The sequence below is a fragment of the Mus pahari genome, chromosome X (assembly GCF_900095145.1).
Source record: "Mus pahari chromosome X, PAHARI_EIJ_v1.1, whole genome shotgun sequence".
In the NCBI taxonomy this organism is placed as follows: Eukaryota; Metazoa; Chordata; class Mammalia; order Rodentia; family Muridae; genus Mus; species Mus pahari.
Genome location: NC_034613.1, coordinates 40,325,104 through 40,387,663, shown reverse-complemented (window position 1 = coordinate 40,387,663; position 62,560 = coordinate 40,325,104). Strand labels below are relative to the sequence as shown.

General features: G+C 37.7%; 2 protein-coding genes across 2 annotated transcripts; one reads left to right on the top strand and one right to left on the bottom strand.

The window, feature by feature from the left end:
• The first annotated feature begins 13,862 nt into the window (after positions 1-13,862).
• Positions 13,863-14,902, top strand: LOC110314274 (olfactory receptor 5B21-like). The gene has a single exon (XM_021188707.1). The coding sequence runs from the start codon at positions 13,920-13,922 to the stop codon at positions 14,877-14,879; it is 960 nt and encodes a 319-aa protein (XP_021044366.1). The 5' UTR covers positions 13,863-13,919; the 3' UTR covers positions 14,880-14,902.
• Positions 14,903-30,228: 15,326 nt separating this feature from the next.
• On the bottom strand, positions 30,229-31,183 carry LOC110313318 (olfactory receptor 10A7-like). Its single transcript, XM_021187364.1, has one exon. The coding sequence runs from the start codon at positions 31,181-31,183 to the stop codon at positions 30,239-30,241; it is 945 nt and encodes a 314-aa protein (XP_021043023.1). The 3' UTR covers positions 30,229-30,238.
• Positions 31,184-62,560: the final 31,377 nt, after the last annotated feature.

Genomic DNA, 62,560 nt, shown 5'->3' with positions numbered 1-62,560 from the left:
TGTTATTGAAGATCAGCTTTACCCCATGGTTATCTGATAGGATGCATGGGATAATTTCAATGTTTTTGTATTGAATATTAAAATATTAAATTCAATATTTTGTATCTTTGGAGGCCTGTTTTGTGACCAATTATATGGTCAATTTTGGAGGAGGTACCATGTGGGGCTGAGAAGAAGTTATATACTTTTGTTTCAGGATAAAATGTTCTGTAGATATCTATTAAATCCATTTGTTCCATAACTTCTGTTTGTGTCCATGTGTCTCTGTTTAGTTTCTGTTTCCAGGATCTGTCCATTGGTGAAAGTAGAGTGTTGAAATCTCCAACTACTATTTTGTAATGTACAATGTGTGCTTTGAGCTTTACTAAAGTTTCTTTAATGAATGTGGCTGCTCTTCTATTTGGAGTATAAATATTCAGAATTGAGAGTTCCTCTTGGTAGATTTTACCTTTGATGAGTATGAAGTACCCCTACTTGTCTTTTTTGATAACTTTGGGTTGGAAGCCAATTTTATTTGATTTTAGAATGGCTACTCCAGCTTGTTTCTTTGGACCATTTGCTTGGAAAATTGTTTCCAGTCTTCTACTCTGAGGTAGTGTCTATCTTTTTCCCTGAGGTGGATTTCCTATAAGCAGCAAAATGTTGGGTCCTGTTTGTGTAGCCAGTATATTAGTCTATGTCTTTTTATTGGGAAATTGAGTCCATTGATGTTAAGAGAAATTAAAGAAAAGTAATTGCTTCCTGTTATTTTTGTTGTTAAAGTTGTGATTTTGTTCTTGCGGCTGAGTTCTTCTAGGTTTGTTGAAGGATTACTTTCTTGCTTTTCTAAGATGTAGTTTCTATCCTTGTGTTGATGTTTTCCCTTTATTATCCTTTGACGGGCTGGATTTGTGGATAGATATTTGTGTGAATTTGGTTTTATCATGGAATACTTTGGTTTCTCCATCTATGGTAATTGAGAGTTTTGCTGGGTATAGTAGCCTGGGCTGGCATTTGTGTTCTCTTAGGGTCTGCATAACATCCGTCCAGGATCTTCTGGCTTTCATAGTCTCTGGTGAGAAGTCTGATGTAATTCTAATAGGCTTGTCTTTATATGTTACTTGACCTTTTTCCTTGCTTCTTTTAATATTCTATCTTTATGTAGTGCTTTTGTTGTTCTGATTATTATGTTTCAAAAGGAATTTCTTTTCTGGTCCAGTCTATTTGGTCTTCTGTAGGCTTCTTTTATATTCATGGGCATCTCTTTCTTTAGGTTCGGGAAGTTTTCTTCTATAATTTTGTTGAAGATATTTGCTGGCCCTTTAAGTTGAAAATCTTCATTCTCATCTACTCCTATTATCCGAAGGTTTGTCTTCTCATTCTGTCCTCGATTTCCTGGATGTTTTGAGTTAGGATCTTTCTGCATTTTTCATTTTCTTTGATTGTTGTGCCCATGTTCTCTATGGAATCTTCTGCAGCTGAGATTCTCTCTTCTATCTCTTGTATTCTATTGCTGATGCTCACATCTATGGTTCCTGATTTCTTTCCTAGGTTTTCTATCTCCAGAGTTGTCACATTTTAGGTTTCCTTTATTGCTTCTATTTCCCTTTTTAGGTCTTGGATGGTTTTGTTCAATTCCATCAACTGTTTGTTTCTCTTCTCCTCCCTTTCTTTAAGGACTTCTACCTCTTTAGAAGTATTCTCCTGTTTGCCTTTAAGTACTTGTACCTCTTTAGCATCATTCTCCTGCACTTCTTTAAGTGAGTTATTAATGCCCTTATTAAAGTCCTCTACCATGAGGTATGCCTTTAAATCTGATTATTGCTTTTCGGGTGTGTTGGGGTATCTAGCACTGACAGAGATAGTAGTGCTTGGTTCTGATGATGGTGAGTGGTCTTGGTTTCTGTTAGTAAGGTTCCTATATTTGCCTTTCACCATCTGGTGATCTCTGGAGTTTTCATAGTTTTCTCTGGTTGTAGCTTCTTCCTCCCGTGACTCTGTTAGCCTCTGTCAGCAGTCCTTGGAGTCCTGCTCTCTCCTGAGTCTCAGTAGTCAGACTACTCTCTGCAGGCAAGCTGTCCTCTAGCAGGGAATGTGCACAGAGGCCTGGCATTCAGATCTGCCTCCTGGCTGAAGATGTAGGCTCAAAACAGGGCCTGTCCCAGAAGATGTATTGCCTCTGCTGTTTACACACTCATCTGCACAGACTAGACACCGAGGGACCCTGGACACAATATGACTCTCTCACCTGCTCTGGCCAACAGAGCTCTCACAGATGGCCACCTTTCCTCTGGCGATGAAGGTATCCAAATGTCTGGACCCCGAAAGAGGGTCTTTCCCAGAAGCTAGTTTGCTTCTGTCTGTCCCAAAGCTGTGTAGCTTCTGCGGTCCTCTGTGGTCCACACTCTCACCAGTTCAGAATGGAGCCTCGGCGAACTGAAACAAAGATGGCTCCCTTACCAGCTCAGGCAGTGAGAGCCCTTCTGGGCAGCCACCTCTCCTCTGGCAGGGAAGTTGCCCGTATGTCTGGAGCCAGAAATGGGATATTTCCCAGATGTTGTGTTGCTTCTTCTGGCCCCCATCTCCCAGGCAACTCACTGGAGCAAAGATGGCTCTCTTACCAGCTCAGGTAGTGAGAACCCTCCTGGGTGGACACCTTCCCTCTGGCGGGAAAGGTGCCAGATGTCTGAAGCCAGAAATGGAATCTGTTCCAGAAGCTGTGTTGCTTCTGAGGGCTGCCAGGAGCAAAGATGGCTCTCTTACCAGCTTAGGCACTGAGAACCCTCCCGGGCGGACACCTCTCCTCTGGCGGGAAAGGTGCTGGATGTCTGGAACAGGAAATGGAGTCTGTCCCAGCAGCTGTGTCGCTTCTGCGGGCTCTGAAGTATGTTTTTCAATCCCAGTAAGTCTTCGTTTGTCTTTCCACCTCTCTTGGCATGCACATACAGAGAATTCATTCAAAGTCTTGCTCCACACTTGGTTTCATATTTTGTAAAATTCAAGTTTATAGAACTTTTCTGACTTCATTCCATGCTTATGACTTCTCAATTTTTTCTTACAGTCATAATTTACTACTCTAGCAGCAACAGACAATGTGTTCTAGCTCTAAGTATACAATTATACTCTTGGATACTGTGATAAGCTAAATAAAGACCCCACAGATCCACAGAAGATTTTAGGTGTTACCTTATATGACAAATGAGACTTTGCTGAGGTTATTATGTTGATGACTTTGAGGGCGAGTTTAGTTTGCATTATCTGAGTGGGACATCAACATAACCACAAGGGTCTTGTATGACAGGAACAGAGGAAGATTTAGCTACAGAGAAGACACTATACAGAAACCAAAAAGAACTTGAAATTACTATTCTTGAAATGCAAGAAGTTTTCTTGCATGAAGAAATTTGCAGGAATGAAGGTCTAGAAGTCTGCTCTGGCAGTTCTAGTCTCTGTAGGGAGGATGTCCCTCTTGACACTTGAACTTGAATCTACAGAGTGTTTTAGACATTTGGTCTCTAAAAATGTAACATTTTTGATGGCAATTTGTTATTCAAAACAGTTAACAGATACCAGAATCTGCATTCTGGTTCTGTCAGGAAAGTGTTCCATTATACTCTGTGCCCAAGGACTAAAGATTTCCCTAAAGAACAATGAGCAAAGGAATTGCCTGAGAGATGAGAAATGAATAGTGTAAGCAAGTGCTTGGGCAGAGGGAAACAGCTGATTCCTTTGGATGATAAAAAGAAAAGTTCTCTGGATGGGGAAGGAAGATGTGTCTAGAAGGGAGAAGATGTCTGAGGTCAGCCTCAATTGAACATGTTAGCTTAGTCCTAGGAAAAAGTTTGAGAGATTGACCAGAGGAAATATTTCTCTATTGTTCTTAATTACCAAAAATCAATCAATCAATCAATCAATCAATCAACCAACCAACCAAACAAAGGTATACAGGTTTCTTTAAAACCTCAAAATATTTCCATTTTAAAGCCCTCTATTTCACTGCAAGTATTTCTGTATATTCTCACTTTGCTTTCCAAGGAAGATGTCTCTGTATTTGCTAAGACAGTCCACTGAATGCTTGGCCTTACCCCTTCTTATCCTCATCAAGATCTTGTTCCAACAATGAGGATATCACACCCCATGCACACATTTTTAATCTTTATATCAGCACTATTAAATGTCAGGCAAGGAATTTTTTTTAGCTAACAAATTTACAAAGGTAATCCTTACTGAAAAGAGACCTCTCATCGTCCCAGCAGCAGCATTTGAGTATTTTTGGTTCTTAAAATTCCTCGCAAAAATTCTTCTAAGCATGCTCTATGCTCACTTTCTTCAATATGCCAGCCTTATTCTCATTTTTACCATTTTACATTTGACTCTATCTTGGAACTAGTCTCCACCAATCACTCTAAATCTTCTCATCACCAAAACCATTTCCTTATTGTATTTTCTTTCTGACCCTCCTGTTATGTTTATAATGTTCACTATTTAATCTTCTAAAACTCCTTTTTGCATAATGTCTACTTCTACCCTCCCTCCATGATCTCTTTCCCCTGTCCCAGTACTAAGTGTGCCCCTTGCCACAGTAATTCAGTATGGACTCTCAAGCTTGTGCTCCAGATATTTCCCTTAGCCAAAGCTGATCTCATGTTTCCCATAGTTGTGAGACAAACTCTTCAGAGATGTCTTCTAGTTTTAATCATCTGAGGTCCAAATGTCTCTTCAGGTTAGCAGTCAATACGGTGAAGGGTGTCACTATTCTTCTAGTAGCAACAGCCCCACACTAGTGATTATTATTTATGTCCTACCTCATTGAGATGATTGCTTTCCCCATCCACTAATTAAGTTAGTCAAGTTTTCTTTTCAGTCACATTATCTGTCTGTCCATGCTCTTCCCTTCATTCTGTAATTTGAGTGCTTCATTCAGTACCCTATAGACTACTGTATTGCAATAGTCTCTTAATTGCTTCTACTCAATCCTCTCTCCCATCTATCCTTGGCATTGCTGACAGATTAATCTTCCTAAAGCACCTCCTTGACTGTCAGTTCACTGCTTTAAGACTTCATATGGTTTCCTGTTGCTTATTAAATGCAGCATTTAATCTTTTTGGAACCTGGGAAAGATGTTCTACCATACTACTGCAAATCAGTAGCCTTCCTATACTCAAAGCCATTCTCTTGTATGACACACTCAATGCTCCTTCATACCCACATGTGTTCTGGCAATGCCTGTGTTGCCCATAGTGCATTCCATGATGCAGAACGGGTACTTGGTAAGCGTCAATCACCTGAGTAGCTGGAGACTACATGCTACAGTGAGAGAAAGGAACAAGGGAGAGGGTTCTGATTTTGGTTAACTCCAACTGTGGAAAGATTAAAATTGCTAGTGGTGGTACTAACACCCACATCCTTTTTTCTTTCTTCTCTTGTCTCATACTCCCACACATTTCTTTTCCATCTGGTGCTTTACCCTATATCAGAACCATTAGCTATGTTAGTATGCACCATGGCCATTATTTAATTCTTTTGATAGCTCTTGAGGGGAAAGAGGTTCCTATGACAACCTCAGATCTTGTTCCTTTGTCCTTTCCACTTAAGCTTTGATGAAAATCACCCTTTTACCTACTACAAATTCTTACAAGAGGAGTTCATTAAACTTGTGATCCAATTCACCATCTAGAATCTATCATAGAAATACAGAGCAGGAAATTAGACTCCTTTATGTAATGGCACCTACTCCCTGCCCAGACCCCAGTCACCACTCAATATCAATAGCATTCAAGGATGGTCTAGTACAAACTTTGCTTTTAGTCTACCAGTAAGCTTTGAGGACCAGTTATCTAGTTTTCAAAAGTTTTTTCCTTGGCAACTTCAAAGTAATTCTTGTAAAGGACAAAGCTATATGCAAGTAAGATCACCACTAAGCTTAATTGGTGTCCTCTGAATTTTCTCCTGTTCAGCAAAGTATGTAAGTTATGGTCAGTTCTTTGACCCCAGGAAATGTACTGCCTGGTAAATGAGTCTTATATAAGTTTTAATATTACATGACACTTTATGCAAAGCCATGCTTCTCTTGAACTCCTAAGTCCTTCTCAACTCTGCATTATTCTAGCATTTTATATGCCTTTGTAGTAGATGAAGGCCATAATCTTTCCCACAAGTTTTTATCAAATAAATATAAGAACTAATTTCCATTGAATACCTACTTAATAAAGACTCTGTGTATTAGGTACTTTCATTTAAACTGTACAGCAACCTAATGATATCTGATATTGTCTAAATTTTGAGCATGAAGTAGATGATAATCCTCTGAACATAAGCAGTTGATATAAGGCTATTCATCTATTAAGTGAACAGACTGGAGTTTGATAGGCCATTTCTGATGTAACTGTATGTGCCCTCTCCCCTACTGCTCCTGTGATAATATCTGCTCTCCAGAAAAAAAAATCCTTTCTCTTGACACTTGATTAATGGATGTGTAACCTTCCTAATAGACTTTGGAATCAAATAGATGTTTACAGTGCCACCTGAAATCTGAAGTACACCCTCACCAACAGATGTCAGAAAATTTTATCCAACTGCCCAGTCTCCTTGGGTTCAAAACCCATATACAGATGGCACATTTGAGAACTTGAACTGGTTGTCTCAATTTCCTGTTGTATATCCACCAAATTAATTTTTCCCTTTTATCCTAAGAAATAAATATAAGGGGAAGTCCTAAAGTGTACCTTTTGTTGTCCCAGGGAATATTTTAAGGAGAATGAAAATATCTTTGACTCCTAATACTTTCCTTAGATGAAGATAACTGTACTGGTGGAAAAAAAGAAGTATGCTCTTTGAAGGTGTCTTAACATTGACGACATAATAACACCCCTGATTCTATCTGAAACCCAGATAAATCAGATTTCCACAAAGACAGACTATGATAATTGTAAATAATGATCAATTTAAATGACAGAGATGACTCACTTTATGAAAAACTTGAAAATTTACATTTAAATACAGACATAGGAGCCAAAATAGTAACAATCTTAGAAAATCTCCCTCATTTCTCCAAAATTCCCTACATGACTTTTTTTTTAATGTAAGAAAGCTTTCAGAATGCAATTGATATTAAGAAAGTTTTACCAAAGTTTAAAACAATACACTTTTAGTGAAACACTAATTCAAATTGTGCCTATGGTGAAATGTTATACATGTAGCAAATAAACATTTCTGTTTCAATAATGTAGTTATTTTATTCTTGAGTATATTTGATAGCTTGAATTAACAGCTTGGAAAAGGTTGTCAAAAGAGGAAAACTATTTTAACAAATAGTCATAAATCATTTAAAATCATCAATGTTGATTTATATTAGGTCCACATGGTGTTCTTGAAGATGTTACAAATGATGCTTAAAATGTTGCTTACAACTGTCTCCTCTGAACTCGCCAAGTTCAGAATTCAAGGTTCGGTGAGGCATTTGCTGATGCAAGATGATCTACCATTTTATTTAACTTTCCCAGTTAAGTGGAGAAATATTACCCCTGGGAAAGAGGCTTAAGGGAAATTGATTTTCATGAGTACAAGGTATTAAGAAAATAGGCAGGACCTGAATCCCTAATGGGAGGAAGTTCCAGCAGGATATTAATTTGAGCAGCTGGAATAGCAGCTAGACTCAGAACGCCCTTGAAGGTAGAGCCTGGGTCTATGACAGGATGAATCATCCAGAGGAGGAGGTCATGGTGGCCAGGCTTTTGGAGCAGAGAAAAAAGAAGACAGTGAAAGGTAAGAAAAATAAATCTAGGTTTCTGATAACAGTGACAAGAATTAAAATCTCAGATTTGAACTGAGATGTGTAAAAGTTACATCAGCAGTTACTCACTTTCCATAGGGTATATAGTTCCTGTAGTAGACATATGAAAAAAATCAGGAGAAAGCAAAGAAAAATTATATCAATGTTTCCCATTGAGATGACACATGAAATAACTTTGGAGTCATGATCTACACATAGGCTCACATTTGTCAGAGTGTAGTGATGTTCCTTATGGATTTTGTCTGTACTTTGTTTCATTAAGTTAGAAAAAATGCATGTAAGCCTATGAAGTCATTTTATTATCTCCTATCCTTTATTTTACACATTAAAACACTTACATATCAAGACATTAAGTTATTTACCCCAAGTCAAAGGGATAACATGCAATGGAGACAGAGCTTAGGTCTGCCTGACATGAAAACTTATACACTTAGGAACTGTCCCCTGTCACATAACAAATCCTCTAGTACACTGGTCCTTAACCTATCAGTTGTGACCCCTTTGTGGGGTTGAACAACCCTTTCACAGGTGTCACCTAAGACCCTTAAGAAATACAAATTTTACATTATGATTCATAACAATAGCAAACTTATAATTATCAAGTAGCAATGACAGTTTTATGGTTGGGGATCACTACAACATGAGGAACTGTACTAAACAGTTACAGAATTAAGAGGACTGAGAACCACTACTTTAGCACAAACTAGAGATGCCATATTATTGTGGCTCTGGCAGCTTCTTAACATTTGTCACAGAAAAATAGGAATCTAGGAACAAAAAGGATTCATAGAAAAAAACGTTAAGTAGTGATGGCTAGAATACACAAATGTTACAGGATAGGGGAAATAGAAGAAACTAAGTTTTTCTGCATCACTCACATTAAATATCAGGATGAAAACTAAAAGATGCAAGAAAAGGAATATCTCTATTGTTCAGATATCTAGAATAATGAACATATAATCAGATAAGTATTAGAGTGATGAATTGGGACATTTCAGGGCCCTGCCACATGGGTCAGTGGAATAACACAGGAAGTCTATCAGATGCTAGTGCTTGTGCTTCAGAGCAAGAGAAACAAAACAAAACAAAAACAAATTTTAAAAGATGCTGTTGGTTAAAAAGCAAAGTTTTTCAAGCTTTATTTTGATACTTTTTCCCTTAGGTTCACTATTGAGTGTTTTCTGAATGCCATTATTTCAGATCTTTGATAGAAGCTCATAGACATGGTTCAAATCAATATTTAAATATAATCTAGGCAATTAATTCAGATATATATTTATGTAGGCTCCCTGTATTTTATATGCAACCAAAAGTAAAAACATGTTTTTTAATATTATTTTTGGTTTTTTTTTTTAGTCAAATGTAGACTTTTTCATACAATGTATTCTGATTATAGTTCTCCTCCCCTACTCCTATTTGTTTTTATTTTTACATAACTTATCCAGATAATTTTTACAGTTTTTACATATAAGTTGCAGGTATCTCACATAATGACACATCACATATGATCTGGACTGAGACATTTTCTAGCTTCTTTCATTGTCTGTTATCTTGACAAATGGAATAGAAAAACAAAAATATTAGCACCAAAGACTATAGTTGAATTAGAAATATCTGTCACCAGGTCTCAATAAAGCTGATCTCCCAATCCATTTCTGGCTCTCAATAATGTTAGTTTAAAGCATCTCAGCAATGTATGTCTCTAGGTTTCAAGGTGCAAAAAACACAAATAACAGAATCATTCTCTTGGACATCAGGGTTTTTCTAGCATCATTAATGTACAATTCCCTTAACAACTGAGCTGTCTATAATATTCTACAAGTTGTTTTCAAAGGGAAAAAAGAAATCTTTCTCCAAAATGTTCTACTGTGTGGCATAAGCTTAAGTTATTTAAGAAAAACGTTTGTTTTTGAGAGTTGACTAAAGTCATCAACTTCCCTCTGTAATAGGGGAGTTACTAGGGTACAAGTCAAGGATCCTTTCTTTGAGCCCGCACAGATTCTTTCTGTGGATGATGTTCCTGCTCTTGTTTCTCTAAGGTGTCATTTTAGGGAGGAAGTTAATATGTATTTGGAACAAAGGTTGACCTAAATAGTGAGGATTAAGCTTCAAAGATAAACTTCTTTATTTGTCTAAGCTACCCTTGATCTCTAGCATCAAACAATTGCCCTGATACAAGCCATTGCCCTTTCAAGTAGAATATAGATCTAATCGAACTTCAAGCTGATGTTCTATCTTAATCTGTAGTATTGGGGTTTGGGGGAAGGAAGAATATAGAGTACCTGATTGATATAGACAAGCAACTCTATACTTCCTTCAGTTGTTCTTCAAATTCCACCTTACCTCCCCTCCTTTCCAAAAGGGTCTTCTGAATTGATCCTAGAAGTAACTTTGCACTGTTGTAGCTAATCTCTGATTCCATACTTAGGTTCTGCATTTTGATTATATGATTATACTTATACAACCATTAACATCTTATGAGGTGGTGGATGTGAATTTCGAGTATTTTATATTGTTTTCCAAACAGCTTTACCTTTTGATGACTATAATTGCATAGGAATATTGGTACTTAGACAAATCTTGTTTGAGAAAATACCAAGAGAATGGGTCTAGATGACATGATTAATTACCTTTCTGTGTTGCTAGATGTTAAGTACAAAGCTGTTTTCCATTGCATTCACTCAACAGTTCCATAAAGAAAGCTGAACCTCCTGTCCTTACTTAGTGAATCAAGGATAATGATCATTATAATTGTACATCTTTCAGAACCTCTGACCACCATTTTTCCATCCACTCTTAATGGTCCTAAGTATAAACAACCATGATGAAGAGAAAAAGAATAAGACTGAAAGCATTCTGACTCCAACTGACCCCTGAAAATTGTTTTCTTGGCTGAACTCTATTATCATCTACCTCTCTCATGCAAGAGCAAAATGAAATAAAATAGAACCTTTTGGGGAAAAACAGATAATTGGAAGTTCTGAGCAATTGTGTCATCCTTAATGATGGTTGGGGGGCTCATTTTGAAAAGAATTTGACAATCCCATCAAACTGAGCTCTCTTGTACATCATGTGCAAGATTGCTCCTGAAATTCAGTTGTTAACCGTGGGCTTTGAGCAATTTTTGTAGGGTGAATAAAGGTTATGCTGACCTATTCGTTCTCTTCCCTGGTTGCTTTTGGAAACAAGGACAACAATTTGTGGTGTATTTGCTTAAGAGCTTGTTTTTAGTCCCACTAAGAGCTCTACCTCTCAGAGCTAGAGCCCTGTCTATCACTAAGCTTTTGACATTAAGTGTCATCTCAGAAAGGAGAGAGAGAGAGAGAGAGAGAGAGAGAGAGAGAGAGAGAGAGCTAGGAACAAGGGGTACCAAGAAAGAGAAAATTGATCTTCCTATCTCTGGGAGAAAACAAAACAAAACATGTCTATCCATACAGTTGCTGGATAAAGTTGTATTTCATGCCTGCTCTGAGTATATTTACAGTACATTTTAGTTCTTAAATAAACTTTTATATGTATACTCAAAGAAATGGCAGGACATCTTGATGTTATACCTTATGGGATAAAAGCCCTATAAGTAGCTTATCTTACCCTACTCTAGTTTATGCTTAGTTATCACCTCTTATCTAGATCAGACAGCAGCTTTCTCACCAGTTACATTCTGATAGTCTCATATCTGACTATTTCTTGCACATCTGATATCAGCATAAACATGTAACTTACACCTCACTTGTATCTTCTCTAGTGATGTCACAAAAACCATGCCACCCATTCCTGATCATTATTCTTTCTATCAAGGTTCTATATTTCTCTCTCAAAGCATTTATCACAGTGATCATTTTATACTTGTCAGAAATTCATCTGTTTAACACAGGGTTCTCAACCTGTGGTTATGACCCCTTTGGTAAACCTATATCTCCTAAAATATTTACATTACTATTCCTAACAGTAGAAAATTTACAGTTATAAAGTAGCAACAAAATAATTTTATGGTTGGAGATCCCCACAACATGAGGAACTACAGTAAAGGGTCACAGCATTAGGAAGATTGAGAACATTGATTTGGGTACTTTTACCACTAAACTATATCCTTAATGAACAGTGAGTGGTACTAGGTCTTCTGTGCTTATAATTTCACCCCTAATAACTACCAGTTCAATAACATGTGTGTGTCCAAAGGTATGTGGTGAGAGAATGAAACAGAGAAGACTTTGAACTTATCTTTTGCATCTATATTAATCTCTCTTCACTGCAATAAAAGTGTGGACTTAAGGAGGCTATAAGCCTTTGAATTTGGACACACCAAAGAACATGCTTGTAAGCCAAAGGGGGGGGGAATCAAGTTTATTCCATTACTAATTAATGAGACTTGGGATTGAATGATAAAAATCTAATGATGTTAATGTTGGTTCTGAATGCAGGCTGGCAGTTTCTGAAGACAAACTAAAATGGTAAGAGGACACTGCAGTTTAATTCCCCAATTAGGAAGCAGCTGTCACCTCCAGGGACAACCTTAGCTGCTGATTGATTTTTTTTATACACTGTAATCATTGCCAACACTACTTCATGTAGTTCAAGTGTCCTATATTCCTGTAGTATCAGTGGATCTTCCTTGACAAAACCCTAATACACTAACATCTGGATTAGTGTGAAGGATAAATGATGAAAGATTCCTTCATATCTCAGAAACATTCTAATACGATTCTTTTAAATAACCAGATTGTTAAGTACAGTTAAACAATGATTTCACATGCAAAAAAAATGTGATTTATTTATAACCTCTTCAGGAAACATTGTCATTACCCAAAACAAAGCAGAAAAGATTGCTCTTCCTTCTTTTCTAGTCACAAACTGAGCCTTCAGTTTTTAACACTGATGGAATCAAGCCCCTCCTTCTGGGTCCCTACCGTCTCCTCATTTATGCCACAGCACAAACTAATTTGTAATCCTATCATAGCCCAAGCACTATGATCATACAGCCACTTCACAAATACAGGTCTTTGAGCATGGGGGGGCAAGTGCGCAAGTGGAAGCTATAGCCATGACTCACTGCTAACCCATCCTGGCTGCTAGAAGGAAAAACCCTCTTAAATGCACATCCTACTGCTTGTGAGTCAGGAATGTCATTTCCATTTATGAATGATGGAACATTATTTTTCTCTAACATTTCCAGCGAATAACTTTACATACATTTTCCCCCAATTTCCATAGGAATTTGATGCCATGGAAGTAATCAGCTACATATCCACAGAGCCCAGCAGAAACTCTTTTTTTTCTTATTGGTAATTTAAGATCAACAATTCTGGATTCGCCTCTTCCTTCCAGTGATATTAGTGAAATCCACCATGATGGGGGGATTCAGGAAGAAAGACTTGTCTGATTTACTGTTATTTTAAGATTTGGGATTCAGTTTTCTATTGAGTCTTTAATATTGTTTCAGAAGTTCAGGTAATATTGTTAAGAGAAGCTTCTGCTCAGTGTCACCATTATTTGCTTCCTACTGGGAGACCCTCAAAGGTAGATTTAGCAGTAGTTATGTCAATGAAAAAAGTGGAAAAGAAACATTGGAGTCACTCTTTCTTAAGGGATCCTTAACTTGAAATCCCTTTACAAGCATTTTGGGTTGAATGAGAAATGTCCCACATAAACTCATGTGTTTCAACACTGAATTCCTATCTTGTAGAACTATGGAGGAAGGTTGTAGAATCTTTAGGACATGGAGTCTCATTGGAGAAAGTGGGCAACTTGAAGCAGCCCTTACATTTTATAGGATTTCCTATCCCATTTGTGCTTTTCAGCCCACTGAAATAATGAAGAGGTAAGAGGTACATCCCAGCCACATATTCAGGCCACCATAGAGTAGCCTGATGCTATGCTTTCCCTATCACAAAGGACTGTATCCCTCAAGCCATAAGCCAGATAATCCTCTCCTCCTTTTGTCACTTCTTCTCTATTATTTCATCATCAAAAGAAAAAAATGAAGAAATTTAGCAGCTGCTGGGCAAGTCTGCTTAGTAGACCATATACAGAATGGCCCCTAGCAGGAAGGAGACAAGGCTTTCTGTACTTCACAGGATACATGTTAGTCCTGCTCCTTTCCAGTAAGTTTGCTCTTTTGCAAGTTGTTTATATTTCTTCTCCTCAGATCATGAGCCTGAATCTCATAGATATGGGTAATCTGACTGCAATCAAAGAATTTCTCCTTCTGGGATTTGGAAGCCTCCATGGGTTACAGTTTTTCCTTTTTGGAATGTTTCTTGGAATCTACCTAATGACCTTACTGGGGAATATTATCATCCTTATAGTTACTTCCAGTGACCACAGCCTCCAAACTCCCATGTATTTCTTTTTGTCCAACTTCTCCTTCCTTGAGATCTGGTATACAACTTCCATTGCTCCTAAGATGCTGAAGACCCTTCTCTCTGGTCCAGAGGCAATTTCTTTTACAGGATGTGTGGCTCAGTTTTATTTCTTTGGCTCCATGGCAGTAGTTGAGTGTTTTCTCCTGGCAAGTATGTCTTATGACCGATACCTTGCTATCTGCAGCCCACTTCGGTACCCATCTCTCATGAACTTCCACACATGTATCTTGCTTGCAGGTGGATCTTGGGTGGGTGGATTTCTAACTCCTGTTGTTACGGTCACAATGACTTTCCAGCTCCAGTTCTGTGCATCCAATGAGATTGATCATTTCTTTTGTGACCTTGCCCCTGTGCTGAAGCTGGCTTGTTCTGATCCCAAGGAAGTAAAAAGAACTACTTTCCTCATGGCCTCCTTTGTCACCATGGGACCCTTCTTGCTCACTGTAGCCTCCTATATAAACATTGTTGTTGCTGTCTTCAGGATGCCATCAGCTGCAGGAAAGCAAAGAGCCTTTTCCACATGCTCCTCCCACCTCATCGTGGTCTCTCTGTACTATGGAACTCTGGGAACAGTGTATGCTATACCCACAGCAACTCAGGCCACAGCTCTAAACAAGGTCTTCTCATTGCTCTACACTGTGGTCACCCCCATGGTCAACCCCATTGTGTACAGCTTGAGAAACAAGGATGTTAAGAAGGCAGTGCAGAAACTCCTGAGTAAGTGGAAGCATCCAATGAAAACCTAATAGCCTTCTCCATCCCCAGAGAGTCCTTTCTGTATGTGCTTATGCTTCTTTAGAGGGAGCCAGGCACTTGATTGACATCTTGGGGTTTCAAGCAAATGCTGTTCCCTTCTTCCAGGGAAATCAGTAGCAGAGGAGGGATTCTTCCCTTCAGTTTTTACAGACTAATGCTTCAGTTGATTTCCTGAACAGAAAGAGTAGATATGTCAAGATAACTCTACCAGGCTACTTTCTCATGCATTGTTTCCTTTTAAGAGGAAAGCAGAAACATCAAACTTGATCATTCACAAGAATCAAGATATAAAGTCAACCTTCCTACCTATCAACTATAAAAGAGATAAAATATAATAGTGACTCATACAGATACACATTTGTGTACATGCATACACATATAACACACATGGAGAGAGAGAGAGAGAGAGAGAGAGAGAGAGAGAGAGAGAGAGAGAGAGAGAGAAATTTTCAGTCTAAAGAAAGCCAAACTTACATTGTTCACAAAAACGAGACGGAGATGGATTTCCCTGGAAACTATCATGTAAGTAAATAAACAAAACTGAGAAATACGTCACATCTTTTCTCATATATGGGGCCTAGATATTAAAACGATGTAACATAGAAGAATGTACTAGGGAGACAGCAGAGGTCAAAGGGAGCAGGGGTGAGAGAATAAAGGGTAATGATCAAATTACATTATGCATACATGTGTAGATGCCACATGAAACCTGCTATTGGGTACAATTTATGTGTCAATCATTAAAAAGACCAGGCTTGCAACAACAGCTTCATGCCATAAATGCTTCTTCCTTTCTTGCTTTCTTTTTCTGTGTTTATGAGAGAAGTTGATAGAATTATTTGTTGGCATTAAGGTTTCCTGGGTAAATTACATACCCATGTCTGTATGTATCCACATGCCAATACCTTCAAGAATCTCTCCACACTTCACACATAGACACAGTCATTGTGCTATATCCATCGTTCTTCATCCTCCAGGACATCCTATTATCTTCCCTTAGCTTCTCCCTAGCAAGGCCCTCACTGTATCTTGCCTTGAATTTCATCCACATTCCAACTATTGTGGCTTACATTGTCTTCTTTCTTTAGATCATCTGATTTTCTACTGATAAAATGCTAGTGCAGCTATTGACTACTTGACTCATTTGAACAGTTAAATCTCTCAAAGACTGGAGCACCATTGTCCTTATTAGTCTTCCTTGAAAAGTATGTTTCTAATTGAAATAGAAACGCATCATGTTTACCCGCTCCCTTTCCTCCCTTCAACATAACATCACCTACCTTCCCTTGAACTCCTGACATGTCCCACCCCCTTTCTTAAGTTGACAGCTTAATTTTCTTTATTATTGTTATATATATATATATATATATGCATATGTATGTATTTTGCATATGTACAAATACATGAAAATAATATAAATACAACTTGCCAAGTCCATTCATGTTGGTGATGTGTATGTATACATATACACATATACATGTATATACATACATATACATGTATACATATATACATACATACTACCAAGAATATACATATATAATTTCAAGGCTGACCACACTTCATCATTTAACAAGAGAAACTATTGCATCTATGGCTCAGGGATACATCCTTATTCCTCTTAAATTCTCCTAGCATAGCAATCCACACAGAACAGTTGCAAATAATCACTTGTAGATTAATCAATGACTAGTCAAAACAATGGATGTGTGGTAGATAAAGTGAAATAAGACATATTTTCTGCATACACTGACTATACTTTTAAAAGTCCCTTTTCTTCTTGTACCATTTTTTGGTATCATGGCTATCCCTACTTTCTCCAGAGGCACCTCCAACTGAGTAATATCAACTCTGCCCCTTGCTGTCCTTTCTGGTGCTACCTCTATAAACACCAGAAGCAGGACAGCCATCCCCAAACTTCCACTTACACAATGAGCCCAAAAATTCCAAGCAGTTTGGGAAAGACTTTCTTAGATCTTAGTTCTTCCTACTCCCTTCCCGGCCCCCCACAGAGCTCCCTGTTGTACTGGGCCTAATTGTCTCTAATCTAGTTTTAACTTCTTGTAATTACCCTCAATTATGAAATAGAGCCTGCAGAACACACTCCTTGTGGTTAAAACCTGGATCTAGAGTAGAATTATACTTAGTGTTCAGTCTCTCAGGGGTGCTGCCTTCTGCTCAGATGCACAGTGGAAATGCCTCATCTGCTCCAGCCACACGCAAGTGCTTTTGAATCCAGCTAAAGAATTTGTTTAGTGTGTTTGCTACTAGGAAAGATTAAAAATTACTACAGCCCCCAGATTAACTAAAACTAGAAAATTTTAATAGCTTTCCTTTGTCCCTTGGATAAAGCCCAAGTGTTTCATGGAAGTGAGCAGCAAAGACACCTGTTACAAGATCTCCAAACATTTACTCCATCTCCACTTCACCCCTGGCTTAAGAATTTATAATTCTTCTTGAGCTTCATGTGGTCTGTGAATTGTACCTTGGGTATTCCTAGCTTTGGAGCTAATATCCACTTATCAGTGACTACGTACCATGTGTGTTCTTTTGTGATATCACCCCACTCAGGATATTTTCTAGTCCTATCCTTTTACATAAGAATTTCATGAATTCATTCTTTTAAATAGCTGAGTAGTACTCCATTGTATAAATATACCACATTTTCTGTATCCAATTCTCTGTTCATGGACATCAGGTTTCTTTCCAGCGACTGTCAATTCACAGACCACATGGAGCTCAAGAAGGGAGACCAAGCTGCTGATGCTTCAGTCTTTTTTAGAAGGGGGAACAAAATACTCACAGGAGCAAATACAGAGACAAAGTGTGGAGCAGAGACTGAAGGAAAGACCATCCAGAGAGTGCCCTACCTGAGGAGCCATGCCATATATAGTCATCAAACCCAGACACTATTGTGGATGCTAAGAAGTGCTTGCTGACAGGAACCTGATATAGTTATCTCCTGAGAGATTCTGCCAGAGGTTAACAAATACAGAGGCGAAAGCTTGCATCCAAACATTGGACTGAGCACTGAAGGAGATGAAAGGGTTTGCAATCCCACAGAATGAACAACAATATTGACCAACCACACACTGCTAGAGCTCCCAGGGACTAAACCACCAACCAGAGTAAACATGGAGGGACCCATGGGTCCAGCCGCATATGTAGCAGAGGATGGCTCTGTCAGGCATCAATTGGAGAAGAGGCCATTGGTCCTGTGAAGGCTTGATGCCCCAGTAGAGGGGAATGCAAGGATTGGGAGGCAGGAGTAGGTGGGTAGGGGAACACCTTCATAGAAGCAGGGGGAGGGGGAGGGGATAGGGGTTCTGGGGGGTATACTGGGAAAGGGGATAACGTTTGAAATGTAAATGAAGAAAATATCCAATAAAATTAATAGTAATAAAAAAAGAATTTATAATTCTAGCCAAACTCTCAGTTTTGGCTCACCACACTCCTATCTCCCTATGTTATGTTCCTTAAAGCCATTGGCCTCCTCAGAACATCCACACATTATGTTTTCTGTCTCCTTCCTTCTTTCTTTCTTTCTGCTTTATTTTTTGTTCATTCTTTCCTTTATTAAATGAAATATGATATCATGTAGTCAAAATTGCTCTAAAACTCATATCAATACTCATCCCTCTACATCCAAAATACTGGGATTACACGTATGCTCCATCACAGCCAGTTCCATGACTCTTAATGTGAAAAATCCACTGGATGCCACCCAAATCTTCACATACATGCTTTTAGAGAACTCTGATTTTTTACTATATGTTATCACAACTACAATTAAATAAGTATATGAATCCAACATGCATGCACGTATATGTACAAATAGGTATATATCATCTACCTGCATCAAAATTTCACCAATGCATGATTCATGTCAGCTGTATATGACTTATATAACTCTATCACCAAGCACAACACTTATTACAGAATTATTTGTTCAATAAATAGTTGTTAATAAAAGAATAAAAAAGAACCATCTAAAGTCATTTCATTTGTTTGATAAAGCATTATATTACTTTCTCCCTTGAGGTGTGGTTATTTAATCTCATGGAGGGCCAAATCATTCCACTCTGTTTTCCAAACCACAGTATACTCTACAATCCATTGACAAATAATCATTTTTCAAATATGAGTATTTCTTCCCAGAACTAGAAGACTGCATATGGTGCAAGATAACCTAACCTTAATACTAAGAAGCACATCAAAGTGTGGGTCCTGGTCCCACTGGCAGTACAGCTTTGCTGCTGTACCCCAAAGGCAATACTTTTCTATTACTGAACTCTGGTTGATGTACTTGCCTGTGCAGTACGAATTATTTTTTTCTTTCTGTATTTAGTGAAACATTATGTTAATTATTGGACAGACTAATTAATAGCAAATCAGATTAAATTTTCACATCTCTGTACAAGCCAAAGAGAAATTATCCCCATTAACCTGATCAGTACAAACTGTCATGCTAGATTAGAAGTGCTACAGCTCCAATTTGGACCTTAACCCTCACTGTTTGGGCCAGATGGCTTGTTGGTGCTTCAGCATCTGCTCAGGGAAGAGAGAGAAGAGATATAGAATGGACAAACCAGTAATAAGAAGAGGTAAAAGGGTTTCAGGCCCAGTCTAGAGGAAGAAAGCCAATAATAGTACCTGTATCAACCCTAGAGCCTTGGTCATATTACACCTCTATACAAAGTTGTCCATGTAGGACAGGTAGAAGTAAAGTTGCCTTCAGGAGAGTAGTAGTGAGCATATTTAAGTAAAAGCTATTACTGTGTTTAAGAATAGTGCAAATGGAGGTAGAAATACAAAGATATGGCCAAGAGGTTGTCTGGCCTCCTAGGAGGCTAAGAGTTAGGTAGGAAACATGAATTCTATAAAATGTGTTGTGGTACATGGCTAATTATAGTTTAAACTTTAAATACAAGCAAATCATAAATAGGACATCTCTATAGGTTATTCAAGATTATAAAATTATAACTTATTCTCTATTGTTTTATCTTCAGCTTTGTAGGATTTTGAGTTCATTTCCCACCTCTAGTACAAGATCATTGCCAGTATAATTTGAATAAACACACACATGGAATGTAGGGATGTGGTATCAGTTCTTAGTATTCTTTTGTCTCGTCAAAGTTTCCTTTAACACACTCCATGATCTTTGTGTGTATTTGAATTCTGCCTATTTTGAGCTCTCTGGTATGCCAATGTTTATCTCTTTTTAAAATTTTTTTTGATGATTTAAAAAAATATTCATGCTCATTGATGTTTTGCTTGCATGTCTGCTTTAATGTTTCAGATCCCCTGAAACTGGAGTAACAGAAAAATGTGAGCTGCTATTTGGGTGCTGGGAATTGACCCTGGGGTCCCCTGGAAGAGCGGCCAGTACTCATAATTTCTGAGCCATTTCTCCAGCCTCCATTTATCTCTTAAGAGAATAGCATGTTCACTCTTTGATCATACTAGAAAAGCCATTTCTCACCCTGGTTACAATTCTGTTCCCAAACACCTTATTTTGTCAAGCATCCCTTGAAAGTTAAAAAAACAAATGTCATATCTTCCCTGTTTTCATTCATCATGCAAAGTATACTGATATCCTCAATAAAAGTTCACTTGGATTTTGGGTCTCTTCCAAAAATGTCAGCTTTTCAACCAACCTGAGTGCATCAGCCATCATGGTAACAATTGCAAGACATAAAGATAATTAATGATACAAATCTTAGACATTTTCACTATTCACATCATTCTTGTGGAGGATTAGATGACTCCCATGGGCAGTCACTAAATCTTTGGAGCAGCCTCATTTCTTGTTCTCCATAGTGCTCATTCACTAGTAAGGATCTCTTACCATGTAAAATATATTGCTTAAAAGTGCACTTCATATTTTCTGGAAATTCTCAGTGTCTGCCTCAGCCCTGGTATTTCTGAAAGTCCTCTTTTTCCCACCATCCCTAATGCTTTGCATAACCATTCATTATTTCTCCTTAGTCCCTGCCAGCTGGACCTGTGGGAAGGGCACAAAGTAGTGGGGTGGCTGGTCTGTTATCCCGGGGGGGGGGGGAACTCTTCCCACTCTGTTCCATGTAACGTGGATTTGAAAGGATAACCACTAAGATCTGTTTTTTTTCTTTTTTTTTTCTTGTTTTTTTTTTTTTTTTTTTTTTTTTTATCGGTTTTTAATTCTTTTACCAAGAATTGTGAGCCCTGAAGATAGGAAGAACAATTGGCAAATGACTCTGAGGTTTCTTGATTATAATGGAATGAGGAGGTGGATAATAATGTTATTACTTTTTTGTTCCATAAATAATCGCTATAAAAAGAAAGGTAAGTAATTTCCAGCCTTCTTTCCAGACTGGCTGGTGGGCATATTTACCATGAATGTCACAGTCCTTTGGGTGCACAAAATTATGGTCTTTTGTGACTAGTTATCCCTCACTTCAGTTTGCTAAGGAACCACACTTTGTGCCAGCACTAAGCAATAAGGAGTCAGACAGCTGGCGATGATCCTCCATTCATAAGGCAGAGAGAAAACGTTCTAAAACACCAACTGAACCACATACATGGAGAAATTTAATTTTGTTAAAAATTATCTTCATATTGGAACAACTTCCACGATGCACCAGACTGCTAGAGTTCAGCAAACAGTAAAGAGAGGAATGAAGATTTCACAGGTACCCACTTGGTCTGAGGAGAGAAGAAAAAATGTCTTGCTTGGAATATGAGGCTTTTTATTATTAGGATTCAGCTTCTCAGGTTTCTGTTTTCACCACTGTGGACTATGCAATGCACATACACTCATGTTAGGGCAAGCACAGTAGTTTGGATATGTATACTCTATTTTGAAACCATTACAGATGGTGTTCACTTTCTATGGAATGTCCTCCCTAGGCTCTACCCACAAAAATCAATCTATTCATCTTGATTAGGCTCAGATAACATCTTCTTGGGGAAGTCTTTCTTTATTCTGACCACTATTCCCCAGAGTGGTTTGAGTGTCTGAATTCATTTTATGATCTTATTCTAACCAAGTGTGATAGAAGTCTGTCATCAAATCAGTTTTGGTTCCCTTATGAATAAAAGGAAGTCTGTGATTTGCTCCTAGCTTCTGGTAAATTTCTTATAATCTTTGACACTGTTTAGCATGTGCACACACATGAGCGCGCACACACACACACACACACACACACACATATGCATTGCCTGATTTATACCTTCATGGTCATATGGTATTCTCTTTGTACATGTCTATCCCTGGGTCCAGTGTTCTTCTTTTATCAGAGTCCTGGTCATATGAATTATGTAGCATCCACATGAACTCATTTTAACCTGACACCCTCAGTAAAGATAACCTTGGTTCTATTTGAAATATTGGACATTAAGACTTGAGCATAGCTTCGTTTAGGGAGAGGCACAATTCAAGCACTAATGAGGTCTCCTTCTCATCGCTTCCATAGATCCCTGTCATTATCGTATTAATCAACCTAATTATAACTGTTTTTAATTGCCTGTCTGTTCCATCAAGCTAGGAGTGCTATAAGAGTAGAAATGATTATTTTATGCATTATTGTATCCTTAATACTTGAAATAAAACCAAGAACATAGAAGGCAATAAGTACATATTTGTCACACAATATTAACGTCACTCCTGTGATGAGAGGCCAATGTTTCTCACATTCTAGACTTTGGATCTTTATGGTTTTGCAGGGACATTACATCACTTGCTTATTTAACTTCTTCCCCTTTAATAACAATCAAGGCCAGAAATAGTTTCTCTATCCACAAGCCTTCATTGCTCTTTTTAAATACTCCCCTTCTGTCCTTAAACCAAACCCAGAGACTTATACAGTCACTTTATAAAACTACTTAGCACAAAAGCTTTAAAAGAAAAAATAGTAACCAAATATTTTCCTCTTACACCATAAAAGTAGTACCTTCCTACAAGCTTCCTGACAACACTTATCTTTTTTCAGGGTCACATTCCCCTCCCCAAAAAAGGCTATGTAAGATGTCTTCTCATCTTTGTCAATTTACCATTCATTTATACCACTCCAGGACAGCTCAACACCCACCATTACTAAGAACTGCTTTCCTGAAGCACTCAGCGATGTCCAGGTTATGATATATAAGGAACTCTTGTTTGTAGGTAGCTTATTTCTCTGCTAAATAGATTTCAGTATAATTTACTGGGTTCTCATTTACATATGTTCTCCTAAGTGCAGGCTTTGCCTCCTTTTGCTTCTTACCCTCATCTACTAGATATCCTTTAGCTACATGATGTCTAAGTGATGGCGTTTCCATGATTCTATTTTGGGTTATCTTTTCCCTCCAAATTCTTTCTCTGCATGATCTCAGCCACTTTCAAGCTTTTCAATGCCACCTACCTGCTGATGACTTCTAAATTTATATTTTTGAATTATCTCTCACTCCAGATTTCCAAATCAATATATTTAATTACCTACTTGACATCCACTGACAAATCAGACCACTCCTGTACAAAACTGGATACATCATTCTCCCTTTCCTGCAAACCTGGTCCTACTCTGGAATTCTATATCTCAAGTACACATACATAGTCAACTAACAACCACTAAAAAGTAAGAAGCTTCCTCCACATAAATCATAAAAAACATCACCACATTCACTTTGGAATATATCAAATACAGTCTAGTTTTTATCCCTGCCAGTATTCATCTAGCCTGCACTATCATAATCCCTGACCAACAATAGTGTAATTGTGTTTTAATTAGTTTATCAACACCTATTAGCTCTCTATTGACATCAAACATTATTCTTTGCCCAGCAGCCAGCGAGGTCTGAAAACAAAACAAAACAAGACAAAACAAAACAAAATAAAAAAAACACAAAACCATAAAGTAGGTCATGTTATTCTGCTAGAAACCATTCAAGAATTACTATCTCACAGTGAAGCTCTGAATTAACCTGCTGCTTTCCAGTCTTAATTCTGATACTCCCTCTTTTTAAAAATTATTTTATTAGATATTTTCTTCATTTACATTTCAAATGCTATCCTAAATGTCCCCTATACCCTCCCCCTGCCCTGCTCCCCTGCCTACTCACTCCCACTTCTTGGCCCTGGCGTTCCCCTCTATGGGGCATATAAAGTTTGCAAGACCAAGGGGCCTTTCTTCCCAATGATGGCTGTGATACTCCCTCTTTTGACCAGTAGTTTCTAACCATACCTGCATTTTTCTGTTCCCAGAAATAAAAGTCTTTATTACTATAGACTCTGCTGTTAGTTCTTCTCCCTGCTACCCAACACAATCTTTTAAAAAGCTATATTTTTTATACAAAATGTTTTGACCATGATTTAGTTCCCTTCCTGAAACCCCTCCTAAATCTTCCTCACCTTTCCAGCCACCCGACTTTATGCCCCCTCTCTCTGCTTACATTTACTCTTTGCCTGGATAATTCTTGTTTGTCTGTTGGATCCCTTTTCAGATGCTATATCTGCAGAGAACATTTCTCTGATAGTCTCAAGTAAATTACCCTTGTTATGTGCCTTCCTAGAATCCTGCACTCTTCTTTTACAGTACTTATGACAATATTAGTGTTTTAAGGGATTATCATGACATAGGTGACACCTAAAATTAAAAAGTAATAAAAATTTATTTAGTAAAGGCAGAAAACTCCTCAGCAGTTGACTTAAAAACATATTTGTTCAAGGTGTCCTAGGGCAAGCATTCTGAGTATAGAAGACGCAGTAGTAAAATTCATAGTTCTAGAAGTGTACCCAGCGAGACAAGCTCATGGACATTTCAGGAAAAATACCTGGGAGGGGAAAAGTAAATCCAATAAATACTTTAGTAATATTTTAGTTGAATAAATTAATATCTCTCTATATCTATCTATATCTATATCTATATCTATATCTATATCTATATCTATATCTATATCTATATCTATATCTATATCTATATCTATATCTATCTATCTCTATCTATCTATCTATGAAAATTCTTTAAACTTAGGCACACTGTGATTCTTATAGCAATAGGAGAGCATCATTTGGCTCTACAATGTGATAGATGAAAAATAGACAGGCAAATCTTTCTGAAGAAAAAAAAAATCTTTCTGAAGAAGATAATGATGAATCGAAAGACCAAACTGTTGAAACTATTAACTAGGCCTTGTATAAATAGGGTATGAGTGAGTATGAATTCACAACAGTGATATAATAAATTGTGTGATGCAGCCTAGGAGATGAGATTGCAGAAGGCAACAGTAAAGCCATGGAAAGCATTGTGTCCCAGGTTAAAGAGCCTGTGTTTCTTTCTACATAAATGTCAAGTGCCTACTGTGTCCAGGGCACTATGCTAAGTACAAATGACTCCCTGTGTCTGTCTTTAAAGAGTTTACCATCTCATGGGAAGATAGGATGTATATACAAAAGTTTTCAGAACAGTAATGGTCCACATTAAAGAAGAATAAAGTCCTTCTCTGGAAGAAGGAATAACACACAGAAAATCCTAAAGGCTTCTAAGAAAAGGTGAAGCTATTTGCCATTTTCATTGTTTATATATCTCACTAAGATAGTTTTGGACCATTCTATTAAGTAGTTTAACATTAATTAATTCCTTTTTAAATTTAAGGTAAATAGGAAAACTGGAGTTTCACTTTGATATTTTATGGGTACTTCTTTCAAGATCTACATAGTCTGCAATGTTAAGACATTAAGTGTTGAACACTTTGACTATGGCTATAAAAAGATAATATCTTTGAGCTTGGAAACTGTCTACATTGTTCATTATTCACATAGCACAATTCATGGATAATATTAGGCTTTCAATAAATGTTTTGATTGAGCAAATGAATCCATGTATTCTCTCCCTTTTCAGAGCAGAATCCTTTTTAAAATTTTTCGTCTCTCTTAGTGTGTAGCTTTAATATGCCATTTGATAATATTCAGTAACTGATAATAAAGACAAAAGAAATGGAAACACATGTGAGTCCAGTAAGACAAACTCAGGTATACATCAGTGAAATGATCTGGAAAAACAGAAAGAGAGAATGAAAATGCAGTAGGTAGCTACAAATGTTAAAGGCAGCTCAATCTGGAAACAAAAAAGTATTCTAAGCAATCCACATCCAAGACATTGCTGCAATTGCTTAAGGCACATTTCTTTAAAACTAGTCCACAAGTGGGTTTCCATTATCCTATTACACTTGATCTTTGTAATTCTAGGCCAAATAAAGGTGCAGTATCACCAGCCATATAAAACAGTCAGCCTTCCTGCCACAATTCAAGCCTGCATGGTGAATGGAATGAGTATGCTTTATTCACCCCTTCTCAAACTGCACCATATTCTAGTCATATTCCTTCTCCCATTTCCTTTACCAAAGCTTTTGACTTGCTCCTTTCTATGTATGTGCTTGCAACTCTACTCAATACGATTAGCAGTTTTCTTTGTGTATTATAAACAATAATATATTTTCCTTCTTTTTTTTTCTTCCCAGAAAAGATCTCAGAGATTTGTGCTTGGCATGCAAGTGGTCTATCACTGAGATGAATCCCGAACCCCCTCTTTTCATTCTATAATTTACAAAACTCCTAGTACCAGTGTAGGATTATTTCTCTATAAGCTGTTGGTCACTTAAGTCCCAGAGCCCCCCCCAAAAAATGCTATAGGCTATTTACAATGTTCTTGGTTTCCCACTAGAAGGTTGTAAGACCTTATTGTTAAAGAAACCACGTAACTGAGTTGCCAGACATTGAGAAAATCAAGCTGGATCTGAGCTGGAAGTTTCTTTCTGGTTGGCTAGCTTTCCTAGTACCAGGTAATACATAAACTGCTGGAGGAGAAAAACTCATCAATGCTCCTATCCAGCTGTGGGCATCATGAGCTATAATAATGAGCTGCTATCAAGATATGCCCACTAGAGCAATAGTACAACTATTATTGGGGCAACCAGCCACCCTGTGATTGTATTGGAGGCTTGCTCTACAAGAAGAAATTAATTTCTGATAATACACACTCAGTACACACAGCTGGGGAAGTCATTAGCCTTAGGGGAGAATTAAATACTGTTCTATGTTTTTTTCATTAATTAATTTATTTATTCACTTTATATCCTGATTGCAGCCCCCTCTCCTCTCCACCCCATCCTCACAAACTCCTGTCTATCACCTCCTCCTTTTCTCCTCAGAAAAGGGAAAGCCCCCTTGGATTCCACCCTGCCCTGGTGCATCAAGTCACAGCAAGACTAGGTGCATCCTCTCCCTCTGATGCCTGACCAGGAAGCCAAGCTAGGGAAAGGAAATCCAACAACAGGCAACAGAAGAAGAGGCAGCCCCAGCTCCAATTGTTAGGGGACCCACATGAAGATCAAGCTATGCTTCTGTTACAAATGTGTAGGGGGCTTAGGTCCAGCTCTTGCATGCTCTTAGGTTGGTGCTTCACTCTTTGTGAACTCTCATGGGCCCTCCATTGCTGGTCAGGGTACAAACTTGTACAACCACTTTGAAAATCAATTTGGTAGTTTTTTAAGAAATTGGAAACAGTAATACTCCGAGACTCAGCAATACTACTCCTGAACATGTACCTAAACATGTCCTACTATACCACAGGGACTCTTGCTCAACTATGTCCATGGCAATTTTATTTATAATGCTGGAAGCTGGAAACAACCTAGAAGAGTGAATAAAGACTGTGTGGTACATTTACACAATAGGGATACTATTAAGCTATTATAAACAAGGACATCATGAGATTTGGATATAAATGGGTGGAACTCGAAGATATCCTGAGTGAGGTTAATCCAGACCCAGAAAGACAAGTACGGTATGTACTCACTGATGAGTGGACATCGGCCATAAAGTACAAGATAACCATGCTACAGTCCACAGACCCCAAAAAACTAACTCTTAAGGAGAACCCAAGGGAGGATGTATGAGTTTTCCCACTCAGAATGGTAAACAAAAATAGTCATAGGATGTGGATGGAGGGAGGGATCTGGGTGGGAGCAGAGATGAATAGGGGAATGGGGATGGGGATCAGATGTGGGAGCAAGGGGCCAAGAGAGGGCTGGGAGAACAGAAATTTGTAGGAGACATCTCTGGAACTAGTTGGAGACCTGGGACTTGGGGTTGGGAGAGGATCCTGGCAGTCTATGGGGGTGACCCTACCTGAGACTTCTGCCATCAGCATATATAGAGACTGATGTGGTCACTTCCTGTAGGCAGGAGGGACTTTCAGTCGAGGGAGGGGGACATCAACCCATCTGCAAAACCTTGACCCCAAATTTTTCCTGTCACCTACTGTTATGTTAAATAAACATGGCATCAAAATTCCTTCTTAATGTTTATGTTTACATGCATAAACTCATTGTGTTCTCAGCCTTCCATTCTTTTTACAATAGATGATTGTTAATGTAGAGACTCACAAACACCAAAGAACAGAGAATAAGTGACTGTTGAATGTCAGGCCTAAAATGGAATGCTTTATTACCAAGGTTCAGGGAACATCATGAAAAGAAGAGGTAGAAAGAATGTAAAAGCCAGAGTTTTGGGAGGAGTGTAGCAGGGTCTTTAGGACAGAGTGTGACAGTCACACACATTAACTCATAGAACATGTGGTTACCCGCACAAACCTGGTAGTCAAAGCTCTAACACCAATCAAGTAAGGGCTCATAAGGTCCCACACATTCATTGGGAGGCTATGAACAGTTAGTAAATTCTTGGGGTAGGGTATTATTTCCATTTTAAACATTTTTATATCTATAATAGTTTTATTTATTCTTTGAATTTTCATGTATTTATACCATGCACTTAAATCATATCCATCCATAATTACCTTTTTCTAACTCCACTTAGTTCTCTCCAATCTCTCTCACTCCCAACTCAGTGTCACCCCATTTTTGTTGTTGTTGTTGTTGTTGATGATGATAACACCCTGAGTCAAAGTAGTGTTGTCCTCATATGTGTGGGTGTGGGACAATCACTGAGGCATGTGCAGTTGACTAGCAGCCGTTTGTGCAAAAGGAAGTGATTTTCCTTCCCTCATCAACCATCCACTACCAATAGCTTCTCTAGTAAGGGTGGAGCCTTGGAATCCCCTCTCAAATTCATGCTGGAATTTTGACTGGCTTGGTATTGTACATGTAACCACAAATGCTGTGAGCTGATGTGTGCAATACTCATGCTATCCCCTGAAGTCAGCTTTTCCCAGCTGAACTCTTCATCAGTCAGCTCTTAAAGTCCTTCTTCCCACTCTTCTGTAGCCTCGGTGGGGGTAATACAGGTATCGCACCTATGGCTGAGCATGCATTGTTTCTTATCTCCCATAAACAAGAATGTGTCTCTGCACTGACCCACTTCAAAAAGATCCTGTTACTGAACAAAATTGAAAGCAAAACAAATCTATAGGTATATACATAAATATTTAGAGACCATTTGTCAGTGTAACTATTTAATATGAGAACAGTAACATGTTTCTCCAGAACTGATGGTCTCTCCAGTTATGAACTTAATACCAGGTTTACTGTGCTAGACATGAAATGTGTACCAAGGAACAGGCCTTGTATCCATTTAGTCATAAATCAAATGGTTAGCCTCATAACTCCATGTCATCAATGGTAGACCCTATATGCTACAATACTGACCTGTCTGGCCAGATATACCAACAGGGGTGCTATTTTCTTCAGTGGTGTAGCCGGTGACATGCTGCTAATTTCCCAGATAATTCTCCATTCATACTCATGCAAGGAAACATAATTAAACCCAGTGGGCAACAAACAGACAAAGAAACATAGGAGGGTACTTGAGAAGAGATTCAATATGAGAAAGAAAGGGGGATGAGAGAAGTATAGGGGAGAAATGGACAATATTCTGCATAAATAAATATCACATTTTCCAAAAATAAAAAAGTACAAAAAAGTCAGTAAAGACTCAGTGGGACCAAAATAAGGATTATCACTTTTGTATTTTTATTGGCATTTATTAATTATAATATTAATTGGTTTCCATGTTACACTTCAATGAGTAGGAATGAAACACAAGTGAAAATCAGTTCTTACCTCCTAGACTATGTTCCTGGAGACACTGGCTGCATCAGTTACATTTTATGTACCTCACTATGCATCCTTCCTGTAAACTAGCAAGCATTTATTTCCTCTTGTAATACAAATATGCTCAAGGAAAACTAGATGATTCCAAGTATATTAAGAAAAACTTGTCCTTAAAATAATGATTTGAGAGCTTAGTAACTGTTTGGAGTTATAATAATCATACCCTACCCTGTTTTGCTAGCCTCACTAAGGCTTCCTTGATGATCAGAGGGTTAGTTTTTGTTTTCAGATTGCTATCATTTCAATTGGTTAAGTAAAGCTAAAATCACAGAACGAGATTTTTAAATTTTCTCAGAGCCTCCTTGACATCTCTGTTTTTGAGGCTGTAGATTAGAGGATTACACATTGGAGTAATAACAGTATAGAACAAGGAGAAGGTCTTGTTGAGAACCGGCACCTGGCCAGCTAATGGTACAGCATAGACCAAGATTAAAGTCCCATAAAACAAGGTTACAACTACTAGATGAGAAGAACAAGTGGAGAATGCCTTTTGCCTGCCAATAATGGAAGGTATGCACAAGACCACTGCAAGGATCTTCCAGTAAGAGGCTAAAGTTAGTCCAAAGGGGACCAGGGTTACCAGGGATGTTAGACTCATGCAGACTAGGTTAACCAGATGGGGATCAGAGCAGGAGAGCTTCTGAAGAGGTTTCAAATCACAGAAGAAATGGTCAACCTCATTGCCCCCACAAAAATCCAAGCTGGATAGCATAGCAGCCTGGAAGGCAGCTGCCACTGAGAAGCCACAAAGCCATGAGCCAATCGCTAGTTCCACACATAGGGTTCCATGTAATAATGTTGAATAGTGCAGGGGCCTGCAGATAGCCAGGTACCTGTCATATGACATTACTGCCAGGAGATAACACTCAGTGCTTCCCAGGGCCCCAAAAAAGTATAGCTGAGTTATACAACCTACCATGGAGATCATCCTATGTTCCCGCAGTAAGTCCACCAGCATTCGGGGAACAACATTGGATGTATAACAGACCTCTAGGCATGAAAGGTTTGCAAGAAAGAAATACATTGGAGTCTGGAGTCCTTGTTGAGTGCATACCAGTACTACAAGAAGAAGATTAGCAGAAACTGTGACGAGATAGACAATACCAAATACCAAGAAAAGCAAGGCATTCAGTTCCTTGAGGTCTCCAAACCCTAATAGAAAAAACTCAGTTACCTCCATAGTGGTATTTTCTGGCCCCACTGCAGGCATGTGCTCCTGAGAGAGTCTTAATTTCACCATACCAGTATGTCAGATCACTTTGTCACGCAGATTCCCATGTGATCCATTTCTATTAGTGGTTAGAATGCCGCACTCATTGGCTGTTTCTTGACTTTGGTTCCTATTAGAGCCAGTTAAGTTTGCCTTTGGGAAGCTGTTTCTAGAAATCAACTGCTCTGTCATCTAAGCAGAGTATGAAACAAGAATGAGGAGTCTGAATAGGAAGAACAGCCTAGTGAAAAATCGATTTCCAACCCTGAAGGAACAAATTATACTGTGAGCAGGGTAACACCTGTAAATCTGAAAGAGCAAGCCAATGCCCTCAAATTCACATTCAAAGGAGATGCATAGGGACCATGATAAGAATCTGCCATTTGCACAGAAGAAGGTCACAAGGAAAATCCTTGCTGAATATTAACAATTCCAAGAAATGATAGCCTTCACAGCAGTTCATATTTGTGGCCTTCTTGGGTAAAGCATAAAATAAGAGGTGAAATGTCAAGACGGTTGCAGACAAGTATTCCATTGATGCTATGGAACCAACCATCCATGCTTATTTGCAAGTGTCATCTCTGTTTCAGTTGCTTGAAAGTGTAGGCTGAAAAAGAAAACCTAGATGTATGCCCTAAAGGAGAATAATGACTTTTCTTCTTAAATATTGCCCCATAAAATGCTGGATTTATGCTTAAGTAGAAAGCCTAGAATATGAAACTTTAAACTACAGCTAGATTCATATTACACATGCCAATGCAAAGCCATGTATGCATGCACATATAGTTACACATCACATATATCTTGATGCATTCATGTATTCAAAGAGAAAAGGCACATATATAATAATCCTTATTCTCACAAATTTGAGTTTATGATGTCAGCCATGTGAAATATTTGCTCTGCAGGACTTACCTGTTATTTGGAGATAATGACTATGGGTTAGGTCACCAGGCCCAAATAAACAGGCTTTCCATATATATTGGCAACCATAGAAAATAAATTAGTATGTTTTCTTTTTATTGGTCTGTTTGACAAGGTGTTGTTGGAATAATGAATGACATGAACTTCAATGAAACACTGCCTGGATCAAATCTCATCCCCTCAATGTATGGCTGGACAACCTTGATCAACCATGTTACTTTAACTCTCTTGACCATCAGTTGTCTCCTTTGAGAAATACATGTGATGAGAAGAGTCTGTGACAAGTGTATCACCAAATAAGCAATAAATACTTTAGTTTACACGGGAAAAGTATAGAAAACAACCCCATAGAAGGTTTAACTAACATTACTAATCACTACTTACTGAAATATGAAAGAGCAATATAAATGCACAGAAGGAAAATAGTATGATTTTTACTACTTTGAAATTTTTATGTACACTTATTTATTGAAGGTATATGTGTGTACCATGTCAGTATGTACAGATTAGAGGATAATTTGTAGAGGTCTGTTCCCTTCCTCTACCATGTGAGTCTTAGGAATCAAAATCAGGTCATCTGGCTTAGCAGCGAGCACAGTAATCTACAGAGCCATCTCACAGATCCTGTTATTATTTCTTAACTATTACCTATCACCACTTAATGTTAACTAACACTTAATTTAACCTCGAGATAATTTCAAATGTTATTAGTATAATCTAATGTAGCTATGTAAGGCTTTGATGAGATCATTTATACAAAGTGTCCACTATTTAGAAAATATTTAATAAATCAAGTCTAATAACAATACTAACAATTTGCCTGAAGTTATCAAATGAACATATAGCAGAATGAATACGCACAGCCCTATGTGACTCCAACATGCACCTGGATAAAGTACCTCCTGTAATACATATGTGTGGGAATCTGTACTGTGTTCCATGGTTTTGTACAAAGGCATTTTAGAAAATTTCTGTCTAAAAGAATTAAAAGGCAAACTCTCCACAGTGCTGTTGTACCTTTCAGTTAGCCTTTCTCCTCCATATCCATTCTGTACTAGTTCCCCACCACAGACAAGCTGTGGGCACCCACACTACTCTCTTTGTTCTTCTGGCTCCCACTCTTGTCCAGCTCCTGACCCTGGCTTCAACCTTCTCTTTGAAGGGGAACTCGTGGTTCTCATTGGATGTTCTCAGAACAGGCTCCTGCCTCCTCCTCAAAGGCTTTGGCTGAGTCTCATTCTCCATGGTTTCTTCAAAACTGAGGACATCATTAACCATTTCTTTCAATAAATCCTTAGTCCATTCTGTTGTCATTTTTTTTTTTTGGCTTGTAGCACATATCAAACACACCATATAACGTTAATACATTAAATTTCATTTGAATACTTTTCTAATGTATGATCCATAAAAGCAGAGATAACTCAATTTTATTCACCAATGAATCCCTACTTCTTAGAGTATTGCCTAGTAGAGAGAATGTTTCCTTCATAATTTGAAAAGGTAGTATGGCAGGGTAAATAGGCTGTTGACTCTTAAGTGAAACAGAACTCTGTTCATTTCTCAGTAACATTCCCACATAGGACCTTGGAACACTTTGGTGTGTTCAGTATTACTCTGTGCCCTCATCTGTTAACTAAGAGGCTTCACAGAACCTCATAGATGTCTCCAAATATCCACTTCCTCTTCTAGATCATGGATTTAAAAATGTTTTCTTTTTCTTAACTGCCAGATCATAACATTTTAAGATATGGAAGAAACTGCATAGATAATACAGAAATGAAGGAGAGGTCTTGTGTTCCACTAAAATGTTGTTTACAGGCTGTCCAGATGGCTCAGCAGGAAAGATGCTCAGCTCTAAGCTTGACAATTTGAGTTAAATCCCAGAACACCATGGTAAAAAAAAAAAAGAGAACAGACTCCAGCAAGTGTTCCTCTGAGTTACACACACACTAAATGAATGTTAATTTAAAAACAAAACAAAACTTAGTAATTTAAAATAGTCTTAGACCTTATAGCTGCTTATAGATATCGCCACCTATCAGAAGTCCACATTCCCCTTTGCAGTTGGGTTCAACTAATAGATATTAACAGGATGAGATGTATAGCTTCTAGACTGTTTCCAAAAAGAAAATGGACAAGTTATCACATTCCCATTTTCATTATTTCTACCCAATGGGCTAGAGACCTAGAACTGGGAGTCTTACCAGGGAGATAAACATATTCCTATTTTGTCAGTTATTAAATGTTCTGAGTCCTTTGTTACAATATCTTAGTCTTAAGTTAGCTAATACATAAGTTTAAACTATCCATAGAGATATTATGATTAATCAGCACAATAGTCCATGAAAAACACTTTGTATCATATTACAAAGTAAATAGATTTGACTATGCTTTTATTAGTAGTAACTTCATTCTTCCCATTTCTTTCTGATCTGTGGCATATGTGCTGCATAGTGACATTTTAGTCAACAGGTAGGAGCCTACACACACATGCTGGTGGTCCCATAAGATACTATCTAACAATGATGTGGCCATCTTAGTTTATGTGATCATACTTTATGATATGACACAAAGGTAGAATCACCCAATGATGCAATAACCAGCAGAACCTATACACATTATCAAATAGCATGACTTCTAGTTTACCCACACCAGTTATGTTTAGATAGGTCCAAATACCTCTGGGAAGGCTCCAACAGTTCATTTTCTTCTTGGATTCAACAGCTTTCCCCCTCACATAGAAAGAGAAATTAAACCAAACTACCCAGGTTTTCCTATGATCATGAAATTTAAATAACACACTTGATTAAATATGACTTTTACATTCTTAACAATCTAGACAAGTAATCTTCAAACTTGAATTTACAGGGCTCAAACATTTGGCAATATTTTCAGATATTTCTGGTTATTGTAACCTGAAGGAGCACTACTGGAGGCATCTAGGGAAAGAGGCTGGGGATCTTGCTCAGTACTCTTCAGTGCACACAGAACAGTCACTACAGCACACAATTTTCCAGTCTAAAATATAAGTGGTGTTGCTTTAAAATCCCTACAGGTACACAGACAAGGACGATTTCTAATTTTCATATAGATGTTTCTGTAAAATCAGTTATTAATATGCCTGAAGTTGAAGAATCATTATAGCTCTATTGTTTTGCTATTTCTTTCAAATTCCTTCTTCCAAAATGTATGAGAAAGGTCTACATATCAGGTAACTTGAATCTTAGTACGAGTGTCATCATTTTCTTCTCTGAGATTCCAGTGCAGAATAGAATACTTAAAACATAGATGTTGCAGTATTGTTTCTGCTTCTAATGTATACTTTGCCACTTAGTAGCTGAATACCTACTTATATGCATATTGAACACTTTGGGACTTCTGGCCACAGCCATTTTTGTTGAAATTACATGTTACAAACATATTTTTTGTTAAGACTTTTAATAGAATGAGCAAGAGAAAATTTTCAAGTATAAAAGTATGTTTGGTGTTAGGATAAAACGCTGTAGGCCAAGTGGATGTGAAGCTGCATTCTGAAACAAAAGTAGGTGGTAAACACCAGACTGTTAAGAACTTAGCAATTTATATTTTAAAATGTGATAGTGTATATTAAACCATGATCATGCCCAGTTGGAAGCCACTGAAGATGTTCAAAGAATGATGCAAGAGTTTAATTTTACACTGTCAATATTTACAAGGTTAGAGAAAGTATACAGTGTGTACATTTGTTTGAACTCACGCTGAAAAAAAAAATCCAGATGTCAACTTAAAAAGGTGTAGGGAAGGGGGCAGAGGAAAGGACAAAGTTGAAAAGGGCATGTTACTGCTGAATCCCCTCTGTGTCCTTTCCTGCTTGATGAAAAAACAGAAAGAGGAAAAAAGTCCCAGTCACATGGAGATGTGATTTAAATGCAGCAGTAAGTCTTACTGCCCAAGGCTGGGTCTCTCATCCTGCCAGCTAGATTCTAAGGGGTTTTTTTCTGTTCAAGAAGTTCTTCATGCTCCCCCAGTCTTTCTTTCAAACCAACAGCTATTTTTTCCCCTTTTATCAAATAATGACTCTCTTAGTCATCGCTGCAGGTTTCCTGGACCTGTACAACCTGCTTATGACTCAACCTGCTTTTAGTGAGTGGGCCTTTAGATACAATCCACGATTATCAGGCAGAACTTTGAAAAAATATATTAAAAAGAAAAGAAGTTTTAAAGTAGAGTTATGGGGTGGCATATATATGTGTGCACATGCATACACACACATACCTATGCACACACACAACATTTGTATTCATGGAGAAGTGCTCCTTCTATGCTGGGAGGACTATTGGACAAATGGACAAATCAGTCATACAAATTGATCTCATGTCTTGTTACTGATGGCAAATGTGAAATGGCTGTGTGTTTGGTCACCCGAGGATGGAATTTAAGAAGCACATGCAAACATCCTCCCTGACACGTGAGAGTTCATGTGCGCGCGCGTGCACACACACACACACACACACACACACACACACACACACACACACACCACAAGGAGAGGGAGAGAAACAGAGAGACAGAGATAGGCAGGGGGAGAGGAAGAGACAGGGACAGAGTGAGCAGATGGTAGAAGGGTAGTACAGAAACAAAGTACATGACATCCATCAGCCTGATCCTACACTCACACTGACGTCAGGGAACACAAGCCCAAAATAGAAATAACAGGCAACAAAATGGTTCGTATTCACCCCGATTGGTCTGCAAAGCATAGACCTTCCCTGAGTTCTGATCTGGTAAACATCAACCTGTTCCCTAGAAGTCTGGCCTTCCATTTGATCCTTTCTTGTTAGAAAACAACTTACCTACAACTTGAATCAAGGGAAGAGCTCTTTCCTTAAGTCTTTCCTTAGAACCAATCTACAGATACTGATTTTGCATTTGTGCTGGTCTTTTAGTAGGTGTGTAGCCTTGGATGATATTGGTACCCTCTCTGAGATACGGTTTCTTTAGCACTAAACTAAAAATAATGCCATTTCTCTTACTTAAGCACAAAATGAATGGTGAAGCTTACATGAGTTATCATTGTAATGTTATTGAAAGTACTTTACAAAATAAAGTAAAATAGTCATACATTATTAATGTTACTATTTCCTTTTCATTTATTTAATCTTGTGTGAGGAAGAACACATATCACATGTGTGGTAGTCAGAATGACAACTTGAATTCTGGATATACAATTAAAGCCATCAGGCTCCATAACAAGTTTTTGCCTGCTCAGTCATCTTCTGACAGAGAGAGAGAGAGAGAGAGAGAGAGAGAGAGAGAGAGAGAGAGAGACTTCTGCATTTGATAAGCTATAATTATTAGAAATAAATCAAAATTAGAATCTCTTTAAATTCTAACTGCTTTAGACCTGCCTTTTTCTGGGTGTAGTCTTTGCAATTATTGAAGAAAGCTAGTGTGGTCCTATCACCCCCAAATACCAATACCATTATTAAATAGTGGAAAATAAAAACACAAGTAGACTCATACCTCTGTTCTCAACAGTGTTGTTTATGTGACTGCTTGATGTCTATTGCTGCCTTTGAAGGTTGTCAACTCACGGAAATGGTATTTGTTGAGTCTGGAAAAGCGAAAGAAAATCTTTGGATTTGCTTTTGTACTCCCAACGTCAGGCAACACTTAATTCCCTTTTGATGTGCTCTTGAATAAGTGTATGAAAATCTGTCATAGATGTTGTATTTCCTAAGCATAATGGCCTGAGTCCCCACAATCTGTCCCATGCTGAATATCTGATGAAGCCTAAGGCCACCTGGATTTTGTTTCTGTTTTCTTATAAATCTTCAGTAGGCACTGTCAGCAACTGATGCACACACACACATACATGCACACACGCACACGCACACGCACACGCACACATGCATACACACGCACACATGCACACACACACACACACACACGTACACACACACACACACACACACACACACACTTTTTCTCCCTCAGAGATACCTGCTTTTCTTTCTTCTTTTTTTTTTTTAATCAGTGTCAAGGATTGAGCCTACAGGGAGTTAGACAGCCTTATTCTAATTTCGTTTTTAGACAAACTAGTGAATTGAGTACATATGTGCTTATTAAGTTGTAGCTTTACATTTATACCAAACAACTTTTTTAATGAATAGGGAAAGAATGCATTATCCAAAGTCAAACTAGTGCCAACTAGTGAAAACAGTTTTTGTGTCTCTATTTTCTATTCTTGCTCTTCTTGTTTAGTTTGCTATTTTGTCTTTGTGGGGTTGTTTGTCTGCTTCGTTGTTTTAATGAAGCTCACTTTACCCCCTCTACATGATGTTGATGAGCAGAGGAAACAGAAGAGACCTTGACCTGTTTAAGCTGCATAGTTCTGTCAGAGGGGCCTCAGCTTCAGTTCTCTTTATATATCAATCTGGTCTTTTCCAGCTTGAAAACAAATCTCTCTCTTTGAAAAACACTTAAATATTTAAAGTTAAAGAAAACAGAGAAATCTGACTAGGAGAGGATTATGTATATGTGATAGAGATACTATACACAACATTACAAATTGCCAGCCCTGTATAGGTGTGGTGCCTACTATGTTGGACATATTGTTAGCCAATCCTAAGTCATTCTGTGTATATTCAGGAAACATTATGACGAAGGATAATATTGAGGAAGGAAGGAAATATGGGAGGAAAGGAAGGAGGGAAGGCATTAGGAAGGGAGTTTCTCAGTAAATTACCTAAAAGTATAAACCATTTAGAATTTTAAGGTCTATAAGTGACTGCTAGTGTTTCTGCATTCACAGTTTATTTGGTGCATTCGGTGTTCCAGTTTGAGTGCTGATTGTATAAAGGTCTCTATAACTCTCTCTGCCTCTCGTTTTTTACCTCCAACAGAGTCATAGACATACCCTGGGAATGCTCACAGAAAGTTTCCAGACTACATACTCATGCTCACTATTCTCACCTGCGCCATCAGCATGCTCTTCAGGAAATTTGTCTGAATTAATTTAGTCTCCAGAGCAGCCAAACAAATGATTAGTTTTCAAAAGAAAGAGAATTCAATCAACTTAGATATATTCCCTTCTTCATGATTCCTTGAATATGCATGATACATAGATAAATCTCTCTATATAACAAGTTTCTCTACTTTATTTCAAGATAGGAAAAAAATGTTGAAAATGTCCTATTATTCAAGGCTCAACAAAAACAAGAAAGCTTAATATACTCTGCCTGGTCATGAAAAAAACTGAAATAGATCCTACTATAACTCAAATTATGAAAACTGTCAAGGGCTTTCCTGTGTTAAATTTATATTTGGGACCATTTTCTATACCTTCTACAGTTGATGGTAACAAATTATATGGGTGACCTCTATTGGTGACCCCTCTATGGCTCGAAAAGAGTCAGTCTTAGAGCTTCAATATTCAAATGACCACCACACATTTTTCTGTAATAACTCAAGAAATGTTGACATGGATCTATTGAGAGTAATTGTTTAAGTGGGGAGAAAATTGAAAAATGTTGTTAATCCCCCTTTCAGAGATCTAGAGTTTCCTGTGAGATTCTCTGTAGACAATTCTTTCATAAATCTGCAATCTTCTTTCATAACTCTGCAATGCTGTTATCACATCATTATTATTGTAGTGGAAGAGATAATGGTGTGACAGTCACAGCAATGGCAGCTATTAACATCTGTTGCACACTCACTGTTTTATGCACCTTTTGGTGAAGACCTTGGTCATTGGCTTTTTTATAAATTATTTTATCTTAGAGATAATTCTGTCACTTAAGAATTGATAATATATTTATGTTTCAGATGGCAAAATTAAGGTGCAAAAAAGTTAAGCAATATTTCCATAGGTGAGCAATATTTTAGATGGAGAATTTGCCTCAAAAATACAGCCTATTCTTTGACCCATTCTGAAGATTCTAGCACACAAATTACCAATGGCAGAAGCTAAGGTGGGAAACCAAGTACTTGGCCAGGTTAAAGTCAGAGGAGCTCAACCTCTACCAAACTGTAGCTCTACAGACATATACCTCAAACTTCCTTCTATTTATCATGAGTAAAAATTGGTATTTTTAAATGTATTCTATTAATATGTAAAACAATTGTTGACATGAAACTCTTTTCCAGTAGTTGTTACATTTTGAAATATCAAAGTGATATACTTGTAACTCATATTACTGCAAGAATTAGGCTAGTATTTCATAACTATAAACACTGTGCACTTTTGTCATATTATTAAAATCAAGATAATTTTGATTTTGAATTAGGTGTCCAGACTGATGTTCTAAATTAGTAATAATGTAAGATTAATGCTTCATTCTTTAAAATATTCACATAGTTAATGCAAAAGCATGATTGTTGGCAGGATAATAATTGGCTTAATTAAGGAAAATAATAGAAAGGAAACAAACATTTATTCACTACCTACATTATATTATATTAGGTGTCTCCACATATATCATCTCATTATAAGAGTAATGCATGGTTCATGTCATTGTTCTGAGGACTAATAGAGCCCACGTCAGCATACCCACCAGGAGCCAGAGAATGGGCACTAGCATTATGGATTCCAGATCACATTCCAAATCTTGTGACATCCTGTAGATTATTTCCTCGAATCTTCACAACATTCCTGAACACATAAATATCTACATTTTATACATAAGAACACTAAGGAGTATGTAGTAGTTTAATGGATCAAAGAAAGATGGAGTTAATTGGATCTACATGCAGCATGTAAGGATAGTAAAAACCTTTTAAAATTGTGTGTGTGTGTGTGTGTGTGTGTGTGTGTGTGTGTGTGTGTGTGTGTAACTACAGATCTTACTTACCAAGAGTATATGGAGATCAATAAATAGTTCATTTTCATCATCACTCAGCATTTTGAGATAGTCTTTTTATTGAAACGCAGTCTCTTTGTTATTTACAGTTATAAATTCTAGACTAGCTGGTTCATGTTTTTCTAGCCATTTTCTTTTCTTTCCTCCTATTTTCTTGTCATTTCTCCCAGTAAGATCACTATGGTGCCAGGCTTTCTGTAGGTTCTAGAGATTTGAGCTCATGTTCCAAGCTTTGTGCATCTGACTCTTTATTCACTAATCCATCATCCCAGTCCACAAAGCCTTTTAAATAACTTTTTTTTTCAATTTGGAGAAAGGGAAAACCATATGCAAATATTTACTTATTCATTCATTCATTCATCCATCCATCCATCCATTTGACAACTACGCATTTAGTAAATGCCCTATGTCAGTCACTGAACTAAATTCTTTCAATACTTTATCTCAGCAATGTTTACAGCAGTCCTAGAATAACAGAACCAAGTTTATTCCTATTTTACAGATGAGGAAAGAAGGCTAGCAACATAAAGCTAGGACATGAATCTGCATTTATATTTTTCCTTCAAAGCCCAAGTTTCTTCTAAAATATGCAATGTCCAGAAGGCAAATTATGTCACTGTATATGCAATCACACTTAGTTTGCATCATAAGGATTGGCCCCCAACACCGGGGCTCTATGTCAGGTAGATTGGCATCATTAGCTTAGTAGAAACACATATACACTCATGCTCTGTAACCTGGAAGCAAGAAAAGATGTCTCAGTGAATAAAAGATATAGAAACAGATATGCACATAGAAAGAAACATACACACAAGTATTTAACAACTTGGCTCAGCCTAGAGGTTAAAAGCACCAGGAAAAAAAAAGCCATCATATTAGATTTTGTCCTAACGTATTTTTTAACTACCTGCTTCATCTCATACTAAAATGCATAGATGACAACCTACACTCAACATTGTCATTACTATTAGACCAACATAAGGCCTCCTATATTGAAACCAATTTCTAGTTCTAGAAGTAGGATTCCTTCTGTTAAAGAAAAACATTAAAAGGATTTGATAAGTATTATAAGATTATTTTCAAGTCAGGAAGTTGTCTCTACAATTGGTTCTGTCATCCACTCTTCTTTTCAGGCCCACTGATGCATAGATCACTGACCATACCTGTTGGCAGGTAACACCCCAGCCTACTTCCATCCATAGGGTTAGTTATTACTAATTGCTGCCTGTAGCTATTCCCATATCTTCCACTCTTGATTCAGTTCCTAATATTCTTCCAGACAAAGAGATGACATTTTTAATTCAATCCAGATTATGCAAGCTTACCTTTCTATATATTAGAATGTGTCCACTCTCTTTTCTCTATAAAGTTGATCTTCCTATACCATATAAGGAGAACAGAGCTGGAAATCAGGGATTCTAAGAAATATAGCACAGTTTTCCCAAAGAATACCCTAGGGGTTGGTTAGCCCAAAAGAATAGGTAATGTTAATGAGGCCTAGATAGAGGTTTTGAGCTCTTTGGGACCAATTGTAACATTGTATAGGGAAATCTGGGCCACATTTGAAACTTCTGTGTGGTCACATCACCAATTCTGTTCCTGGGTCACAAAGATAAACTGACCTAAAATATAGGAGAATTCTAAGCCAACTAAGCCAGTTCATCCTATAATGCATCAGATCCAGAGGGAAACTAGATATAGTCACTGTACCCAGGGAACCAGCTGGAATCCTGGGAAAGTCCGGGCAATTACTTTATTCTTCTGAGTTGCTGTTTTATCATCTTTTAAAAGGTTAGTAAGCTGGGTGGAGAGTTGCCAGAGTAGGAAGCAGAGAATCATGTTGAATAGGTATTTTCTGCGAAGCACTCACTATACTTAGTAATTCTTATATATATTCACTTTACAATCTAATCTCTTCTAGTTAAGAACTGTTATTGAAATAATAATGTACAACGCAAGTGAGTGTCTTGCTCATTGCATACTCCATAAATGTCATCTCACTTTCTTTCCAAATTTCAAAAGGGTATGAATCCCACATTCACCCTAGTGCTTTCTAATTCACTCTGAAGAAGATTGTAGCAATCATTTTTAGAATGATTCACAGAATGTTGAGGTGGGAGAGACCTTAGAAATTGCTTATATATAATATTTCAATGAATAGAGGAAAGGAAAACTTACTCAAAACTGGTGCTACAGAAAGAACAGATCCAGAACCAAAGCATCCTCTGTCCCACATGTATGTGCTATTATGTCCCACATGTATGTGCTATTATGTCCCACATGTATGTGCTATTATGTCCCACATGTATGTGCTATTATGTCTTTTTAGAGTCAATCCCATAAAAACCATGGACAACTCTGAATTAATAAATGTAAAGTGCAGAATCCAGGCTCTTTGTAGTTGCAATTTATAAAAGCACTTTGGAGTTCAGGCAGAAACATTTCCTGGGAACTTCCAAACACGGATTTGGGGCATAGAAGAGAGACAGAGGAAAATTGGAAGCTAGTATCCACAGGAAATGTAGGGTTTACACAGCTAAAAACAAAATCAGAACCACCTCTCTCAGGAGATTGGGGAACTCCATAGCATTCTATGTTCTCTGTAGGGTTTGGAAGTTCACTATTCTCTCCTAAAATCTAGTTTCCAAATTGTTGCCAGTCCTAGGTTCCGAGAGTCCTCTGTCAAGCAGTATAGCTTGGTAAAGAAGAATTCTAGTATGCATAGCAAGCACTGTTATCATATTACTAAAGTAATATAGTTTCTATCTGTCTTTTAAACACTAATAACACTAATCTTTATATTTCTTTATTGATTGAATCACATCACAAATGTCTTACCTCTGAACAGTATTATAATTGGGATTAACATTAATTTTGAAGCAACCTAAACCTTTAGACCATAGAAGGTAACTTTAAATGCAACTCAATGTAAAACACAGATTAAGATAGAGAACATAGACCCTAAATTATATCTGCCCCAAGCTCCACTCACAGTGGCAATGGAGCTGGTAGCCATTTAACCTGGGTTGTACTAGCTTGCTTCACCTTTCAGAGCAACATCATTACAAATGTCATATCTTTCTGCTGAGATCTTAACACTAGACATGGAATCATAATTTATTTGGTCACTTAGCTATCTCTCTGAAGTTATCCAAGCAGATTTAATGACCATGTCCGTTTTACTGATGAAGCCTATAGGGGAAAAGTAATATGTTTCAGACCCATAAGGTTAACTTATGTCAGAGAAGGTTCGTGAACCTGGTTTGCATCAACTTTGCTGCCAATGCTTTAAAAATTACACCAGTGTCATCCCAGGACAAATGAAATCACAGTAAGGCCTTATTCTGACTTTACCTTTTCCGAGTAATTTTCCAAGACTTTGCTCTCCCTGTCAGCCCACTTTACTTGATTTCTATTTGTTTACTCTGAGCCACTTTCTCTGTGCTCAAACATAGAGATACTATTCTCTCCTATGATCTTCAATATCTTGTCAGAAGTCTTATGGCCAATAAATGGTCGATCTATGAGTACCACTCAGGGTCACAGAGCTTTAATATCCCTGTTCTTCTTGCAACATTTCACTGTTTGGAGCTTATTTGTCAAGCCAATCTGCTAACAGACTAATATCACACAAACACTAATTAAAGGAATCTGACAAGGCTGTATTTGCTTTGATATTTCAATCAACATGGCACAAGAATGTGACAGTGGTTAGAAAAGTATTAGAAATAACATGTTAGTTTGAAATTGTTGGCTATCTCTGACACAGGAAGGAATCATTTGTATTCTCCTAGATGTTATTTTCTATATATCTACATGTGATAGCTAAGAAAAAAGGTGAGTAACAGGGATTGCTTGAAAATATCCTCAGCTTCTATTCTATAACATTAAACCCTTAAGAAGCTGGTAGTGAGGGAGTCAGGAAATCTCACTTCTGTGGTATAGGGAAAACTCAATCACTTTTTGGGAGGAGTGAAAACAAAATTTATCTGTCTCTGAAAGGAAGCTCTTTTGTACCTGCGGTGCCATAAAAATCCATTGCTGTTCCAAGAAACGGGAGTGGGTAGGTAGGGAAGCAGGGTGGGGGGAGAGCATAGGGGACTTTCGGGATAGCGTTTGAAATGTAAATGAAGAAAATACCTAATAAAAATTGGAAAATAGAAAAAGAAATAATATAATCAACAAAGTTAAACAAAAAAAAATCCATTGTTGTTAAGGGAGAGAATATAAGCAAAATCTTCCATGAGAGCAGGACGGACAGAAGACGTTTGTAGGCCCAGGAGACTACAAATGTATCAAATATGAATTTGCAGTTCCTGAAGGAGAGATAGGACATTCCAGTCCCAGATCAAGCAGAGAGAGAGAGAAAAAAAAGTCAGTTGCTTGCCACAGTGAGAACTGGCAGAAATATTAGGAAGCGCCATTTCTGAAGCCCCACGTGCACATGCACAGGGCTTGTATATGACTGAGATCAGAACATGGAAACAGAGAACATACCATGTTCTTATGATCTGCCTCATATCAAATAACAAGCCACATTTGACTGCTGGAAGAGAAGCAAGACCAAAGAGAGAGACTCCCCGCTGTGGTCCAGGGATGCAAGGGAAGGCAAAAGGTGAGGGAGAAGATGAAAATCCTTCATAATTACAATTCTCACTATAAGCCTATGGTAAGAGGGTGCAGCTACTATTGAATCTCAAAACCGATGACAAAGGTAGCATAATCCAAAATCCCTGCTTATGGCCTGAGTGGACTGACTCAATTGCACAATTAAATGGCTTCACAGAAAAGAAGCAGGGCCATTTCCAGGCATAGCTGCTATTTACCATAGTCCTAGCTGTAAATCTAAAACTTACCTGTAATTAAAAAAAAAAAAAAACTAAACCAAAAACAAGGAAAAATAATTCAACCATGAAAATCTGATTCAGAGTTGATACAGATAATGGGCTGATGAGACAGGGATTTTTAAGATAAGTACAATTAGTATTATACATGACTCATGGAAAAGATGGTAATACATGACTAGATGAAGAATTTCAGCACTGCAACCAAAACAATGTGAAAGAGTAAAATGCAATGATATGAAATGGTAATGTACAATAAAAAAGTGATGTTGGAATGAAATTGCACAGAGAATTCCTCCACAGAGAAAATCTCCTCATTAAAGGTGCAAATAGGTAAAGAAAGAACCAGTTACTAGACAATAGGTCATTACAACTTATTTTAACTGTAAAAACAGAGTGGAGAAAAGTTTTTTAATTGTATAAACAAGATATGAGGCATCCTATTACTGACTTAAATACAAGCAATTCAAATTTCAGAAAATAGGGCAGAAAGATTATTTCCAAACATGATTCAGATGCTATCCCCAAAGTCCCCTATACCCTCCCCCTCACCTAATAAAAATTGAAAAAAAATAAGAATGGGAAAAAACATGATTCAGAAGTTTTCCAAATTAATAATAATAATAATAAGACTATATGCCTCATATCTATAAAGCTCAGGAACACAAAAATTTGTATTAACATACACAGGAGATAAAATACGAAGACCAAAATGTTGATGATGAGAGGCTCCACCCAGTAGCTGCCTCAGATTGATACAGACACCTACAGCCAAACAGTGGATGGAGGATGGAGACTCTTACAGAAGAGTTGGGGAAAGGATTAAAGACCCTGAAATGGATAGGAACTCCACAGGAAGACCAACAGAATCAACTAACATGGACTCTTGGGGCTCTCAGAAACTGAACCACCAACCAAAGAATAGGGTTATATATATATAGGCTGGACCTAGGCCTCCCCGTACATATGTAGCAGATGTGCAGCTTGGTCTTCATGTGGGTCACAAACAATTGGACCAGGGCCCCATCAGTGGGATTTGTTCTTCAATAGAGCTTCCATCACTAGGTGAGAAAGCACCTAGAGTGGCAGAGACATGAAGTGCCAGGGTGAGAGATATGCAGGGAGGCCCACACACTCAGAGGAGAAGGGGATGGGTGATGGGGAAAGGATTGTGGGAGGTGGTGACTGGGAGGAAGGCAGTGAACAGGATGTAAAGTGAATAAGTAAAAAAATAAATTAATTAAATTTAAAAAAAACAATAAAGTACATGTAGTGAATCAAATATTGGAAACACTTCAATCCAGAAGACAGGTCAAATCTTCAAAGTATTGAACATAAAATTCTGTCAACCCCAAAATTTGTATCTACTAAAGTAAACAGTGAGTGAAGAGTTTTTCCAGACACATAAAGGCTAAGGTAAAGATAATTTACTCTTAATAGAACTATGCCACATGTATCCATTAGAACTGGGAGCTACAATTCTGCATTTTGGTTTAAGGTTTTCTGTAGTGGCCTCTTGCAAAAAGTTTCCTTGAGTGAAGTAAAAACTATACTTATGGGTATTAGACACACCACATAATTGAATCATAGCATATGGAATAATGAAGCTGGTATTAATCTAGAAGTTTTATCCTTACTGGCTAGTTTGCATAGTGCTAAAAGATGTCATGTATATTCCCGGAAGAAGAAAGTATACTTATTTTTGGTTGATCCTTCTGTAAAGTTCATAGACTGCATGTAAATTTGAATAATATTTTTTTCAACATGAACTCTAATTAAGTATAGGGCTTTTAGGGCTGGAGAGATGGCTCAGCAGTTAAGAACACTGACTGCTCTTCCAAAGGTCCTGAGTTCAAATCCAGCAACCATGTGGTGGCTCACAACCATCCATAACAAGATCTGACACCCTTTTCTGGAGTGGCTGAAGACAGCTACATTGTACTTACATATAATAAATAAATAAATAAATCTTTTTAAGAAATATACATTTTATAAATCACATTGAAACAAACAAAATTTTGAAGAGGCATAAATATATCAATAGAGTACATAAATGTCTCAAAAAAATTCAAAAGTAGAATATATTCTACAAAAGTAGAAAAATTACTAAACAATGAGTATAATACAGAAAGGAAAATATAGATGTAAGTTTAACCACACCATTAATTTCACTAAAATAAGTGGTTTAACTATTCACAGAAATAGATTTTGTTTGAATATTTGTAGAAACAGGGCCTAACATATTAGTATTTATCAAAACACCAATAAAATAAAATTACTCATAAGCCTCTGAAAAAATGTTGAAGAAGACACCAAAATATGGGAAGATCTCCTATGATCATGTATAGGCAGAATTAACATAGTAAAAATGGCGATCTTATTAAAAGTAATCTACAGATTCAATGCAATTTCCATAAAAATTGCAACACAATTCTTTAAAGAACTTGAAAGAACAATTCACAACTTCATATGAAAGAACAACAACAACAAAAAACAAAAACAAGGATAGCAAAAACAATCTTGTACAATAACAGAACTTCTGGAAATATCACCATTCCTGATTTCAAGATACAGTGCAAAGAAATAGTAATAAAAACTGAGTGAAATTGACATAAGAACAGACAAGTTTTTCAATGGAATGGAATCAGAAATCCAGAAGTCAGATATAAGAACCCAGAAATCAGAAAAACCCACATGCTGGACTAGCTGGGTGTCTGCAGATAGTAGACTGCAAATAGAGCCATATCTATCACCTTGTGTAAAACTCATGTCAAAGTGGAACAAAGATCTCAACATAAAACTAGAGCACTAAATATAAGAAAAAGTGGAAAATAGCCTGGAATGCATTGGTACAGGAAAGAAGGAAAGAACATCAACAACCCAGCCACTAAGGTCAACAATTTACAAATGGGACCTCATGAAACTGAAATGTTTCTGTAAGGCAAAAGACACCTTCAAAAGGACAAAGTGGCAGTCTCCAGAATAGGAAAAGATCTTCACCAACTTTACAACTGACAGAGGGCTAATATCTAAAATATATAAAGAACTCAAGAAGTTATACACCAACAAACCAAATAACCCAATTAAAATATAGGCTACAGAGTTAAACAGAACTCTCAACAGAGGAATCTCTAATGTCCAAGAAGAACTTACAGAAATGTTCAGCATCCTTAGTCATTAGATAAATGCAAACTAAAATGATTCTGAGATTCCATCTTACACCAGTCAGAATGGCCAAGTTCAAAATTTCACACAACAGCAATGCTGGTGAGGATGTGGACCAAGGGGGACACTACTCCATTGCTGGTGGGAGTGCCAGCTTGTACAACCACTTTGGAAATCAATTTGGCAGTTTCTCAGAAAATTGGAATTAGTTCACCTCAAGACCCAGTTACACCACTCCTGGGCATATACCCAAAACATAGTCCACCATACCACAAAGACACTTGTTCAAGCATATTCATAGTAGCTTTATTCATAATAGCCAGGAACTGGAAACAACCTAGATGTCCCTCAACCAAAGAATGTATAAATAAAATGTAAAATATTTACATAATGGAGTATGATTCCGCGATTAAAAACAAGGACGTGAAATTTGCAGGCAAATGGATGGAACTAGAGAAAAATCATCCTGATCGAGGTAACCAAGATCAAGGAAGAAAAACACAGGATGTGCTCACTTACAAGTGGGTATTAACAAAATACAGGATAACCATGCTACAACCCAGAAACCCAAAGAAGCTAAGTAACAAGGAGTAATCTAATGGGGGATGCTTGAATCTCACTGAGAAGTGGAAATAGAACAGACATAGGGGGTGGATGGAGGGAGAGAATTGGATGTGGGGAGGGAAGAGGGAAGCAAGGGGGATAAAGTGGTGGGAGGATGGAGGTAGAAAGAACTGGAATCAGTGTTTGGATGTGCCTCCTTGAGAGGAACTAGAAATCTAGGACAATGGTAATTCCCAGGAATCTATCAAGAGTTACCCTAGCTAAACAATGGGGGTTATGGAGCCTGAAATGGCCATCTCCAGTAACCTGAAAATACTTCCAAAGGAAGGACTGGGTCACCAACTCAACCACAAAACCTTAGACCCACAATTTCTTCTGCCAACAAGATATTTAGGGGTAAAAAAAAATGGAGCGGAAATTGACAGAAAGCCCAACAAATGACTGACCCAGCTTGAGACGCATGCAATGAGAGAGCTCACATCTGACACTACTAATAATATTCTGCTATACTTCCAGAAAGACACTTAACAGAGCTGTCATCTGAGAGGCTTCATCTAGCAACTGATGGAAACAGATGCAGAGACCTGCAGCCAAATATTAGGCAGAGTGTGGGGAATCCTTTGGAAGAGGAGGATGAAGAAGTAAAGGAGCCAGAGAGATCTAGGAAACCACAGAAAACATACAGAATTGACTAACCAGAGCCCATAGTGGCTCACAGTTTAACTGTCAAACAGAGAGCATATATAGAACGGACCTTTCCCCTCTGCACATAGGCAACAGTTGTGCAGCTCAGTCTTCATTTGGGACTCTTAACAGCAGGAGCAGAAGCAAGAACTGTATCTGACTCTGTTGCCTGCCTTTGGATCTCTTTCCCCTAACTGAACTGCCTTGATTAGTTAGCCACAATAGGAGAAGATGAACCTAGTCCTACTGTCATTTGATATGCCAATTAGGTTGATATCAATGGCAGGCCTCCCTTTTTCTGAGCCTTGTGCTCCCTCTTCCTTGCTCTACCATCACACACTCCTTCGCAAGTTCATTGCTTCTTCTTTATTTAATATTGATGTATATACATAGAAGTGAATTTATAAATACAGTCTTCTGGGTTCCTGTAGTGCTTCTCGTATTCATATGCTTTTAGGGATGACCATTTGCACTTGGTAACCTATTGGGGGCTCATCCATAGATAAGACTGATTTTTTCCTCTCTCAGCACACTATTAATTGCCTTTATCTCCTAGACAAATCAGAACAGCTGCATTCATAAACTCACCGAGGCAGTGACAGCATGGAACAGACCTATATTAGCTTAATCCACACCAAATCCCAGCAAGAAGATATGAGTTGGCCAAGAAATGCTACCCTTGGTTGTGGTACTATTGGCAAAATATTAGCTACTGGGAAAGGGAGAAACAGTTTTCTCTCTTGGATCACACATCCAAAAATATTTAGGCAGTACACACTTGCCTTGAAGGATTAAAAAAAATGACACAAATTTGAATGAGTAAGAAAGGGATGGAACCAGGAGGTGATTGTGATCAAAATATATTAAATATTAAATAGAATTTTTAAATAAATAAAAAACACAGAAAGGAAATAATAAAGACTGAGTTCTATCTTTCACTTGTCTTACTGTTATAGCTAATACTCCAAACACTGTACTGAACAGTAATGGAAGAAGTGGACATCCTTGCCTTCTTCCTAATTTTAGGGGAGATGCTTTGTAGTTTTCTCCACTTTATACAATGTTGACTATGGATTTACTGGATATTGCCTTTATTATATTAAAATAAATCCCCTACATTACTAGACTCTATAGGACTTTTATTATGAAGGTCCTTAAATCATCAGGTAAATGCAAATCAAATGAACTATAATTCTTACACCAATCAGAATTGCTAAGACAAAAAGCTCAAGTAATGGCACATGCTGATGAGGATGTAGAGCAAGGGGAACACTTCTCCATTGCTGGTAGGAGTGCAAACTTTTACAACCACTTTGGAAATCAATTTGGTGTTTTCTCAGAAAATTTGGAATAGTTCTACCACAAGACCCAGCTATACTACTCCTGGGCATAGATGGAAAAGGTACTCCACCATCCCTCAAGGATGCTTGCTCAACTACATTCATAGCAGCTTTATAATAATAGCTAGAAGCTAATAATAATAATAATAATAGTAATAGTAATAGTAATAGTAATAATAATAGCTAGAAACTGCAAACAACCTATATGTCCCTCAATTGAAGAATGGATAAAGAAAATGTGGTCCATCTACCCAGTGGGATATTATTCAGCTATTACAAAGGATACCATGAATTTTCCAGGCAAATGGAGGGAACTTGACAATATCATCCTGAGTGATATAACTCAGTCCCCAAAGGACATGCACGGAATGTACTAAATTATAAATGGATATTAGCTATAAAATACAGGTACCATGTTACACTCCACAGACTCAAAGAAGCTAAACAAGAATGAAGGTCCAAGTAAGGAAGCTTGAATCTCACTTAGAAGGGGGAATAGTCATAAGGGGTAGATGGAGGGAGGGAATTGGAAAAGAGGGGGACTGTGGAGGGGAATATGGGATTCAGGATGAGGTGTGGGGAAGGACAGGAGAGATAGCTAGATGAACATGATAATCAGTAGAAATCTTCAAGTGATGGGGGTGAGGAGGTGGGAGGCATCTCCAGGATGAGAAAGAACTGGGATAATGGAGTCACCCAAGAATTAATAGGGGTGACCTTAGCTGTGACTCACCATATTAGAGATATTGAACCTAAAGAAGCCACCTCCTGTAGTCAGACAGGAACCCCAGTGGCACAATACAGACACTAGCCTACCACCCACAAAACATTTGACCCAAAATGTATTCTGTCTACAAGCAATATAGGCATGGTGGTGGTGGTGAGGAATCAGAGCATGAGAGAATGGCCAACCAATAACTGACCCAATTTGAGACTCATCCCATAAGCAACCACCAATCCATAACACTATTAATGATATTCTGTTATGCTTGCAGTTAGGAGTATATTGTCCTCTGTGAGGCTCCACCCAGCAACTACCTCAAACCGATATAGACACCCACAGCCAAACAATGGATGGAGCTTTCAGACACTTATGGAAGAGCTGGGGGAAGGATTGTGGTGCCCCAAAGGGGATAGAAACTCCACATGAAGACCAACACAGTCAACTAACCTGGACCCTTGGTGCTCTCAGAGTCTGAACTACCAACCAAAGAACATAAACCATTTCTAAATCTTTGGGATGAAGCTGATTTCCTAATGGTAGATAATCTTTTTGATGGGCTTCTGAATATTATTGTATATATAAAACACTAAACAGTCTACCAGAAAACTCCTATGGCTAAAAAAACAAAAAAAACAAAAAAACAAAAAAACAAAAAGAAACAAAAACATTCAGCTTAGTAGAGGATATAACATACACAAATCAGTAGGCTTTCTTTATACAAGTGAGTAACATATCACAAAACAAATCAGAAAACTATATAATTCGCAAAAGTTCCTAAAATAAAAATATTTTGGAATAAATTTGATTGTGTGAAAGACTGTATACAGAAGCTTAGGGATTGAAGAAAGAAATTTGAAAAGTGTATCAGAATATGGAGAGAATTCCTATGTTATGGATTGCTAGAATTAATATTCTGAAATGGCCATCCTATCAAAAGCAACTACATTATTTCATGCAGCCCTCATCAAAACTCTAATGCCATTCTTCACAGACACTGAAATAAATCTTAAAATTCACTGGGAAACACACACACACACACACACACACACTCACACACGATCACTCACACACGATCACTCACACACGATCACTCACACAAGATCACTCACACACAATCACACCCCCCAAAATCCTGAACAATAAAAACACTGATAGAGGTATCACTATCTCTGTTTTTAAGCTATTTTCCAGAGCTATAGTAATATGATACTGGAATCTATGGCCAACATATTTTTGACAAAGAAATAAAAAAATTATACACAGCAGAAAAGACAGAAATTTCCACCAACTGAATAGCTACATATAGAACTAAAATATATCCTTATCTCAAGCCTTGCACAAGACTCAACTCCAAATGGATCAAGGACTTTGGCCTAAGTCCTGATAACATGAATCTGATACAGGAAAATGTAGGGAATACACTTGACCTGAGAGTTTGGGAAAGGACTTTCTAAACAGGACCCCAGGATATGGTGGGGGGGGGGTCCAACAACTGGCAAAGTGGACCACAAGAAACTAGAAACCTTTTGTAAAGCAAAGTACACCATTAATCAAGTATAAATGTAACTTTTATTTGACTGACGATATTGTTATCTCAGAGGTTTACTGCTGAATAAACTCACCATTTCTAATCCTTTGGCTAGCTACTTCAATGCAGCTATTCTGAATCAAACTCCTTTCTGAGCTCCCTGATTCAATCTGCTTTCTCTAGGCTTCTTACTGAATTGCTCAGCTCGGCTTCAAACTAATTCTGTCAGTTTGTTCTAATCTTCTGGCTCCTTCCTATTCTTTGGCTTCAACTGCCTCTGCATGAACTCAGCTCTACTACATTGCCTTCAGTGCATTGACTCCCAATTTTCTCTCAACTTCCTGCACTGCTCTTAAATAGTTTCTTTTTCTTGTGTTGGTCTCATGAGATATGGGTGTATCCTATCTCTGAGTCATTCTGTCAAATCTTTCTCTAATTCATCATTTTGTCTGACCCCCAATTAGGCATTCCTTTCAAACATGGCTGCTTCCTTCTACAGACTAATTTTACATTAAAGGTGTGTACTAAGAGTGTGTCTGTACTCCAGCCAGAGGAATTAAAGGAGTGTGGCATGTCTGTATTTAAGTCAGACCACACAGACCTAGGTCCCTGAATGTAATGCCCTGCCAGAGCAGCCGTGCTGGTAGACCAGAACTCCTCTAGAAGGCACCATACAGAATAGGAAAAGCGTCTTTATCACCTATATATCTGACATAATATTGAAATCTAAAATATATAAAGAATTTCAAATACTAAATGAAAAACAAACAATTTAAACTGGGACGTGGAACTAAATGGAGAGTTCTCAAAAGTTGAAATAGAAATGGCTGAGAAACAATTTTTAAATGTTCAACATCTCTAGCCATCACTGAAATGTAAATAAAACTTCCTTGAGATTGCATGTAACCCTAGGCACAATTGCTAAGATAGAAAAAATGATAAGAAATATCGATGTGGATTCCAGGAGAGAAAAACATTTATTAAGAGCTGGTGGGTGTGTAAAGTGGAGCCATCACTATGGAAATTAGTGTGCGGGATCCTCAAAAGCTAGAAATAGATCACCACATGATCAAATTTAGTGAATGAAAACAATCCAACCTTATTATCTAATAACTGTCAGAAGTCTGACTTGGGTCTTTGGGCCAAAATCAATGTGTTGGCTGGATTATGTTCCTCTCTAGAAACTCTAGGAGAGATTTCATTTTCTTATCTTTCCCAATATCTATGAAGCTTCTTATTCGTGGGTGCTTTACTATGTTCTGTCTTCAGAGTTGGCAGTGACTGGTTGTATATTTCTAATGTCACAACTTCTAACGGTAAATGTTCTTCTGCCTTCTCCTTTTAAAGATTTTATAGTTTTATTTAAGCCTATTAGATAATCAAAAAGCATCTTTCTGCACTAAAAAAAAAAAATAACAACTAAATTCCATCTGAACTGGGCTGCAAATTCCATCTGAAACTAATTCTTTATAACAACTCTGTCACTTTGTATATTAAATATATTCTATACAAATATAAATACATAAATAGATTAATATACTATTACATTACTGACTATGACATGGAAGCTATTTTATAATCATTATTTGCACATAACAATATTGTGGTATTTCTTCTCTATATATTGCTAGATTTAGATTGTTAATATTTTGTTAAGATATTTTGTTAATATTTTGTTAGGATATTGTACAGCTACATTCCTGAGAAATGTTGTATGTTTCATAAGCTGTGATGCCTTTTGAGTGTTGATATTAGAGCAAATTTTGTACATTAGAATATGTATTTTTCAGTGTTTCTTACAGTTTCATTTCTGGGGAAATTTGTTCACAGTTAATAGAAATTTTCCCCACACAAATGCTGTAAAAACTTGTGCTAGAAAATTTATGACTGATATTTTTGTTATTCCTGTTTGCTTGGATGTTTTAAGGTATACATTTAGTTTCTGTAGTGGATGTAGGACCATTTAGGTGGTTAATTGACTGATGATTTTTGCCTATTATCCATGATATAATCTTTTCATAACTTCGCTATTTCATGTAATCAAGTTAATCAACACAAATTATTGAAAATAATTCCTCATTGTCTGTCAAAATACTCTACAGATTGTAATAATACCCTTCTTTCAATTTTAACATTATTAATTTTTATCTTCTTTCATCTTAAACCGCCAGGCTTGAGTTTTATAAGTGTTATTGTTCTTATTCTAGAACCAGGATATATTTTTATTGGCTTTTATCATTTTTCTGCTATTGACTTGTGATTTGTGCATTTTCTTAATCTCCTTTATCTTTGGAATTTTATTTGGCTCTATTTCTTTACCTTTCTGTGTAGAAGTTCAGATAACTGATTTGAAAGTTGTCTTCTTTTCCACTATAAGGCTATCCTGTAAATCTTCTTCTAAGTATGTTATAAATGTTGTTCACATATTTTACAGTATGTATTTTCATTTTAAATTGAAAATAATTTCCTATTCCTTTGGTTATTTTTCTTAAGTAACAAATGTTACTTTATTTCAAAATTGTGTCTTCATACACAGACTGTCTTTGCAAATGTTTTTTTTACATAAAGCTGCTTCAAAATATTTTAACAATTCTTTGAGAATTTCATACAATTTACTTTTATATTCCCCCCCACCCCTAGCACTTTCGGTCCCACTGTTATTGGAACCAAGAACCTGTGGTTAGATAGGTCATAGGTTCTAGGGGAAAATCTATTATTATTTGTCTGTTTAATGGACATAATATTAAAGTGACTCCTAATAATTTATTTGCATACCCAAAGATTAGTTCATCTCTCAGTCCTCATTAGATAGGCTTCTTCTTGATATACATGATGATTAATGGAGAGCTTTAAGTATAGATAATAATAGACTACAGAGTATTCGATCTTAAATTAAATACTCATATCACACCTCATGCCTTTATCAGGGAAATGCAAATCACAATGACCATGAGATTCCATCTTACACTCATCAGAATGGCTAAAATCAAAAGTTCAAGTGACAGCACACCCAAGTGAGGATTGGAACAATGGGAACACTCCTCCATTGCTGGTGATAATGCAAACTTGTACAAACATTGTGGAAATCAATTTAGTGGTTTCTCAGAAAACTAGAAATAGTTTGACTTCAAGACCTAGCCATACTGTTCCCAGGCATATACCCAAAAAGATGCGTCATTATACCACAAGGACACTTGCTCAATTATATTCATAACAGTTGTATTCATAATAGCCAGAAACTGGAAACAAACTAGATGTCCCTCATCTGAAGAACAGATAAATAAAATGTGGTACATCTACACAATGGAATACTCATTCAGCTATTAAAAATAAAGACATGTATTTTTGCAGGCAAACGGATGGAACTTGAGAATATCATCCTGGGTAAGGTAACCCAGAGAAAAACAAGCATGGTATATACTCACTTATAAGTGGATATTAGGCAAAAAGTGTAGGATAGCCATGCTATAACCCACAGATCCAAAAAAGTGATGTAATAAGGAAGGCTAAAGGGAGGATGCTTGAGTTTCACTCAGAAGGATAAATAAAATAGTCTTTGGATGTGGACAGAGGGAGGGAAGTGGGTGGAAGAGGGGATGGCAGGGAAAGTGGGAGGAAATAGTAGTAAAAAGAACTAGGAGAGTCCAGAGTCTAAACAGAAATTTCTAGACTGGGAGTGGGTGGGCATCTCTAAGAAAATGTGGGAAGCCTGAGATAGGGGAGGCACCAGGGAGTCTCTGAGGGTGACTCTAGTTGAGATTCCCATCAGTGGGGGATATGGAGCCAGAACTGACTATCTCCTATAGCCAGGCAGGACCACCAATGGAGGAATAAGGAAAGCAACCCACTCACAAAACCTTCAACCCAAAACTTGTCATACCTACAAGGAATGCAGGGACAAAGATGAAGCAGAGCCTAGGGGCATGGCCAACTAATAACTAGCCCAACTTGAGATCCATCCTGTGAGCAAGAATTAATCACTGACACCATTAATGATATTCTGTTTTGCTTTCAGATAGGAGCCTACCAATGCTGTCCTCTGAGAGACCCTACCTAGAAGCTAGCCAAAACAGATGGAGAGACCACAGCTCAACACTAGGTGGAACTTGGGGAGTCCTTTGGAAGAGTTGGGGTAAGGATTGAGGGACCTGGAGGGGTTAGGGACTACAAAGATCAATGGAGACAACTAACCTGGTCCCTTGGGGGCTCACAGAGACCAAACTACCAAACAAAGAGCTCAGAGAGGCTAGATGTATCCCTGACCTGCACATATATAACATATATGCTGCTTGGTCTTCATGAAGATCCGCAACAACTGGAGCAGGAGCTGTCCATGACTCTTTTGCCCACCTGTGTATCAAGCCCTTAACTGGGCTGCCTTGTCTAGCCTCAGTATGAGAAGATGCAATAGTCCTACACTTGCTGTGACAGGGTGGTTTAGGACAGAGGGGAGCCTACCCTTACCAGAGGAAAAGGGGAGAGATGGAGGGAAGGGATATTTGAAGGGGTACTGGAAAAGGGGGGGACTGCAATCAGGTTGTAAAGTGAATAATCAGTAAATTAATGGAAATAAGTTTTAAGCCCATGTATTCAAGGCATGGTAATTAACTAATTTTAAAGTTTGTTGAACATAGAAAAAGGGACATGAAAGTGAAGAAGGTATATAAGCAAAGAGAAAGAGTACAAAGATGAGGAGGGAAGAAGGAGAAACATGGTGAATATGAACAAAGTAAATAACATGCATGCTTGCAAATATCATAAGGAAATCTCTTAATTCACATAATTTATATACACTTTTAAAAAGCTGAAGGGGAAAATAGAAAAGAAATGCAGAACTGAATACTTTATAATGATCAGTTTTACTGTATGTAAAGTAGAATTCACTTTTAAAAGGTATAGTAAAAACCAAAGTGAGAAAGCATTTGTAAATCTTGAGCAGGAAGTGATAGAATAAAATAGGCACTATAGAGATATTATACATTTGCAGCTTAGAGTAGGAAGAAAGGGAGAACTTTGGTAGACCATTAAGAGGTATTGAATAATCTAGGTTAATGGATGATGGGAGGCAACAAAAGATATCTTGAATGTTTGAACAGAGGACTTCAAAGGGTCCAAGCAAAGTTCAAAAGTCATGGTTACACAGAAAGCTTGAACTTAATCTATATGATTCCTAAGAGTAACTAAAAGTGAATACAGCTTTGTTGCTAATGTATTGCCTCTCTACAATAGTTGTATCCAGGATTCCGAGTGTTTATACAGGCTACAGAGAGTTGAAGAGCAGAGAATTAGACATGGGAGATATTAATTTTTATTTAGCTGAACTAAAAGATATCCCTAAATGCCCTCTAAGGTTCCTATAATGTTCTACCTCCTCTTTGGAAGCTACTATAAACTAGTCTAGAGGACATGACTTTGTGACCAATGTTTGTTCTTCAGAACCTGATATAAGGACACATAGTCGCATTTACTTGTGTGAAAGAAGTAAGAATTTAACAGTCATAGTTTGGTGAACCCTCTGCAGTCAATTCAATCTACTTCAATAGATGAAGGGTTCAGTAGTCAAGTTTAGACAGTGGAACATAACTAGATTGTAGGTTTTAGGTTTTTGTTTTTTGGGTTTTGGTTTTGGTTTTTTTGTTTTGTTTTTTTGTTTGTTTTGTTTTGATACAGCACTATCTCTCCTTTTGCATGCCACAGTCTGCATTTAGATCAAAGTCTACTTCCTCAAATTTAGTCTGTCCTGACAGAAACAAACATAGGGAAACTGTTCCTTCTTTTAAATTGTGCTAGGTTTACAAAACAGGGTTGTTTCTTCTTTCCTTTAATGTTTCCCACCTCCCATACTTCTATTTTTAGAAATGTCTCTTGGGAAATGACTGTATCTATGTTCACAGGGGAGAATGTCTTCTCTTCTGTAAACCAACATTTTTCTAAGCAATCAATATGTACATTTGAGTTCAGTTCAGCCCTGTTCTAGAATTTCAGGTAACATTTGTCACTTAATATAAAAATAATTATAAAACTACAAAGTATTAAGTATCCCCATCTACAGATGTTTCTTATCCCTCAGGAACTACTATAAGCCATTCTGGAACTGTTTCAATTGTTGTGGTTTCAATATTAGGAGGTATGGCCTTGTTAAACCTTGCTGGAGGAAGTGTGTTACTGTGGAGGTGGGTTTATATATGTCTTCCATATGTTCAATCTATGCGCAGTGTGGACACAGTCTCCTTCTGCTGTCTCCTTATCAAGATGAACTCTTAGCTCCTATGGCACTATATCTGCCTGCATGCTGCCATGTTTTCTGCCATGACGATAATGGACTAAAACTCAGAACTATAAGCCAGCTTCAATTAATTATGTTCCTATTTAAAAGTTGCTGCTCAACATTTCTTTAATTGCTTCTCAGCCATTTTAGAATCTTCTGTTGAGAAGTCTCTGTTTGCCTCTGTATCCAATTTTTTAACTGGGTTATTTGGGCTTTTTGAGTCTACCTCTTTGTATATTTTCAATATTAGCCCTCTTTCAGATGTAGGGTTAATGAAGATCTTTTCTCAATTTGTAGGTTCCTGTTTTGTCCTATTGACAGTGTCCTTTGCCTTAAAGAAACCTTTCTTTTCTTTTCTTTTCTTTTCTTTTCTTTTCTTTTCTTTTCTTTTCTTTTCTTTTCTTTTCTTTCTGTTCTGTTCTTTTTTTCTAAGACAGGGTTTCTCTGTATAGCCCTGGCTGTCCTGGAACTCACTCAACATACCAGGATGACCTCGAACTAAAAAATCCACCTACCTCTGTCTCCCAAGTGCTAGGATTAAAGGTGTGTGCCACCATTGCCCAGCACAGAAACTTTTCAGTTTCATGGAGTCCCATATGTCAATTGTTGGTCTTAGAGCCTGATCCATAGGTGTTTTCAGGACAATTTTCCCTGTGCCAATGCATTTGAGGCTATTTTCTACTTTCTCTTTTATTAGATTCAGTGTATCTGTTTTTATGTGGGGGTGTCCTTGATCCACTTGGACTTGAACTTTGTACAAGGAGATGAATATAGAACAGTTTGCATTCTTCTACACTGAAACTGCCAGCACCATTTTGTTGAAAATGTTTTCTTTTTCCACTGTATGGGTTTGGTTTCTCTGCCAAAGATTAAGTGTCCATAGGTATGTGGGTTTATTTCTGGGCCTTCAATTCTATTCCATTGATTTTCCTGCCTGCTACTGTACCAATACCATCTTCTGAAATCTTCTTGGATTTCTTTCTTCAAAGACTTGAAGTTCTTGTCATATAGATCTTTCATTTGTTTAGTTAGAGTTATGTGTGGGGATAACATTAGCTGAAGTACCCAACAGTGGGGTGACGGAATCCGAAGAGACCACCTCCAATAGATAGACATGGCCCCCAGTTGAGGCAACCATCAAATGTTTAACTCTGAATTGTTCCTGTCTAAAAGAAGTGCAGAGACAAAAAATGGAGCAGAGACTGAAAGAAAGGCCACCCAGTGACCAGTCCAACTTGGGATCCATCCCATATGCATACCAAATCCTGACACTATGACTGAGACCATATTGTGCTTGCAGACAGGAGCCAGGCATTGCTAACTTTCAGACACTTGAAGACAACCATTGGATTGAGGTCAATGACCAATATGGAAGAGTTAGAGGAAGGATTGAAGAAGATTAAAGGGATTGCAAACCCGTAAGAAGAACAACAGTGTTAACTAACCAGGCGCCTGAGAGCTCCCACGGACTAAAGTAAAAACCAAGGAGCATACATGGACTGGTTTGTGGCCCTGGACACTTGTGTAGCATAGGAATGCCTTGTATGGTTTGTGGCCCTGGACACTTGTGTAGCATAGGACTGCCTTGCATGGCCTCAGTAGGAAAGGATGTGCTTAATCCTGTAGAAACTTGATGCCCCAGGGAAGAGGGATGCTGGTGGCGGTGAGGTGAGGTGAGGTGAGGGTGGGTGGGCAGGTGGGGGAGCACCCTCTGAGAGGCAGGGGAGTAAGGATGGGGTGAAGAACTCAGGGAGGGGGGACAGGGATGGAGCAACATTTGGAAGTTAAAAACTAAAAAAGTTAAAACCTCTGGAAATCAGTCTGGCGGTTCCTCAGAAAATTGGACATAGTATTACCAGAGGATCCAGCAATACCATTCCTGGGCATATACCCAGAAGGTATTCTAACTTGTAATAAGGACACATGCTCCACTATGTTCATAGCAGCCTTATTTATAATAGCCAGAAACTGGAAAGAACCCAGATGTCCCTCAACAGAGGAATGGATACAGAAAATGTGGTACATTTACACAATGGAATACTACTCAGCAATTAAAAACAATGAATTTATGAAATTTTTGGGCAATGGACATATCTGGTGGATATCATCCTGAGTGAGGTAATCCAATCACAAAAGAACTCAAATGATATGCACTCATTATAAGTGGATAGTAGCCCAGAAACTTAGAATACCCAAGATACAATTTGCAAAACCATGAAACTCAAGAAGAAGGAAGACAAAAGTGTGGGAACAAAACAACCATGGAAGGAGTTACAGAGACAAAGGTTGGAGCTGAGATAGAAAGATGGACCATCCAGAGACTACCCCATCCAGGGATCCATTGCATAATCAGCCACCAAATGCAGACACTATTGCATATGCCAGCAGGATTTTGCTGAAAGGATCCTGATGTAGCTGTCTCCTGTGAGGTTGTGCCAGTGCCTGGCAAATATAAAAGTGGATGCTCACAGTCAGCTATTGGATGGAACACAGGGC

Excerpts from the sequence above, each read along its gene's own strand:
- LOC110313318 (XM_021187364.1), bottom strand. The coding sequence starts at position 31,183 with ATGCCTGCAGTGGGGCCAGAAAATACCACTATGGAGGTAACTGAGTTT.
- LOC110314274 (XM_021188707.1), top strand. The coding sequence starts at position 13,920 with ATGAGCCTGAATCTCATAGATATGGGTAATCTGACTGCAATCAAAGAA.